Source organism: Hemicordylus capensis, chromosome 17 (assembly GCF_027244095.1).
Source record: "Hemicordylus capensis ecotype Gifberg chromosome 17, rHemCap1.1.pri, whole genome shotgun sequence".
Lineage (NCBI taxonomy): Eukaryota > Metazoa > Chordata > Lepidosauria > Squamata > Cordylidae > Hemicordylus > Hemicordylus capensis.
Genome location: NC_069673.1, coordinates 16,295,203 through 16,347,459, shown reverse-complemented (window position 1 = coordinate 16,347,459; position 52,257 = coordinate 16,295,203). Strand labels below are relative to the sequence as shown.

The window sequence follows — 52,257 nt, the reverse complement described above, 5'->3', positions numbered from 1 at the left end:
GCGCTGTGAGTTTGCCCCTCCCCTCCCTAGCGGTCTGCAGAGACTGGGGGCTCTCTGTCAGCGGGACTGTAAGATTCCTACCCTGGACAAGTGCTTGGAGGAGAAGGCATCCAAGGCCCCCCTCCCCCCAATGCTAAAACCCCAGGACTCTCGGGCTGCCCTCCTGTGCAGCCTCCCGCACACCATATCATGTGCCATTTGCACAGTTGCCCAAGAGCACTGTGGTTGCGCTGATCTCAAGCAATCCTGCCAACTGAGCCAAGCGTCGCCTTTCAAAGGGGTGATTCGCTCCTGTTTAGCAAGAGGAGAGCAACTGGCCAGTTCCGACCCCAGCACAGCGTCCCTCCAGTGTCTGTTGCTGGTGTGTCTCTCTTGTGTTTCTTTTTCGCCTGTGAGCCCTGCGGGGACAGGGAGCCACCTTATTTGTCGTTGGTCTTGTTTAGGTAAACTGCTTTGGAAACTTCTGTTGAAAAGTGGTCTATAAATATTAGTAGCACTAAGTAGTACACAAACACCACGGCGCAACTGACAACCATTATTTGCAGTGGCTGCCAACTGCACAACCATGTTTGTGAATTGCTCGAATCTTAAATGGCAAGGTTCACAGAGGAAGCTGCCTTCTATTGAGTCAGACCCTTGGTCCATCTCGCTCAGTATTGTCTTCACAGGCTGGCAGCAGCTTCTCCAAGTTTGCTGGCAGGACTCTCTCTCAGGCCTATCTTGGAGATGCAGCCAGGGAGGGAACTGGGAACCTTCTGCTCTTCCCAGAGCGGCTCCATCCCCTAAGAAGGGGAATCACTTGCAGGGCTCACACTTCTAGTCTCCCATTCCTATGCAACCAGGGCAGACCCTGCTTAGCTAAGGGGACCAGTCTTGCTTGGGGGGACCTTTTCTTTCTCACTCCCATCCCTCTGCAAAGCATCCAACAGGTGGATGGTGCATAAAGTACAAGGTTTGTTTCCGAGCGCATAAGAGAGCTGCTCCCTCAACAGGCCTTCTCATGCGTCCACACGGTGCCATCCATGTAGCTGGAGCTGTACAAGCAGATTAATACTCCGACGCCTACCAAGAGCCGACCGTCAGCGAACCGCAGGGCATGTTCTGATGAGGGCTGGCAATACCCACAGCTGCCGCTAGATGTCAGACTCACAGCCGGAACAGAATATTCTCTGCCCTGCCCGGATCTCAGCTGATGCTCTGATTCTCTGGGGTGTGAGACAAGATCAGGCGCGGGGTGAAGACAGAGGGGGAGCAAGCAACCCCTTCCATACTGCTAGCTGGATCTGCCTCTTCTCTGGCCCACGCGGAGGGAGGCGACAGCGCAGGGCTCACGCTTGGGGCCAGCAGGGACCCCACCTGGGGTGGGAGCTCCTTCTGCAAGCAAAGCAGAGCTCCTTCCGGTGGGCTACAGCCGCCTCCCCTGAGGGGAATAGCTGGCAGGGCTCACCTGAAGGCTCCCATCCAAATGCAAACCAAGGTGGGCCCTGCTTAGCAAAGGGGGCAAGTCACGCTTGCTGCCGGTATATTTGATTGATGCCATCGCCTCTCCAAAAATGGCTCAGGGCGGTTTACAACAAATAAAAACAATTAAAACCGAGTAACAGTTAAAACCCAAACTAAATCCATTAAACAATTAAAATCATTTAAACGTTAAAATCAGCATTAGAAATTTAAACCATAAATCTAATTAAATGCCTGGGTGAATAAATGTATCTTCAGTGCCTTTTAAAAATTTGTCAGAGATGGGGAGGCTCTTGTTCCTACAGAGAGCTCCTTCCAGAGTCCAGGGGCAGCAACGGAGAAGGCCCCGTTCCTGAGTAGCCGCCAGACAAGTTGGCAGCACCGGCAGGCGAACCTCTCCAGATGACCTCAACAGGCGGTGGGGCTCATGGCAAAGAAGACGTTCTCTTGAACACCCAGGGCCTAAGCGGTTTAGGGCTTTACAGGTAGTGACCGGGACCTTGTATTTTGCCCAGAAACGTATCAGCAGCCAGTGCAATTCCTTCAACACAGGAGTGATACGGTCTCTCTGAGATGACCCAGAGACCAGCCTGGCTGCTGCATTCTGGACCAACTGCAGTTTCCGGACTATGTACAAAGGCAGCCCCACATAGAGCACATTGCGGTAGTCCAGCCTGGAGGTGACCAGCAGATGGACCACCGTTGAAACAGACCCCAGGGCTCCTGGACAGCTACTGACCCTTTCCGGACAGAACCCTCCTCTGTTTCAGAGCTGTATATTATGTCAAGCAATCTTTCCACTGTCCATTTCAGAAGGGGGGTGTCTCCCTCCCCCCTTACTGACCCCAAGCCATCGCAAGACATGGGTCTCGGCCACGCAGTGGTTTGGATCTAGGTTTAATGTGGGTTCCCAACATTGGCATGACTGTGTGAATCCCCACCAAGGGGGGCCCACATTAAACCTAGATCCAGATGGTTGTGTGAATCGGGCCAGCGTGCGCTCTTGGTCTTGTACTCACCGTGGAAGAGCATGAGTGGAGCTTGTGCCACGGAAGAAAGGTTTTGCCCCACCAGCACGCCACGTGGCGACCCCTGGATTAGCTGCCAGCAAAGTCCTCCTGGGCTCAGCACCCTGCTTCTTCTCCCAGCTGGCCAAGAGGCGGACAACGGGAGTGGGTACCTCCCTTGGCTGTCAAGGGGAAAGAGAGAGAGAAGATGCCATCGCGGCTGCGGCTGCTCCCTGCCAGCGCGAGAGGCGACTCGAGAACCGAACTGGCTGCGTTTGGCTTCTCAGTGCCGTTTTTGTTGTGATTTGTTTTTATTCCTCTGAACGAGGCTGACGGTTGCAATCTGTTTTTAGACAGAGCCAGAGCCACGAGATAAAAGGCAAGAAGGATCCGCTCATCTGCATATTTAGCGGCTCAAACTGCAGCCGCTGCATAATTTAAGCCTGGTGTGAAAAAACGCTGCCCACAGATTCCTGCCAGGCTTTCCGTTCTAGGAGGAAGAGGCAGCAAGCTTCTCACGGAGCCTCTTCACACATGACGGGGGCGGCGCTGGGACCTTTCAACCCCAGGGCCCTCAGGATGATGGCTGCAGCCACAGAGGCTGCTTTTCTGCCTCAAACTCTCCCCAGCGACACCCATCTCTGCCCCAGTCTCGACTTGGCTTGGGGAGCAGGGCCAGTCTTGGGGTAGTGAGCATGAATGGTCCACTTTGCTAAGCAGGTTCCAATTGGGTTTGCATTTGGGTGGGTGACTACAGGTGAGCATTGTGAGATCTTCCCCTTCAGGGACACGGCCATAGCTCAGTGGTGGAGTATGCTGCTGCCAGTCTGTGTAGACAATCCTGAGTTAGATAGGCCAAGGGTCTGACTCCGTAAAAGGCAGCTTCCTATGTTCCTAGCCCCACCTGGGCGCTTTCCAGATTAACCCCTACCACAGTGTCACAACGTATCTGCTAAGTGGGCTTCCGTACTTCCTGGGTTGGGGCACCCCAGTCCCTGCGCTGACAGCAGGGTGCCGTTCACATTCTGGACACCTTCTTTCAGGTTTTTATCTTTGCGTTATAGTGCTATAACGTTGCATGTGCGTTGCAAAAAAGCGGCTGTATTTTCCCGTTGTAGGCACATGAGATTCTAGGGGTCTTTTTCAATATGATCCTGCTGTAGCAAAGCATTTGACCCCTCTGGTAGTGTGCAATCGGGAAAGCACCCAGGAAAGCTGCAAAGGCTGCCCTGTGAAGGTCCCCATGAGCTGGAAAGGAACTTGGACCCCGGCAGTCTCTGGGCGACCTTGGACACGAGCCAGAGCCCTCTGGCTTCCAGAAGGAAGGGCTCCCTGCTGTGCTGCTCCTTCTGCCAATCAGCTGTGCCCCACCCAGGCCACAGACTTCATGATGGTGGACAGATGGTGTGGTGGGGGCTCCTGTGAGGGCAGGCCGGGGCGGCTCTGAGGGGCCCCCCCAAGGAGGAGTGAAGCACGCCAGCTCTCACCGTGCCCATTTTACAGATGGGCATCCAAGGCTGATGGCCCGGGCCTTTCAAGGCCACCCCTGAGCTGGTCCGGCACCAGGACTCCAGGACCCCTACCCACCCCCCACCCCCCCACCACCACCCCGTCTCACAGGGCTTCTGCAGGGGGCTGCGGCACCTTCCTGCCTGGCTCTTCAGCCCCTGCCCTCCCCCCCCGTGGCGCCATCAGCGGCTTCTCACCAATGCTTTCTCTGAGCTTGGCATATTTGCCCCCCAGGCGGGCCCAGCCGGCAGCCTCTGGCCTCCTCAGCCAGCAGGAGTTTGCTGGGCTCAGCCAACAGAGGCTCCAAACGGGAACAGCCTCCACCCAGGCCCCCATGGGTGGCCCTGGACGGCTTCTTCCGGGCTGGGCCTGCCTCGCCCCCCCATCCTCTCCGGCCCCCCAGGAGCCACGCAGGGCCTCCGCGCATGACAGCCAGACGCACACCAGAGGCCGCCCATCAATGTGGCATCTCCCCCCCCCAAACAGCTGTAGCCCAATTAAACCCAATCGTGCGCAGGTGTTTGCCGTAATGAATTTAACACGAAAAAGCGCAGCTCCCTTTAGGGCCTTTAAAAAAAATTTAGAGCTCTTTAAAATTTATAGAACAACAACATCAAACCAAAGTAGGAAACAATAAAGGAGATGCAGCGGACTCTGTGGCCCCCCCACCATGACAGCAATGCCCCCCCCATTGGCTAGTGTGGCATGAGCCAGCGAGGAGAAGGCACGTCCCCTCCTCTCCCCAAGAGACGGCCACACGCCGGATCCCAGGGAGCACAAGGTCTCCCTTTGGCTGTCCAACAGGTAGACCTTCTCCAGCGGCTTCTCCAGGTCCCGAAATCCACCCACAAGCATGTGGGCCTGCAGGAAACACCCCCCCAGGAGCCTCACTTCACAGCCCCCCCCACCACCACCACCGTGATGTCAACACTGCAGAGGAACCCGCAAGATGTTGGTGGCAGACCTAAATCGACAGGCTTCAGGAGCAATGCAGTGGGTGGGGACGGGGTGGGGGGGTGGGAGCAGGCTCAGGCAGGAAGCAGAACCCGAGACATGTAGAAAGCGGCTTTCTGCTGAGTCAGTCTCTTGCTCCATCTTGCTCAGCATTGTTGACACTGACTGGCAGCAGCTCTCCAAGGCTTCAGGCAGGCGTCTTTCCGAAACCTACCCGGAGATGCTGCCGCCAGGGACGGCACCTGGGACCGTGCTCCGCCACTGAGCTACAACCCCATTAACCCCTCCGGGGAAAACCGCAGTGCTCACACCTCCAGTCTCCCATCCAAATGCAAACCAGGGTGGACCCCGCTTAGCAAAAAGGACCACTCCCATTTGCTGCCACAAGACCAGAGGAGATTCACACACACCCCATTGCAGCCATTGGTGAATGAGAGGACCCCCAAGGAAAGAGGGACCGTTGTGGGGGGCAGCCAGACAACTGGAAAAGGAGGCCAGACCCGGGAAGCAAGCCAGTGGGGGTGGGGGGGGGGTGACTCCTGCTTGCTTGGAGGCCCCCAGACTCCCCACCAGCAGGCACCAGCAGCTCCAGCAGCTCCGGGGATTTTCTTCTCCGCTGCACTGCCAAGATGCTTCCCCAGCCCAAACAGATGATCCCACCCTCCAGCGATGAGGCCAGGCAGAGCAGACGGGCTCCCTCCGACTCAGGAGAGAACCCAGCTCGGAATCAGGCACATCACAACATTTCCCTTCCTTTCCATTCACAGTTCACACAAGCAGCTTAAACACGCCGATTTGAGATCAAAACAGAACTGGGGGTTACCGAGCATCTGTTCTAGAGGAGGCAGCCGGTGCCGGGAGATAATTTTAGACAAACGTGTGATAAACAAGATCTGTGGAACTTCGCAGATCGGGGCGAGCTGGGAGGATGGGACCACGCGGAGGTGGCTGGTGGCTTCAACAACGTATGCAATGTTTAGCATAGAGCTGTGAAGTCAGCTCTGGGGTGCTTGGAGGAGAAAGACTCTCGGAGGGGAGGGGGCTCCGAAGCGCCGGGGCCATATACCTGCATCGCGGGGGAAGCTCTAGCAGCAGCAGCAGCAGCAGGTGTGCCCTGCGGAGGCACTGCCGGTCAGAGCCCACAAGCAGGAAAAGGCCAGCCGCCTTCCTCTCTCTTGCTGGGCCCAGGCGGCACCCACGAGCAGGACCCCCAGCCAGCGCCACACAGACCTCCTCCTCCCCAGGAGGAAGGCCCTGCTGCTGACCCTCTCGCTCTCCCTGCTGCTGTGCAAGTGACAGAAGACCCGCTGCTCTCCTCCGCCCTCGGCCTCTGTGCCAGAGAAGGTTATGGGGGGAGAGTGGGGGCTGGGGGCGACCACCAAGCATGGCTGGCTAGCACGCTGAGCCGGCATCCGTGGAGCCCGGGCCGGCCCCCAAGAGGAGGGTGACCCAGTGAGGGGCCTCATTCCCCACCCACAGAGGCTCCTCCTGGCCCCCATCCCTTATGGGGGATTCTGCCGCAGCGTGGAAGGCATGGAGACCCCCTAGGGGGGAGGACTCTGTCTCCAAAGCCGCAGGACGTCTGGGGGGGCCTCTCAGGAGGCTCGCAGCCCCCACTCCGCTGCCCTCCCAGCAGCAGAAGCAAAACCAGGACGCCATCAGGGCCGTCCTTAGGGCAGGGCGAGCAGAGCGGCTGCCCCGGGCCCCGCTCTTTTAACCCCATTAGAAGCAACTGGAAGGGGCCCTTCACTGGCTGATTGGCCCCGGGCCCCACACCCCGCCAGGGCTCTGCAAGGACAGCCCTGGATACAATTACACAGAAGAGTTTTTTGGAAAGCCAGAAGAAATGGCTCAATATGTCCTGCAAATGTGTTTGACCCAGACAGCTTGCAGAATCCCGCCCTCCTCCTCAACGCAGAATTTAGAAGAGGGCCCAGCACCCACCCACCCTGCCCCACACACCACAAAGAACGCTGCCACTTTGACGGCTGCAGAGCAAGCCGGCAAACTTACCCCAAAGTCCCTTCGAGATCCTTGGACCCCCCCACCCCACACACCCATCGGGCTTTGTCTCCCGAATTCTAGCTCACCTCGACGTATTTCCGGGTTTTTAGAAGGCTGGTTTTAAGCTACTAAGCAAATCGGGAGGGGCCCTGAGGTAGACTCATGAGCATGCTAAGAGGGATACTCTCTTTAGAAAGGCAGATGTCGCTCTTTAGAAAACTCTCGCCTCGCGACCTGTTCCTGCCTGCATCGTGACACCCCGGTCCCTGGGCGGACAGCAAGGTGCCATCCACATTTCCGATGCCGCCTTCCAGACTGCATCCATTTTAGTCCTACGACGCTGCAGTCGCAGATAAATAGCTGTCTTTCCCCGTGGTAGGAGGGTGGCACAAACTATTTCCGTTTTCAAAACGATCCTGCCAAGCCGAAACATTTCACGGCTGACCTGCGTGCCGTCTGGCAAGCGCCCTGGTGGGGCTGGGAAAGGTGCTTGAGACCCTGGGGAGCTGCTGCCAGTCAGTGTCGGCAATACTACACTGGGTGGACCAAGGGTCTGACTCAGCATAAGGCAGCTCCCCACGTCCCCAAAGGCTGCCAGGGCTGCCCTGTGGTGAGCCTCGTGATAAGCTGGGAGAGAGCCGGGACACCCACGATCCCTGGGTTGCCCAGAACCCCACCCCACCCTCTAGCACACACAGAGGGATCCCTGGCTCAGGAACAGTGCATCCAGAACCAGGCCCCCCAGTCAGCAAGGGCGTGTTCTGTTTCCTTGTGGGGTGTGTGGGTCAAAACACTTTTAAAAAACAAACCCAAGAAGTTGTTTAGAAAACAGCAACTCTTTGACTTGGGAAGCCAAACAACTGCACATCACATGCACCGGCCACTTACCATGCAAGCTAGAAAAAGAAGAAAGTCCGACATTATTCTCCAAGAAGTGTGTATAAACCGGAAGGCAGGGTGTCCAGACCGGTTTCCAAACCACTTTTAGTGCCTGAACCAGAACTGGACCCTGGAGTTAAAAGAGAACGAGGCCGTCTCACACACCGGCTAGGGAAGTCCAGCCCAGGTTCGGGCCCGCCCCACCCAGCCCCGCTTTTAGCCAAGGTTCGGGGGGGGGGAGCAAGAGCGCTCCCTTCAACCAGGCTGCCTGCGGCTGTGCCCACTTGGGCTGCTCCCAGCCTGGCCTCTCACGGAGACGGACCCCTCGAGCGCCCAACTCCTGGGGGGACCCACCAAAGCATGGTGCATGTCGCGCGGTGCATTGTGGGATCTCTGGAGGCCGGGGGGTGTCGTCTCGGCCTCTGGGGCTGCGCACTGTGCCACACACAGGCCTGCTCGCCCGGGAGTGTGGTCTGCGCTCCCAGAAACATGCGGCCTCTTGTCTGGGGGGGCTGAAGCAGCCTTCCCGCCCGCCTGGCCAGGAGAACGGCCTCCGTGGTGAGCTGTCCTGACCCAGAGGCAGATTTCCAAGGGTTTGACTCCCGGGAACCAAAGAAGCTACCCTGTGCCGAGCCAGACCCTGGGCCCGCCTTGACTTCAGGAGGGTCTGTACCTCCTGGCTGACAGCAGCTTCTCCAAGGTCCCCGGCGTAGGGGTTAGTCCGGCTGGGGAATGAACAGGGGCCCTCGGACATGCCACGCAGGAGCTCTGCCAGGCCGCTACAGACCCATCTCGTAGGGTGTCCACTGGCAGTCTCCCACCCAAACGCAGAGAAAGGCAGACCCTGCTTAGCACAGGGGGGAGTTCCACAAGGCCCGCTCCCCACCCCAAGGACTTGAACCCAGGACCACACAGCGGAATGTGTTGTCCACCCAAGCAGTGCTGCAGGGAAGTCTCAGGTCATCGAAGGGTCCAGCCGGAGAAGCATCCGTGGAGGGGGGTCCCTCTCCCGGCAACAGATCCCATGCCCAGCCCTTTCTAGACTGTGCGGGTGAGGGGGGTTGCATCATGTGCCCCCCCAAGGACCCCCCTCCCGGCATCCTCAGCTCCAGTGTGTCAAGCGCTCTGGTCCTTGTCTGCCCACCGAAGGCCCCCCCCCCATTATTTTCCTCTGTGTGTGTGTGTGTGTGTGTGTGTGTGTGTCTGTTGCGCCGCGCACAAAGGATAAATCAGGGACGCACCTCCCGAAGTGTTTTCTCCTCCTCAAACATATCAGAAATATTGCTGACACTGATCCGTAGCTGGGAATGTCATTTCTGAATAAACATGATGTCATTCCCGTTCCATTCATGCTCCTCCTGGACAGCTGCTGTCAGCCCCACTGAAGAAAAATGCCACCTCACTGGTGACAGCTGCCACTTGAACTGCTTTGTATCAGCCTTGCCAGGAACGCGGTGGGGGGGGGCAGCAACTGGGGGGGGCAGCCATGCAGATGCTATTTAAAGTATGGCGCATCTTGATGAGGACGGCAGGAGCTGATCCGTGGCCGGCTGGCCGGGCTGGCCACAAAGCAAGACGCAGCGCAGACTGACCCCCCCACGCCTCACGCCGGACCAGGTGCCAGCCACGCACTGCAGGCAGGGTGGAGGGCCCGGGGGGGGTGCAGATTCAGGCCAAGGAGGCCCGCTTCCTCTCCTCCGCCACCAGCAGGCGCTCGGTCCAGCCCTGTGCCCCTGCCGTGCGCTGGGGGTCAGAGGGACAGGGCCACGGGGAGGCTCCAGAGAGCCAGGGCGGAAGCTCTCGCCAACCGCCAGCGGGGCCAGAAAGCCCCTGAGACGAGGGAGGGCTGAGGGGGCCAAGGCCACTGGCTGCGCCTGTCCTCGAGAGGCTTCTGTGGCCAGTGCCACAGGGGCTGCTCACCCTGAGCCTCCGGGGCTGGAGCCTCACAGAGCGTCCAGGGTCGAGCGCGCAGGCTTGTCTGCCCGGACTAGCAGCAGACCGCCAAGATTGCAGGCAGGGCTCTTCCCAGCCCTACCTGGAGGTCCCTGCCAGGGATGGTGTCCTACCCAGGCAAGTCAGGTGTGGCAGGAAGCACACTGCAGGAGCAGACTGTGGAATTCTCTGCCACAGGATGTGGGGAGGGCCACCAGCTTGGATGGCTTCAGAAGGGGCCTGGACAAATTCACGGAGGGCCAGGTCTAGTGATGGCTACTAGTCTGGTGGCTGTGGGCCACCTCCAGCCTCAGAGGCAAGATGCCTCTCAATCCCAGTTGCAGGGGAGCCACAGCAGGAGAGGGGGCCTGCACCTACCTCTTGCCTGTGGGCATCTGGGGGGCCACTGGGGGAAACAGGAGGCTGGACTGGATGGGCCTCCTTGGGCTGGATCCAGCAGGGCTGTTCTTCGGTGCTTCTGACCCAAGCCGAAGCCACGAGAAGCCAGATGCCAGAAGCCAAAGATCAGTCCAGCAGGACCCGGCAAGGTCAGAGTCAGAAGCCAAGGAGTCCGGAAGCAGGGGACAGGAACAAGGCCAGCCAGAGGCACAGCCCCACTCAAGCGAGGACTGTCCTTGCTCTCCAAGGGCTCGGCTCTGGCGCTGGATCCGGTGGGGCTGGGTCACTTCTGGTGCCTCTGCCTACCCACCAAGTCTGAGGACAAGGGTGGGGGAGTGTTGAGAGGGCCGGAAGGTCTGGGGGAGCCTGGTGTTGGAGGCAGAGGCCTCGCGAAGGTCTCCTCCTCCTCCTCCTCCTCCTCCTCCTCCTCCTCCTCCTCGCCTGGCATTGTGAGGTCAGGTTCCGGGCCCTTGCCTGCCTCCTCCCCAGAATCCTCCGAGTCCAGTCCAGGGACCACGAGGTCAGGCTCAGGGTTCATGACAGAGGGGACCCCGGAGGACCTTCTGCGTGCAAAGCAGGCGGTTGAGAGCTGGTCTGGTGGCAGCCAGCATGACTGGTCCCCCTAGCTAAGCAGGGTCTGCCCTGGTTGTGTATGAATGGGAGACTAGAAGTGTGAGCACTGGAAGAGATTCCCCTTTTTAGGGGATGGAGCCGTCCTGGGAAGAGCATCTTAGATTCCAAGTCCCCTCCCTGGCAGCATCTCCAAGAGAGGGCTGAGAGAGACTCCTGCCGGCAACCTTGGAGAAGCCGCTGCCCGTCTGTGAAGACAATACTGAGCTAGATGGACCAAGGGTCTGACTCAGTATGTGGCAGCTTCCTCTGTTCCTAGGTTCCTATGACCCCTTCGCTCTCGGAGAGGCTGTTGGCCCATGAAATAGTGGACGGCTCAAAGGACAGAGAGACTTGCTCAAGGCCCCTTCAAGGAGCCCTCCCCGGCAAGGAGGGGTTGTGGCCCCGGCCCGGGGAGCTCTGGGCCCTCGGCCTCCCCTTCGTGAAGGGGCTTCTCAGGGTCCTCAGGGGTCTGCTGCTGCCTTTTGCTTTGTGCCCGGCTGCCCTGAGCCGCCTGCGATGGAATCCACAGGCTAGGAATCCTTTCCAGGGCTCTCTCCATGCATGCCAATTATCTCATTGATGCTAATTGTGGTGCTCCAACCTAAAGGCAATGAATGCACAAACAGGCCGTGTTCGGATCCTCCGCATGTCAGGGTGATTGGAATAATTCCGACCCCCCCCCCCCCCGCGGGTGCAAATAAATCCACCCAGTTTTTTAGCGAGCACAAAAAGGGTGAGCCGCTGGACCCCGGGAGTCTCCTCCGTGCATCAGAGCTGCAGGGCCGGCTCCAGCAGGGCTGCCCTTCCCAGCTGGTGCCTCTTCCAGCTCCCCCAGCCGAGCTCCGGATCCAGTTCTCCTCCGGCCACTCCCCGCATCCTCGTGGCAGCGGCCAGGGCCCACGGGGCGCATCTGCTCTCTTGCCCCCGCAAGAGCTGAGCAACTAGGTCCTCTCGCTGGCAGTCGCGGCCCCTGCCTCCAACTGTTCTTGCCGCCTCGGGCTCAGTAAGGGCTCTCCGGGGCGGCTGCTGCTGCTGCTACGAAGCATGGGGAGCCGAGGGGTGGGGCGGGTGATGAGACGGCCCCACAGAAAAGCCCGGGGCTCGGCCTGGCAGGTCAGGAGCTGCTGCGGGCCTGGGAGGGTCCAGAGCAGACTGATGGGCACAAGACGCCCGGCGGGGGGGGCACCTCTTGGGGGCCCCAGCTGACCCACAGGCCCCTGCTCTGCCCAGTAGTGACCCCAGAGCACCTGCCAGGATCCCACCTCACCCCCTTCTGGAAGGGAGCCTCGCAAGTGAGGAAGCTCCCTTCCACCGAGTCAGACCCTTCTGGCACTGACTGGCAGCAGCTCTCACGATTCATGCTGGTTGTACTGCAAGCCGAAGAGTGCTGAGCTCTGGCTGGGTTGTGTCCTGAGAGCGAGGCCTGTCCCTCCCACGGAGGAAGGAAGCCAAGTGCAGCTTAGCAGAGGAATTCAGCCGGCCATCTCACCGCGCCTCCTAATCCGGGGAGATCCTCTCTAGAGTTCTGAGATCTGTCCACTCCAATCGACTAGGAAATCCTCACACTTCAGTGGCCGGCCTAGAGAGATCCTGGCGAGATGCCGAGAGGCCCACAGCGGGGCGTGGGGTGGGGGGGATCACAGGGCCTCCAGAATCCTTGCCAGCGTCAAACTGGCCTCTCTCTGCCTGCAAAGCCAAGGGGCGGTGAAAGGCCCCCAACCCACAAAACCCAACCCGGAAAGTTCATACCAGGGAAGCATCACGGCACACCAAAGACAAAACAACAGTAATGTTGACAAGTTGGAACAGAGCTGGCTTCTTCCAATAAGCTGCATTTTGAATCTAAAGAGACAATAGGAACGTTCAGAATTTCTATTTTATGCCCTGTACTAATGTATATATTTTAAATACATGTCAGAATCCCTCACTGGAGGCAAATACAATATTTATGGGAAGCAAGCAAGAGACTTCAAAACCGCTCTGGGGACGTTAAGCAGCCGGTATATTCACAGGTTCAGAATGACTCAGGCACACAGAGTGACAAAAATATACCTCCCTCCCCGCCCCAGAATTGTTTGCTAATATCCTTTGTCCGGTGCAAGAGCATCTTCCAGAGAGCGGGGTGGGGGGGGGCGGTCTGCCCTTGACTTTTTCGTTTGGCCCTGTACAAGGGGGCGGGGAGTCAACTTGCACCCTAACAGAAGAAGAGGGGGCCCCACACATGGAACTGAGAATGTGAATGTAATAGAGAGCGCCTTCTTCTTCTGCATGACCCCCAGGGCACATGGAGGTCCTCTGAGGAGGCCCGTCTCTATTTACCACCGGTACGTCTGGTGGCAACTCGGAGCTGGGCCTTCTCTGCAGCTGCTCCTGGCCTCTGGGACGCACTCCTGGCCAATACCCACAGTTGAGACTCGCTGTCGGCCTTTAAGAGAGCCCTGAAAACGTACTTGTTCGGCCTGGCCTTCCAAGGTTTCAAAATTGTTTTTCAGTATTGTTGATCGGTTTCAAATGGCTCTGGACTGTTTCGGGTTTGTTTTTATATTGTTTTAACTTGTTTGTTTTAAATGGTGTTTGTTGTTGTATTTTGCTTGTTGTGTACCGCCCAGAGCCTTTGGATGGGGTGGCCTCTGCATGTCATACATACATATTAATAATTATTATTGTTTGTATGACTGCTACCATTAATCACAACAACTCCCTTTTAGCCTCAGCTGGGGATGATAATACAACTGACCTCATAGGGTGGTGGAGAGGATTACAGCAAGATCATAGATCTGACGTGTGTGTTCTCACACTCACAAAAGCACTCTGCAAAGTGTTGTTAGGAACCTCTTTCTAAATTGGAGAGGGTTGGCCCTTCTGACAACGGATCTCAAGAGTGAAACCCACTAATAGCCTGCTCTTCCGTGGGACACTGTGGGGAAAGAGCCCCAGCCCGCCTGCAGAAGCTGCAGGCGAAGAGGACAAGCCCCACTGTGGAGGGTCTGCTTGTTCGATTTGCAGCCTGTTCTTTCCGGCAGGCTCAGAGTGGCTCGCGGCAGTTTTGGAATGCAATCTTTAAAAACCAAAATTAGAAGTGGGGCTTTTTATTTTGGGGGCGGGGGCGGGGGGCACATTAGCTGTGGAGCCATCCTGGTCTACACAGACATCCTGGAAGGAGGCATGTCACTGTGGAGTCCGTTGGTTTTGCAGCCTGCCGGCGCTGGGTGGGGCAGGATCCTGGCCTTCCCAGCAGGCATGCCTCGAGGTGCTGCCCCCCGGCCACCCTCCCCATCAGCCCCCCCGTCTGCTCTCAGAGAGGAATGCAAGGCCAGTGAAGGCACAGTGAAGGGGGCAGTTTGTATCGATTCAATCAAGAGCAAAAACCGACAGCCATTCTCTGCTGCTTCCGGCTAGACGGTCCACCTCTCAGCGCAACATCCTTGGCCTGCAGACAGCCCTGGGTCCAAACCCTGGCATCTCCAGTGAAGACGACCTCAGACACCAGGGCTGGGAAAGGTCTCGGGAGGCCCTTCTGCAGCCCTTGGGCGGGAGGCATGCGCAGCAGAGAGTCCCACCCCCACCTCCCGAGACCCAAATATCCTGGCAGCAGCTTGAAAGGTTTATGGCACATTCACCATTAATGAGGATTAATGGTTTGTTACGGCATTTCAAAATATTTATTTGTAAAATTTATTGCAGCTGTATGGGTATGCTAGGGATGTACTGCATAAATTATGGAAGGGGTGTGTGTGTGCGCGCGCGCCCGCCATTTGCTTGGTCTCATGAGCACTCACAGCAACATGGGAAGCTGTCTTCTATTATTAATTATAGTTGTTGTTGTTGTTTACATTTATAAACCGCCCCATCCAGAGGCTCTGGGTGGTGTACAACTAGTTTAAAAAACATAAAAACAAACATCATTTTAAAACAATATAAAAACCATTTTAACACAATGTAAAACCAATTAAAATACTGGAAAATTATTTAAAAACCTTGGCAGGCCAGGCCAAACCAGTCAGTCTTCCAGGCTCTCTTGAAGGTCGCCAGCGAGCCTCCACAGCATCTATCCCAGAGGCCAGAAGCAGCCACCAGGTAACGGGAGAGGGGCTCTCCAGATGACCCCGAGGTGCCATGGGGGACATACAGAACCCCCTTCTACGGAGTCAGAGGCTCGGCCCCTCCAGCTCAGGACATGGCGACCCAGACTGGCAGCAGCGGCTTCTCCCAGGCGGTGGCAGGAGTCTCTCTCAGCCCTGCTATCTTGGAGATGCTGCTGCTGCCAGCCAGGGAGGGGACCATCTCTGCATTCCCGCAGGCAGGGGCTCCTTCTTCCCAGAGCAGCCCCATCCGGAGGCGTTCTGACCCCCGGACTTCTGGGCCGAAGTCCAGGCCTCCCCAGTCCCTGGGGACCTCCAAATCCTCTTCTTTCTGTCCCAGGTGAGGTGGTTGCCCAGCCAAGCATGATGGGGCTTAAGGTGCAGGGGTTGAGGGGGGGCCTCCCCAGGCGTTGCGGCCCGGGCTGCCAAAGGGCCTAGATGCACCACCTCTGGCCCCCTCATCCCCTCGGGGGAATCTCTTACTGTGCTCCCGTCCAAATGCAAACACGGGCCCCCAGCTCCTGAGGGCCCTCCAGCCAGTTCCATCCCTCCCTATTGCCTTCATTATCTCCCTCACTCAGGGGAGCTGCCCGAGAGGAGGAGGAGGAGGAAGACGGCCCCCTCTCTCCTGGCGACGCCCCGGGAAAGCGCTGGGAGAAGCCGAAGAAGAGGCCAGGGGCGGGGGGGGGGGGGCCTCCAGCTCGCCAAAGCCTTGCAGCCTGGGAAGAAGCCCCCAGGCCGGCCGGGGCGGCCTGAGTGGGGCAGATCCAGCCGGCTCCCACCGCGCCGCCCGCCAGGCCAGCGCCTCCTCTCCGGCAGGGGCCCTCCCCACATCCCGCCGGGGGCGCTGCGCTCAGCAATGCCCTCCCGGCGGCTCGGCTCGCCCGCGGTCTCGGTGATGCAAGGGCAAGCGGGCGTTGCGGCAGCCGCCGCCGGCTGCGAGTGCAGGTGGGTCGGTGGGTGGGGGGGGGGGGGAGGCAGGAGGCCCTGGGGGAGCACGAGCAGCAGCAGCACCGCAGCAGCAGCCGCGTGCCCGTGTCCTCCTGGAGGGGCGGCGGCGGCGGCGGCGGCCTCCGGGGAGCCGAGCAGGGCGGAAAGGAGCCCTGGAAGCCGCCGCGGAGAGGAGGAGAGCGGGTGGCCCGGGCCGGGGCGGGGCGGGCGGAGAGCGCGCCGCTGCTGCGCGCAAGGAGCCGGAGAGGGTCGGCCGCCGCGGGCGGGGAGCGGGGGGGGGCAGAGGAGCCCCACGCCGGCAGCGGCTCTCCGGCCAGCCCTACAGGTGTGCGGCCCGCCTGCCTCTTGCTGCCCGGCCGGGCTTTGCTTTCCTCCCTCTGCCCTCCTCCTGCTGGCAAAGAGAGACAAGCGGAGCTGAAACCCGGGAGAGCCGCGGCCGCTCCGCGCGGAGAAGGCCGAGCTGGAAGGGCCAGGCGGGCCGGGCCGGGCCAGGCGGGGGGCTGCTGCTGCTGCGGCTGCGGCGGCTCCGTGCTCTGGGGAGCTCCCCGAGGTGGGGGGGGGGGCTGGGCGCGGCGTCTCACCTTCCTGGGCTGCTCGTGCGGACGAGGAGGAGGAGGAGGAGGAGGAGGCTCTCCGTGGGCGTGGGGCGGGGAGGGAGTCCGCGCCCAGGCTGCGCGTCAGGACAGGGGCTCGCTCGCCCGCAGCAGCAGCAGGGCCAGGCTGGAGGGGCGCGCCCAGAACGCCGCCGTCTCCCTCCCGGGACTTCTCGGGTTTCCCTACATGAAACATAGCGCAGACTTGGAGCCTTGCAGAAGCGCGGGGGGGGGGGGGCGGGGTGAGTGGGCGGCGCCCTCTCCTCCTCCTCCGACTGGCAGGTCTCCCCTCCCGCCCAGCTGCTTCCCATCCTCGGAGGGAAAGAGACAGCGACCCGCCAGCACCAGCGCACGGAGACTGCAGTGCTGTGGTCACAAGAGACCAGCCTCCCAGGGCTGGGGCAGGGAAGGGGGCTGGCTGCTCCCCCTCCACCAGGGCCCCCCCACGCCCTTAGTCTGGAATGCACTAATTGCCTTGAATCCATAGGAAGGCTTCCCAGTCTTCTCCTCTCCTCTCCCCGCCCCCCCTTCATCAGAGGAATTCAAAGGCCCTGCCTGTGACTCAATTAGCCAGGCCTCACAACAACCCTGCGAGGCAGGAGTGCAGCCAGGCCAGTGGGCAGAGAGAGGACCCAGCAGCCTGGCCGCCTTCCTGCACCTTTTGCTCTCACCCACCCAGGCCACCTCCTAGCCACCCCACCCCCAAGCCACCGGCTTAGCTGGCTGCTGCCTTTTTCACCGATGATGGTGGTGGTGGTGGTGGTGGAAAGGGGGCACCCTCCAGCCTGCCCCACATGCACTCCCCCCCCACACTTCTGGTGCTCCCCACCCCGCTCCTTGGCAACCCGCAGACATCCGGAACCTCGGCTCTTCTCCACCAGGGCAGCCAGCGTGAGGTAGTTTCCGTAAGTGGTTTTATTACTGGTTAGAAGATTTTTACAAATTCTGATAGCTGAACAGACTTTTCACTTTTTAAAATTCTAAAACATCAGAACAACCAATGGAGGGCGTTGGGGGCTAATGCAAAGTAACAAACTCTTATTCACATTTTCTCTTCTTCTCTTAAACTCTGTTTCCTTTTCCTTTTCTTGTCCTTTGCCCTGGTCATAAATATACAGAGAGAAAAAAGGAGGAAGAAGGGGGAACATGTTCTCCAAAGGACGGGATCACCGTATATAAGGCACATGGCAGTCTTTGAGAAAGGACAGAAGCTCGAGCCGACTTAAATTAATTGCTGTTTCCCTTGCCCAGTCCGCCAAACTGTACATGGACACAAATGTTGTGTGGTAGGTTTCGCTCTTCCCAGTGACTCCTCAGCCCGCCAGAACGAAGCGTCCCCGCCTGCTTCCCAGAAAGACCCTACACTGTGGCTAGTCCCGCTGTGAAAAGCCTCTAGTAAAAAATACACTTGGAATTAAACTAAGGACCGTTTCTTTTGTAAAGAAATTGTCTGGAGAAAGAGTCATCAGAAAAGATTCGTCAGCGTCGTCTGTGAAGGACTCCGGGATTCGTGGACCTCCAGGCCCCCCGGCACCGACGTCAAGACCGAAGTGACCGATGGCATACTGGGGTTGGTCAAGTCCGTGAGGGTCGTGGGGGTGCTGGACGGGCTCATGGAGGCGTTGGAGATCTCCGAAGCGGGGCCCGAGGGCGTGCCGGCTTGCAGCGTCGAGTCGGAGGCCTTGTCCACCCCCGTGTTCTCCTGCCGCAGAAGGTTCCGCCTGAATTTGGCCCGGGCGTTTTGGAACCACACCTGGAGGCCAGGAGGAGAGAGAGAGAGAATGTGTTAGTCTGGTCTGCCTGAAGCATCCCTGGCCAAGAGGGACATGGGTCCTCAGAGCCCCGCTGGGAAGCCAGATGCTCAGCCAGAGCCAGGAGAAACCCCTGCTTGCCCCCCCCCCGCCCGCCACAAGGGATCTTGGGGCCCACCTCACAGGGTCCTCATTGCATGGGACATTCGCAGGAGGAGGGCTTGAGACCCCCAAGGCGCTTATAAATCCTCACCAATCACAAACTGCTCAGCTGAACAAAGACCACTAGGCTCCCTGCCTGAGGCCTTCAGGCAGGTCTTTGTTCAGGGGGTTTGCAGGGCCAAGGCAACACCTCCATTGGCCAGGAAGCTCATGTGCATGACAAATGTCTCATCATGGCTGCAGTCACATCACTAGTGGGGGGGGGAGGGTCCAAGGTGACTGAAGCCTCTTTTCCCCTCCCCATTGAGTGCTTTAAGCACAGAACTGCTCTGTGTGTGTGTGAGAGAGAGAGAAAATAATGATGGGGCACAAGTTGGAAGAAAGGTAAATAAAACTCCCAAGAACGTAAGACGTAAGAACACCGGCGAGGACAGGGGAAATGAATCCAGAGAAGAGAGACATTAGAAGTTTCCAGTGAGCCCCCCCACAGAGAGAGGCACACAATTGTTCCCAAGAGCGATGCCACCTTCTCTCCAAGAGGCAAGTGGGGGAACCGAGGCAGGCACAGCAAGGGAATATGGCTCCTTTCCTGGGAGGGAGGAACGGAAGGGGTCCAGAGGGGCAGACAGCCGGAGCCAGCAGAAGCAGAGAAGAGGGGCTGGTGAAGACGGACGTGCACTTGAGGGGAAACCCACAGCTTTGCATCGGTGGCACCTTGGAAGTTCAGGGCTCTGGAATCCAGGCCGAAGGCTGCTCTCTAAGTCAGGCACGTGCACGGGCTGCGTCCAGGACTAGCGGGCGAAGCCTTCAGGCGAAGCCAGCCCTGACCCCCCAGGCCAGCCCATGAAAGTTGCCCCCCCTCTCCTCCCAGAGAACCCCGGAGTCCTGGCCCCAGAAGGCCCTCCCCCCTGCACCAGCTCAGAGCTGACCAACTTGTCTTCTCCTCTCATGCCTGAGAAACACAGAATGGCAAGAAGCCCCTTGTGGCCAGGGCTTCTGGGAGCTCTCTGCAGGTTGACTGGGAAAGAGGACCCTTGGCGGGCAGCCCAGGCCGGCCTCCCGCGCAGGGAGCTGCGTTTCTCAGGGGGAGGAGGAGCCTCTGGCTTGCTCCAGGCCGTGCTGTGGGGTGCCACCCATGCAGATGGCCGGAAGATGGTATGCACCAGTGAGCTGACAGGGGCCCCGTCGCCTTCCAGAGAGCCCTAGAAATCTGCAAAGAATCTGATTCTGCCGGATCAGAGCAGCATTCAAGGGTGCTGTCTATCTTCATTCAAAGAGCAGCAGTTTCACCTCTGAGGCGCTCCCGAACTTGGGAGTAGTTGCTGTCTGGACCCACTGACTTGTAGGGATGTAGGAGGAAGCTGCCGCCTATTGAGGCAGGCCCTTGGTCCCTCTGGCTCAGTATGGTCTACACTGACTGGCAGTGACTCCTCCATGGATTCAGGCTTAGGGTCTTTCCCAGCCCTACCCGGGATTGAACCTGGGTCCTCCTGCAGGCAAAGCTGATTCTCTGCCCCATCATCCCTTTGACTTTGCGAGTTATCAATCTCTGGTCTCCGCCCAAAGTGGCAAGTCCATTACTGCTAAACGTAGCCAGAACCAACCCGCAAAGTGCATTTCCCTCATGGCTGCATTTCCAAGGGTGAGCCGCCTGCATAGTCTAACCACCCTTGAGTTGGGTGTGGGAAACGTGAGGTCAGAAGAAGCTCAGAGCAGCCCCGCCGGATCAGGCCCAAGGAGGCCCGTCAAGTCCAGCCGCCTGCCCCACACAGTGGCCCACCAGATTCCCCTGGGGGGCCCCCGCAGGCAAGAGGTCTGGGTATGCCCTCTCTCCTGCGGTTACAGCCCTGCAGCTGGGATTCAGAGGCCAAGAGGCATCTCTCTGCCGTAGACCGATTCGCTCTGGATGTCACAGAGCAAAAAGGAAGCCCTGAATGCTTGTTCCTGGGACTTCCCCTCCCCAGCCCAAAACAGAATTCCAGAGGAGCTGAGCAGAATTCGGAAGTGCTTGCAAAAGGAAAAGGAAAAAGAATCAACCGGGAACCTTTTGTCACATGTGGTGGACACGCACTAAAGCGCAGACATTTTGGAAGTTAATTCACCCTAAGATGCAAGACGTGTCAAAAACAGAATTTCATTTTTTACCAGAGATTTTTATGTTAAATGTTAACAAACCTCATATACCTGCAGAATATACGGAGCTGTCTTTATCCATGATAACTGCTGCTAGAATGCTTTATGCTTCTTAGTGGAAAACGCACTCATTACTGATGCCAGTGGAGTGGCATCTTAAACTTTGGGAATACGCCTCAATGGCTAGAATTGCTTCCTATATTCAAAATAAATCAGAAGGTACATTTAGCTTGACTTGGGAACCTTTTATACATTACAATTTGTCACAGGGTCGGATACCTCATCCGAGATTCGGATTGTCTCTGCTATTGAATCCCTGAATGACTCCTTTACAATTTCAGCATTGCTTAACTTTGATACTTAATTATTCAGTTGGATGTTTTGTTTGGACATTTTTAATTAGTGGGGGTTGAAAGTTCTAACTGGACTGTGAGTGGTTAGGATAAGATGTAGATACGATAGAGAGTTGACTCCTGGGTTGATGTTTAAAACATATATGAGATAGGAACAGAGGAAGCTGCCATATGCTGAGTCAGACCATTGGTCTATCTAGCTCAGTATTGTCTTCACAGACTGGCAGCGGCTTCTCCAAGGTTGCAGGCAGGAATCTCTCTCAGCTCTAGCTTGGAGATGCTGCCAGGGAGGGAACTTGGAACCTAGATGCTCTTCCCAGAGCGACTCCAACCTCTTCCAGTGCTCACATGTAGTCTCCCATTCAAATGCAAACAGGGTGGACCCTGCTTAGCTAAGGGGACAATTCGTGCTTGCTACCACAAGACCAGCTCTCCTCTCCGAAGGATTTGAAAGATTTTATGTACTACATTTGTGTACTCTTCTTTTTTCTGCATTCTTTTTTATTGATATATTAATAAAAATTATTTAAAATAAAATAAAAGCTTGATTCAGTTTGACCAGAGACCATGGTGGGGGGAAAGCAAGGAGTGTGTGCCAAGGGTGACTCCTGTATATCGGCTCAACATGACTGTCTGTCTCCAGCATAAGAAACTGCCACACAATCATCAGCAAAATGCTGCACAATCACTTTCTGAACCACAAGCAAATATTTCCCCGTGAACACGATGTACTAAAAATACCCAAGAAAAATTCCTCTCCGGTCCAACATTTAGGGGAATCTTTAATGGTCATAAACTCCAAAGCAGGATCTCACACGCACATTTGAAACCAGCACACGCAGCCTGTGAGTGCGTAACATGCCTGCCTGACGACATGCATCTCCCGGTAGGGCTGGGAGAGACAGCGGCTTGGGTCCTTGGAGAGCTGCTGCCAGTCTGTGCAGGCAATGCTGAGTTCAACGGACCAAGGGCCTGACTCCGTAACAGGCAGCCGCCTGTGTTCCTATATCAGGAGCCCTGCTCTCGCTCCATCTCTCCCTTCCTCCAGACTCCTTCCGCACCCCCCAGCTGGGGCCAAAAGGACTCTAACTTGCTCCACTGCTGGGGATGGGGTGAGAATATGAGGGGAGGGGAAGCCTGGGCAGGCAGCAGCAGCTGGTGCCTCCTCTGCACCTCAGGAAGTGGCATGCGGGGGTGGAAAAGGAGAGCAGGCTGCTGGGTCCCAACGGGCTCCTTCGGCTCAACCACTGCAGAACCTCCTCCTTCCCTTTCAGCCGCTCCCTGTCTGGAGTTGTCAGGGCTTCGCTTTGTGACGAGTCCTGCCTGCCTGCCAGCTCAGGCCAGGACCCCGGGCCGGCAGAACAAGACCAAAGAAGCCAAGCAGGGCAGAACCCGCCCAGCCGGGTTTGCAAAAGTTCTCTGCAGAATCCAGCCCACGAACCCCGGAACTGACTGGTAACAGAATGTTCTCCCATGCAGTTAACAGAACGGGGAGAATAACCCTCGGAAATCTCCCCTCCCATTCTTAATCATGCCGGGGGGGGGGGGGGAACGTTCTTCCCTAAGACCAGAATCACAGTTAGTTTTACCATCTCACCACAGCCAAAGCAGGCGGCGCTCTGGGCCCAGCCAGCCAAGACTCCTCTCCGGGCTCTCGCCCCCTCCTCTTCCATCATTGCCAGCAGAACTCTCCCCCCCCCACCAGACAAATCCAGGAAGGGGCTCAGCCCCCCCCACGCCCCACTGCACAAGAATGCCGCCTTCTTCTGTGCCCCAATAGCAGCACCCCCCTGTGGCTAGGTGGCATCTGGACACCCCCCCCACACTGCATATGTGCCTTACTCCTGGCGGGGGGGGGGTGGCATTGCCGACACTCTGAGGGGTCACCAAGCCCTCCCTCCTGGTGACTGGAACCATCCTTGCTGCAGGAAGGAAGAGCACCTGAATGCCCAGGGTTGCCAACTTCCTCCACTTCCCTGCTGCTGTGCTTTTAACAGCAGCCTGACACAGGGGCATTTAGCAACTGCAGCTTGCTCTTCCACTTCTCCACCAGCCAGGCAAGACGTCGCCTCCCGCATTTCTCAGTTTCAGAGGCCTGCATTTAAAAGCCGGCTGCCCTGACTTGCAGAGCTCACCCAGTGACTGCCTCTTGCTACGCGGATCATGTCCGCCACAACTGGAGACAACCTCTTCCCAGCCTTCCAGGAAACACATCTCCTGCCTCAAGGTCCATCCAAGATGTGGGTCGAGGACAGAAGAAGAGCCCTGCTGGATCAGGCCTGTTTCCCACAATGCCCGGCCAGATGCCTCTGGGGAGCCCACCAGGAGGAGAGGAAAGCTGGCCCTCTCTCCGTCCGTGGCTCCCCTTCCCCTGGGATTTGGCTAAATATGATACGTTGGACAGGGTGTGTGTGTGGGGGGGGGGGACACTCGCCGGGATCTGGTGGGGGATTAAATTGAGCCCTGGGTCTGCAACGGCTGAAAGCCACGGCACCTCTGCCAGGCATGGACCAAATCCTTCTCAACCCTGCTCAGCCTTGCAGCCGGCCACGGCCACGATCCAGTGGTTGTGCTGTTCAAGAATTATCCTGTGATCACACCACTTGTCCCCCGAAGAAAATATATCTCAGGGCTTGCTTCAGCCGTGAGCCTGGAGTGGTATTAGCCGGGGTCATTCGCAGGCCTCTGGGGGCTCTCTGTGGTGCGGCGTGGACTCTCCTGGGGAGAACAAAGTGGCTCTTGTTTGAAGGCGCTCATCATGTGGGCGGGGGGGGGGGGCATCACTCCCTGGCAGGGCCCCGGCTGTACCTCTGGCAGCATCTCCAGGGACAGGGTTGTGTCACGGGAGGTAGGCTGAGAAATGCCCCAGAAAGCCACCGCCGGTTGGTACTATCAACAATGCCCAGCCAGCTGAGCCAACGTCTAAGGCACAGCACAAGGCCGTTATTTATTTATTTGACATATTTGCATCCTGCCCGGAATGCGAATCTCTGGGCGGTTTTCAAACAAAACAAAACAACAAAACCAACAAATAAAAAGGTTACAACATGACAACCGTTTAAAATTTTAAAAGGTGAAAACTATTAAAAACACAATTAAAACAATATCTCATGAAGAGCCTAGGTGAACAAATGTGTCTTGACTGCCTTTTTAAAAGTTGTCAGAGAGGGGGAGGCTCTGATTTCAGCAGGGAGCGTCTTCCAAAGCCTCGGAGCAGCAATGGAGGAGGCCCATCTCCAAGTAGCTACCAGAGGAGCTGGTGGCAACTCCAGACGGACCTCTCCAGATGATCTCAATGGGCGGCAGGACTCATAGGCAAGAAGCCGTTCTCTTAAACGCCCAGGGCCCAAGCTGTTTAGGGCTTTATAGGTTATAACCAAAACCTTGTATTTTGCCCGGAAACATATCAGCAGCCAGTGTAGTTCCTTCAACACAGGAGTAAGATGGTCTCTCCGAGACGACCCAGAGACCAGCCTGGCTGCTGCATTCTGGACCAACTGCAGTTTCCGGACGCCATACAAGGGCAGCCCCACATAGAGCGCATGGCAGTAATCAAGTCTATGTATATGTTCAGCCCAGGACAAAGGGGCCAAATGAAGGACCCCCAGTCGTGCCCAAGTTCGTGGACAACCTTTCAGCCCACGCCAGCCGCCTATTCATGCTTCAGTTGTGTAAACAGAACGGATCCAGAAGGACATTCAAGGGCTGCTGTCTTAGGATGAGGAACCGAAGGGGTCTGGAGGCAAGAAGGGTCAGGCCCCTCCCCTTCAGCAGCTGCAGCTTGTCACAGAGAAAAGCTGCCCCTCGGGAAACCTGACCCCCTCCGTAACCTTCAAGGAGACACCACTAGCTGGGTCTGGGCCCCCCTGAACCAGGGTGATGCCAACTTTTTTCCTAAAATAACAAAGCCCATGGACCAGGCAATCCAGATGTTGACTACTGCGATTTACTGGAGAAATGATGCAAATTGTCCTCAGCTATTTTAATGTAATAACTCAGTTCTCGTCAGTTATTTCATTTCTTCTTCAGGGTTGTAGAAATGTATTTCCCCACCATTTCTGATTTTGCTAGTGACTGAGAGAGGGGAGAAGCCCATCACAGGCCGGCAGGCCGGCCAAGCCTGATCCCCGCCACTCTTCTGGCCTCAGAGATCCCAGCAGGCCTGGCCCACAAACATTCAGGCCTCTCTCTGCAGCCATGAGGGACAGAAACTTGATTTAAAATACATCACTGATGAGAGCTGCGGTTTCCGGGCAGCTGGATTCTGCCGCCAGAACCACATTCGGCGCCTCCTCCGTGTCCCCGTGGACACAGAGCAGGCAGGCAAGCCTTGCTCTCCGGGGATGCTGTCGACAGGCCTGGCGTGTTTCTTCTCGACGTTCTTTCCCGGCCAGTGACCGGATCCAGCCCAGCGGCGGAGCGGCAGCATCTTCCACCACCTTCCGGCCACCTCACCCCGGGCCCAGTTTCCGCCCACTCCGGCCCGCCTCCTCCTCCAGGCTCTCCTGGAGAGCTGCCACCACGTCCTCCACATGGCACTCCTGGCTAGTCCCTCGCAGGGTCCTCCAGAACGTGAGGCCTGAGCTGGCCCCAAGGAGGCCGAGGAGCAGGGCCCCAGTTCGGCTGCCTCTGGCTCCCTGGAGGGGCTCCGTCCTGCACAGCCGGCCAGGCATCGCCCGGCGGGGTCCGGCCTTGGCAGCCTCTGAGCTGCAGCTGCAGGGACATTTTGCACAAAGGCGGAGTTCGGTCGACGTGTCCACCCTCCAGCCTGCCGCTGCCGCCGACTCTGGGCGTCCGGCTCCATGCAAGGAAGCTTACCTGCCGGGCCGTCCGTGCACAGCCAGGGGAGCAGCAGCCCTGGGCAGGAGCAAGCCAGCAAGAAAACAGGCCCAAGTGGCACCCAGCTGGGCCCTCCGTGTCCAGGCAGGACCCGGCCTAAGGAGTCCGCTCGGCCAGCTCCTTTGACCCAGAGAGGCAGGAGCCGTGCATGCAAGCCGCCATGCTGCCAGGAGCAGCGGAATGGAAAACTCCACACGGGCTCAGAGGGGAAAGCAGACCTCTGCTCTCGCCAAGAAGGGTTTCATCACACAGGCCGCGGGACTCTTCTGGAGAGCCAGAGATCTCACAGACACACCACCTTCTCTCGCCTAGATGTCCTCCTCCTGCCTAAGTGGCCGAGGAGGGTGGTACTCAGTGCCCCCTTCTGGCCAAGAAAGTCTCTGGGCTCACAGAGCCCTGTGTGGACTCCAAGCTGGCATAGCCCAGCTGCTCCCTGCAAGAGCTATACCACCACCACCATCACCCCGTTTGCACAGCCCACTTTTCAAGCGCCTTGTGGTCAACCACCTGATCCTTCAGAAGTGAGAAGTCCTGGGGCTCAAGCCAGCCTGCATGTTACCTCCTCAGCCTTTCCTCCACCACGTAGGGGCTGGGGGGGGGGGAGGAGGAGGGGAAAGGCCCCAGCCGCGATCCTGGCAGTCACTCCAGTTCAAAGTGCTGCTGCGAGGGAGAGGAGGCATGGCTTGTGCAGATGGGCCAAAGGGTTGGCTCAGCACACGCTGACTTCACCTCTTCATGCTGCCAAGCAAAGCTGGGATGGGGGGCGGGGGGGGTCTCAACTTTTGCACTGGTGAGATGGTGTTAAGTAATCCAGAATAAGGTTGCAACCTTGGGCTGGCAGCCCCAGCTGCTGTCCAAAGCACCGCTGCGCCTCAGGCGGGGCCTGCTGTGGCTTTCCAGCATCAGCTCATATCAATTCCCATGAGTGCAGCAACAGACCCTCCATGTTCAGAGTGCATCCATGCATTATCCACACACACATGGAGCGAGGAGGCAGAGCTGCTCCAGAGTCTACAAATGAACACACACACACACACACGTGCCCTGTTCAGGTCCCCACCTCTGCTTCCCCCCAGGGGACAGAAGAACACAGTGAGTCCCAAGGGCGCCGTGTTCCATTCTGACTGATGCATCACACTTCAGGCACCTTTACAGCATTGCAAGGCGCTCTGTCTGTGTGTTGCCAGGAATCCAACCACAACACTGGCAAAACCCAGAGGGCACAGCCAGAAGCTGGCAAAGTGTCCCGAGTGCCCCTCGGCAGCCTGCAGGCACAGCGATGCCCCCAGAAGAGGCCTCCTGCCTGCAGCCTGCATCACCCCCCTCCCCAGGCACAAGCTGGCTCACCTGCTCAAGACACACACACACACAGCCCGGCCTGCCTGGGGAATCTTCCGCTGCCTTGACAAGCGCCACGGCAAGCCTCAGAAGCAGCAACAGTCACTATGGCACCCGGCAGGGGGGGCGGAGAAGGAGCACCAACAACAGCAGCCTCCTCCCTGGGGGGCCCCCTGGCCAGATCCATTGCCTTCCAACGCCCTTGCATGTCAGGAAGCCAGGCCAGGCTCCAGGCGCACACCAGCGCAGGGTCAAAGGCCACCCCTTGGCCCCCCAAGAGGCCCCCCGTCTCTCCTCAGCTGGCCTGGAGTGCCAAAGGGGCAGCCGGGAGGAGAAGCCAAGCAGGAGGGGGCCACCTGAGCCGCAAGAGCAGGAGCCCCCCCCCCGAGGTCGCCCCTTCCTTACCTGGAGAACCCGCTTGGTCAAGCCCGTCTTCTGCGCCAGCTGTTTCAAGTCCTTGGCATCCGGGTTGTGGTTAATAGCAAAGTAAGACTTCATTGTCCGCAACTGGTGATGTTTGAAGGATGTCCTCATCCGCTTGGTCTTCTGGTTGCTGGGGTATTGCTGGTCTCGGTCCAGGTGGTCGCCGTCGTTCTCGTTACAGCTCAAAGCTGGCGGCGACAGGGAGGAAGAGAGCATGTCAGTACAACTGCGTGCAGCAGCGGAAACAAGGCACTGGGGCACGCATTGTCTTGCCCTCCTGCTCCCGCACGGCTGGCTCTTTCTTTCCGTACAATGACTGCCCTGCTGCGGGAGAGCCCTCTCCTGCACCTTGGCTTCTTGAGGGGCACGGGGGGGGGGGGCTTCTGAGCGGCCATCCCCCCCACTCCACCCCGCACCTGGCCTGGCCTGCCTTTGCCTGCTCGTCCCCCTCCCACGTTTCCAGACACTAAGAGGAGAGCAAAGCCGTCTGCAGCTCCACATTCACACACACAGAGTCCGCTCCAGCCAGCCTGGGGAAGCTCATTCACAATCTGCATTATTCCTTCCATCCAACTCGGCTGCACAGAATACAGCACACACACACACACACACACACACACACACAATTAAACAAACACTGTTCAGACTGATGGGGGGAGAGACAGCATATTCTGCCTCTGTCTTGACTGGAAGTGTGGGACAGATCCAAGGATGTCTGAGCACCGGCACCCAACTCCAAACCAGAAATTTAAAGTTACTCTGCGTATCTGCATTTCATTAAAAAGGGGGGGGGAATCAAACTCCCTGGAAGGAAGCAGTTTGGCAAGCTCCTTTTTTCCATGTGTTTACGGCAGATAATTTAGATCCAGACTCCCTCATATGGCTTTAAAAATTCACAAAGGAAAGGCAAAAAAAGAGGAAAGATTCACGAAGGAAACGAAAGGAAAAATTCACAGAGGCAAAGCAATCTGACAACAGTCAACAAAACGAAACTACACTTTGCACGCCAAGCAAAATATATGCACAGATTTGTGTGTGTGTTTAATTATATGCACCTACAGTCATCCACACACAGAAAATTCCTCCTAAAATAACACACACAAAATCCCTCTTAAAATAAAATAATCAAGGGGAAACCCACAAGGAATTTTAAAAAAACAGTATGCCTCATTCCAGTGCTCCATTTTCCAAATGTATATGCTGAAGAGAAGGGAAATCCCCATAAGCCTCATGTTAGGCCAAAACAACTACCTCCCCCCACCAACAAAAATCAGATAAATATCCATTGTAGGAGCGTTAAAATGTCAATTATTGATCCAGCTGTCTCAGCACATCTGCACAGGCTTTTAAAACTGTCCGTCATCACGGATCCCATCTCCTTCTGATGGGCATCTGCCGCTCTCTGCCCTCCCTTCTTTCAAATTATTTATCCCTCTGGAAATCTGCTGAGCAAATAAGGATTTGCAGCCAGTCCAAGGCTGCTATGGATTTCCCAGCCTCAGTTTCCCTCACATGTTGCAGGCTCTTCTGTCTTTAGCACCCAAATAGTGAGTGATAAACACCACAGAGAGACATTGCAGGGGACACACAGACAGGGACCGCTTTGCAGGCACTGGAAGTGCAGGGTGTTTTCTAAGGGCCAAAGGCACAGCAGGCATCTTCTCCCTAAGAAAGGGCATAAAAATTGCCACACCGGCTCAGAACAAAGATCCCGCTTGCCATCAGCATCTGGTAGACAAAGATACACTGCCCTGTAAAAGGAGGCTCCATTCCTCACTGCCCTCCCTGAAAGCTGCTGGCAGATCTGTCCCCCACACTGGCTCTCCAGCACAGTGTGTCCTACAAAGAACAAGTGATATAAATTATGTAAAATGATCAGGAATTAGGAAGCGGGCTGTATGGGCACCCAAATATCTAGTTCTGAGTCATTCAGTATTCTTAGCTTGCCTCTTCAACGGTCCAGCCAGTCAGTTGGCCAGTCCAATATTTTATTGTCACTGTCAAAGATCCCATGAGAAGACCTGGCCGGCATCTGACTTAGTTCAACAGCCTTTGAACACAGGAAGCTGCCTTATACGAGTCAGCCCCTCGGCCCATCCATTCCAGTATCGTCTACCCGGGCTGGCAGCAGCTCTCCAAGGTTGCGGGCAGACGTCTCTCCCAGCCTTACCAGGAGATGCTGCCAGGGAGGGAACAGGGGCCCTTCTGCGTGCCAAGCAGGGGCTCTAGCCCTGAGCCACAGCTCCTGCCCCAAACCTCTCCCCTCCCTTTAAAGGCCAATGTGTAGCACCTCAACACCATTGGGGGGGGCACAGAAATCACCCTCAGCCAATTACAAAAAGCAGCTTTACTGGGAACAGCCTATATTCTATATTCTATAACAACAACAACAACATTGACAATAAAATCCAGCCATCCCAGGTCCTTGGGAAGGACTCGATGTCTGGATAAAACAAACCAGTCAATAACACCTGCCTGACTGTGTAAACAAGAGATAATAATAATAGCTATACGCTGCTGTTGCTTTGCTTTAATGTATTCTTTATTATTCGTAATTGTAGTAGGCTGGCCTTGGTTCTCCAGAATAAAAGCCAAACTGAATTCACATTTATAGAAACGATTTACTAAAATTTATATGTCGTTATATATCTATTTTGTAAGTTAATTGTTCCACCATAAGCATTGACTAGATTATTTCTGAATGAGTAGAAGCGTACACACACGCAACATAATAAAGTGAATGTTTTGATTAACATTTTGACTGGTCAAATACCCAACTTAATTTCATTGTCCCACCATAAGGGTTAACCCATTTGTTTTTGGAAGTAGCAGAAAGATCCAGCCTGATGTCTGTCTGTCTGTCTCTCTCTCTCACACACGCACACTTTGATTAACATTTGACTGATCAGATTCCCAACGTAATTTCATTGTCCCACCATAAGGACCTGTGTAGCTTGAAACTTTGCTGAATGCAACCACTTGACCTCTCCCCACCCATAAAGCCAGAGGGGCCAGGGAAACAGCCCTTGATCCAGGAGGGGAGCCCTGGATAAATGTGCCCGGACTCTCCCGCAGTCTCCCCTGGGGACCTCTGGGCCACCCACTGCAGCTGATGGGGCGTGTCAGGAGGGGGAACAACCTGTCCCCACCACCCTTCGGACTCCCAGTCCTGTCAGCTGAAAGAAAAGGGCAAGAATTTCTCCACAGCTCTCAGCTCTCAAGCGGCACCGACAAGAGGTCCATCAGTCATCACTGGGGAAGAGGGAGAAAAGGTGGGGTGGGGGGAAGGGGGGGGAGAGAGAGAGCAGCTTCCTTCTGAGCCGGCTGCCATATTTTACAAGTATTGAGAAGACCCAAGGCAAGGCGAGGGGAGGGGTTAGCTGCAGAGTCTTGCTTTCAATTCAGGGGAAGGGGCTTCCGCCGTCCTCCAGTCCCCCTGAGAGAGTTAAATCTCCCCCCTCGCTTTTGGGCGGGAGTCAGGAGGCTCCAGAGAAGCATGTCCTGTGCCAGGGCATAGGGCTTGTTGGAGATGGCCAGGCACAATAACATCGGGGTGGGGGGGAGACAACTCAACCCCCCCTCCCACCTTTGACCTCTGAACCGCTCTGAGGTTGCTGCTTCTCTCAATAGCCTCCTCCCGGAAGAAGAAGATGATGAAGGCCTGCTTGATGAAGAAGGAAGGGGGGCAGCCCCCCCCAATGGGCAGCTGGTGGCTCTAGAGCAGGGTCAGGCCACCTGGGTGCTCCAGCTGTTGCTGAACTTCAACTCATCACCCCCATCCACAATTTACTGCAGCTGGGATGATGGGACTTGTAGTTCAGCCACAGCTAGAAAGCCTTCAGAGCCTAAACTGCAGGCTGAAGACATTGGTAGAGTTGGAGACATGACACAGAATGTTCACAAACATTACACAGGGCCATTGTGCCTCCTCTGTGGGCAGTGAACAGAGGAGAACCTCAGTTAAGGCAGCAAAGGGGGAGCCAGGCACACAGGGAGGGCTGCAATATTTACTTGATGGCTCTCTTTGACTAATCGATGGGGAGGCTTTAAATTGACTAAAAGGATGCTCTCAGTCAGTTTGTTTGTTGATGTATTTATTTTATTCAATGTATATACCACCCTTTCTAAAGTGGGTTAGGGCAGTCTACATTAAAATTAAAAACACATAATAAAAAGATTAAAATCAGAGAGCATTTAAACCAGATGAAAAATCATTCAGACTAAATTTCAAATTCTATTTCATTGGACAGCAGGTTTTACATCTAATATTTCAAATACTTAATAATTTTGTATTTGTAATACAAGTGCTTTTTAAAATTATGGTATTATCTCAGTCGTTAGTCACTTTAAGTGGCACAAGGGGGAAATGTTTGACTAACAAGCAGAAGGTTGCCCATTCGAGAGGCACACTTTACCTTTTACCTCAGCCTAGCTCAGAAGAGGCATCCTCCTGTCTGCCCAAGAAGAGAGGATACCTCTTCTCTAATCCTAAAAGTATAATCCCTTCTATCTGAAGTTCATGCTATTGTTTTTAATTTTCTAATGAAGCATTTTATATTAAGCGTTAACTTGCAAAGGATTTCCTGTTTTGATACTGATTTAAAATATTGGGGTGGTTTTTAAAAAAATAAAAAGAAATAGAGGGGATGAGTCTTCTAAGACAACGAGGCCTTCCATGGAACAGATGAACCTCCTCTCCAAAACCAGGAAGATACAGTCAGCTTGCTCCAGAACAGTGGTGGTTTTTTTATCCACATACAAATGGCATCAAGAGATTAATCAACCCCAACTCATAAATCAGTTGGTTAGGATGTTCTTAAAAATAAATGGGTGGATTAAAGCTTCTTGTTCTGAGGCCGGGGAATCATGGGTCAGGGGGCCACGGAAGCCACGGAGGCAGGCTGGAAGGAGAGCTTGACTGAACCCAGAAGTGGGTGAACAGGAGCTGCTCCCTCGCATCTGGGCATGTTTCTTCCGGGGGGGGGCGGAGAGAGGGAGAGAGAGAGAGAGAGAGAGAGAGAGACTGCTGTCTTAAACCAGGCCCTTTCACAAACGCCCACATGGATTATCTCCTAGAATCACCTCATCCCCACAGAATCCACCCAATCAATCATTTGCTCAGCGTTTAATTGTCTAGAAAACACAAGCCATCACGGACAGAAAAGGACCCCCTGCTGCCAAGCAGACTCTCGTGGGGTCCTCAGACCACCACCAACCCCCTTCAGGATGGCTGCGGCGGGGAGATGTGGGTCGTGGCACAAAGAGGGCTGGACCCGTGGCAGAGTTCTTGTCTGCCGCCTTGAGGGACCCGTGGTGGCCTGTGTGCCTGCCCAGGCGAAGGAACCACCACTACCACCATCGAGTGACCCCAGAGTCAGCGAGCAGCACCTCGTGCCTGGATGACCCACGGGCCCCCCGCCCCCACCCCAGGGCCTGTTGTGTGCTCACTGCCCGCAGCACCACAGCCCAGAGCGGCTGGCCTAAACTTGTCTCCTTTCTCTGCAAAACAGTTCCCTGGCCAGCAGAGCCAAAGCATGAATGCTGCCTTTGTCTAACCCAACACCCTTTGAATGGGTCCCCAATGGGCGCTTGCCCTGCGGGAGTGGGGGGTGGGGGAGCCGGTCTGAGCCAGTTTGGGAGAGGGGATTTCCCAAGGGAAAAAGAGGGCAGAAGAGCCCCCACCCGCACCCCACCCCGAGGACCAGAAAGGCGAGGCTTGGAAGCAGGAGCTCAGGAGGGACCTCGGAGAAAAGAAAAGTTGGCCTTCCGCTGGGACAGGTAGCTGGCCGCCAGGAAAGGGAGGACCCCCCCCCCCCCGCAGCCCGCCGCCACACAAAGAAAGGGCTGCCCACCATGTTGAAGGCTGAGCAGTCCAGTGTAGTCGGGAAATTTGCCAGGGTAGGTGTGCACGGGGTTCTGGCACCCACCCTGGTCAACAGCAATGCATGTGCTCTTTGACCGAAAAGGGCGCGAGGTGCTTCAAGGACGGGAGGGAGCTGCGGCAAACTGGCCCGCTTGACAGGGTTCCTTTGGAGGGGGCGCGCGGTGAAGGCGAAGTTGTGCCAAGGAGTCGGTGTCGACCACAGAGCAGGCCATGGCCTCCTCGCCTTTCAGCACCTTCCGAGATCTCGCAGCGGCCTCCGCGCCTCTGTCTCCCTGGTCTTGCTCCTCCAGAGGCTTGCGGGCTTTCTCCAGAGTCTGAGGTCTGGGAGAGCCAAGGCTGGGGGGCGGGGGGGGGCTCCCGGACAGAGCGCCCCCTTTCCACTGGTTCACAAGCCATGTGCCATCAGAGGCTGGGAACCGGGGTGCAGGCAAGAGAGAGGAGCGACACTTCACTTGCTTTACTTCCCCCCCAGGGGAGAGGAAAGGCATTTTGTGGGGAGAAAATATCTTCTGGGGACTCATGGAAGAGATGGGCTGTTTGGTTGTGGGGCGGTGGGGGGGGGAGTTGAGTCAAATGAGGAGGGAGGGAATTCTTAGGCACATCAGCCCCGCTGGCGGGCAGAGGGCAAACACCACCACCACCAGCAGCAGCAGCAGCTGGGACTGTTTGGAAAAACTGAGCTAGGGACTTCGGCAGCAGAGGCGTGGGGGGGGGCTCGCTTCTCCAGGCACACCAGTTGTCTCTCTGGCCCCCAGGGGCCTCCCCCCCCCGCAGACCAGCCAACGGGCCACCCTTCGCCCCTTGCTGAGCTGGCATCTCGCCCCCACCCCCGCAAAGGCAGCGTCATCGTAGGAGCCACACCAGCTAGCCTGCTTCACCAGTACCGCCCCCCCCGCCCCACAGCAAGGCCGAGGCGAGGGCTGGCAAGTGGAAGGAGAGAGATCCGGCTAGCTTGGACGACTTTAACCGAGGCTGAGTAAGGGGCAGATGTGTGGGGGTCAGGCGGGTCCATCGAGAACTGCTAGCCATCTTACTATTTACGAAGATACAGAAAAAGAACCCTATGAATCAAACGAAACGAAATGAAACGGGAGGGGGGAAACACCACCACCAAAATATATTCAACAAACCCTCCATGCAGCGAGGCAGTCTACCTCTGAGCTCTACCACTTCCCGTCGTGGGTGGGGGGCAGGGAGAGGGGGCACCCAGTCCGTTCGGAATCAGGCGTGCATCCACGCACGAGGGGGCCCGGCAGAAAGGGAAGGGGCCGGTGAGAGGCGCAGGTGGGATCGGGAGCCGGGCATCGCCCTCCTGTCCTCAAGGAAAGGCCGGCGCAGGATCGGGGCCGCGCGACCGGCGGCGTCGGCGGCAGTCGGCTCTTCCTCTCCGCCCCGACGGCAAAGTTCCCCGTCGGAGCCGAAGCTGCCGCTAAAGCGGGCTAACAGAGGAGCGAGGCCTTTGCCTGAGCGGAGACAGACAGGAGCCCCCCCCCCCGTTTGCAAAGGAGAGAAAAGAGCGGGCTCCGACCCGAGAAGGGGGAGAGAGGAGACGCCCCCTCCCGCCAGGGTAGGCATCCCAGAGGCGGGAGGGGCTGCTGGAGGCTCAGGCGGCCTCTCTTGCAAAAATGTGGGGGGGGGTCTGAGAGTATGTCCCCCCCCCCAATTTCAATTTCACATCTAGTTTCCATAACGGAGAATTTGGTCTCTGACTCCCCCCACACACACACACAGAGCAGGTGCACCCTCTGCTGCCAAAGGGGCGAGGGCTGAGCTGGGGTGTGTGTGTGGGGGGGGGTCGTCTTCTATGCTTTTCGCCCTTCCTGAAGCTCCCTTAGCGGGGAGGGGCCTCCTCGAAACGGCTTCGCAGATCAAACCCCATTTTTCGGGGCGGTGGGGTGCGCTTTCTTGCCGTTACTGCCTAAGACGTGTCCGGCAGCCACGGATGGAGGCCCCCCCCCGAAAGCAGCCCCCTCCCTCCCCGCTTCCAACCAGAGGAAGGCGGAATTGCGGGCACACCAGAGCCCCCCTCCTTGGGAAGCCGGGGGGCGGGGAGGGGGAGTGAGTCCTGCGTTTGAAGTTCCGTCTCCCCCCATGGCCGCTTTCCACTTGTCAGACTCCATCGCGTCTCCAGCCCCGCCGCCGAGCGACCCACCTCCGGGCCGCCCGACCTCGCACCGCTCCACAACGGCGGGACATTTTAACTTCTAAACGCGCTGGCCGCGGAGGGGTGGCGGGGGGGGGGCTTTTCTTCTCCCCCTCCTGACGTTCTGGGGGCTGAAATGCGACGGGTGGCCGGGAGACGGGGCTTGTCCCTTTGGCGCCATTCACGACGCAGCGGAGGGGCTCCCTTGCCAGGAGGAGACTCAGCGGTCCTCTTCGGGGACCCCCGCTTTCGCAGGCGGCTGGGTCCTTCTCTCCTTGCCAGTGAGGGCTTCTCTTTCCCTCCCTCGCCGGCAGTCGAAGTCGGCCAGACGCCTCTCCCCGCAAAGCGCTCAAAAACGGCCTCCAGCCGCCGGGAGGGCGGACGGAGCGAGCGAAAGGACGGCCGTCGAGGCTGAACGGCTCCGGGCCTCCTTTCTCGGGGAAGCTGCGGAGTCAGCCCTCCTCCCAAAGTGGCGGAGCTCGCCCCCAAACCCCGCCCGGATATTCGTCCCACAAGAGGCGAGGCGAGGCGAGGCAGCGGGCTCGGAGAAGGCAGGGCGGCCCGTCCCCGGCGCTCCGAATGCGCAGCAGCAGCAGCAATGCTTCCCGCTGCTCGTTCGGTGCAGCCCCCTTCCTCCCAGAGGCGCCCGTATCCCTGGACTTCGGGGCCCAAGTCCGAGGCCTCCACAGCCCCTGGGGCCCACAAAGCCTCTTTAGTCTGTGCCGGCTGGTGGGGTTGCCCGGCCGAACATGAGGACGCTTAATTTGCAGGGCAGCGGGGGCCTCCAAAGCCTTAGGGCCAGGCTCCAAAACGACCTCGGTGCATGTCTGCTTCCTTCCCCGCTTCTCCGGAGCCTAGCGCCCATTCCCTTCGCTGGGCGTCCGTCCGCTGACCCTGGGAAGCCGCGCACTCATCCCCGGGGGCCTCTACTCCACTCCCCGGGTTTCAGCACCTCCCTGCTGCTGCCAGGTCCCGCTCGGCGCCAACCGCATACAAGTCGAAATACGCTCCTCAGTGGCCCAGTCCGGCCGCTGCGCCACATCCACGAGGTCTGGTCTGCCCAGCCCCGCGCAAGCCCCCCGCCACACCCGCCGCCGGGCTCTCCATGCCAGCCTCACGGGAGGGAGCTCACGGGATCCACAACTAGAAGGGGCAGCCGAGGACGGCGAGAGAAGGCGCCTGAGAAACCTAGGCCTAAGCCGGTGGCACGCAGAAAGCCGAGACGCCCAACTCCTGAGAGTCTCCAAAAGCCCTTCCAAGCGCGCGCGAGCACCCCCCAGGAAGGAGCGCAGACGAGACGCTCCGCAGGGGACCCCGACGCCTCTCCCAGCCAGCCCGCGGCCTGGATCGCGCCCCCTGCGCCCGTCGCCGGTACCCGCCGCGGCCCTCACCTGCGTTGTAGGCCGCCAGGTCGGCGCCGGGCCCCGGGCTCTTCCTCTTCCTGGGCCGGCCCTTCTGCACGGTGCCCACGCCGTTGTAGTAAGGCAGTCCCAGTGCGGCCGAGGCGCCCAGCGCGGCGGGGCCGCCTTTGCCGGCCGCCCCCTCGGCGTGGTTGAAGTGCAGCTGGTACTCGCCCTGCAGGAGTGCCTCGAAGTGCAGCCGGCAGTAGACCAGGCTGTCCTTCATGCCGAAGTGGTCGCCCGTGGTCAGCATCTTGGCGCACGTGGAGCAGGTGAAGCAGTTCAGGTGGTAGACCAGGTCCCGCGCCCGCATCACCATCTCCGAGGCCGAGATGCCCAGGTGGCAGCGGGCGCAGCGCTGGACGGAGAACCGCCTGCGGGCCCAGAAGGAGAGAGGCTCGGTCAGCCGGCGGGCGGGCAGGGCAGCGGCAAACACGCCACACAGACTGGTCTCCGCCTCGAGGAGGTTACAGTGGCCCGAGGCGCCTCCCTGACACCCAGCAGAGGAGCGCAAGCCCGGGGCTGGTCGGCTCACGCAGCACGCACCCCCCTGAGCGCCTTCGTTTCATTGGGGGGGGGGACCCTTGGGGCGGAGTGGGGAATTCCTTGCGCTGCTTTGTGGCAAGTTAGGCGCGTCCCCAGCTGGAGGGGTCAGCCGCAGCGCGCTGGATTCCACGCAGACTCCCGACCCCTCTGGACTGCACCCAATGTGTGTGGAGGGGGTGGAGGACCAATCAGCAGCCCGGCAGGCAGCAATCCGCTGGGCCGAGGCCTTGCTCTTGTGTTGTTGGGTATGCTGTGCAAAGTCAGCGCCCGGGGCATCTGGGAGCTGTCCGAGGACTTCAGCCCAGCCGGCAAGCGAGCCAAGGTCCACCTGGACGCGGGAGGTGGCCCTGCCCGGGTTGGGTCGTGCATCTCGCTGGGGGCGCAACTGAAACGGTGCCGGGAAAGCTCGCCTGGGGGCTGGGGATGTCCCGCTCCCTGCCTCTGGATCCTCTACAGGCCTGGCCGTGGGGATGCGCCCTCTCCACAGTCTGGGGGAGGAGGCCCTCTCCCTCCCTCTCTCCCTTCCCCGGGCTCCCTCGAGGGCATCCATCCGCCCTTACCTGTAGTAGTCTTCCTTGCAGTAGATGCTGCCGTCCTTGCTGAAGCAGGTCAGCTCCGACTCCAGGTTGAGCTTACATTCGCAGCACTTGAGGCAGCGCATGTGCCACTGCTTGTCCACCGCCAGGAGGTAGTAGCGGTCCGAAATCTTCCCGCCGCAGCCTGCGCACAGGGCGGCACGCTCGCTGCTGATGGACGGCATGGCGTGCTGTGGAGGCGAGGCAGAGAAGCGCGCCCGTCGGTTAGAGAGAGAGAGCGCCGCTCAGAGAGCCTCCTCAGGCCCGCCCCAGCCCTCCCGAGGGGCGCCAGGGCCAAGGCGCCTTCCTCCTCCCCCTCCCGCCCCCAGTCCCGGGCAGCAGGGGCGCTGGAGCGGCCAGAAAAGCCCCCGAGGGACCAGCAGGCGCGAGCGCGTTGGGACGCCTGGCCCGGGCACCGGGAAGGACCGTGTGTATGTGTGTGCGTGTGTGTGTGCACTCGCCAGGCAGGCCAGTCACTTGTGAGGGGGGGGGAGTGCCCTCAGAACGGGCCAGTCCCTACAGCTAAGGTCAAAAGGACTCCCCGTCCCGTCCTCCGGCCGAGATTCAGGCCCCGAACCCCAGAGGGCCAAGAGAACACCCAGTGGGAGGACCCGGCTCTCTGCCCCCCGCAGCCGGGGAAAGCGAGGCGAGAGCCGGCGAGGGCAGGGCGCGCGGAGGGTTCTGCCGAAAACGAAAGCGGGGATCTGTTGCCTCCTCGAGTGCTGTCGAGGCCGAAATCCCCGCCTTGGCTGCCTGTTTCTTCTTGCTCGGGATGCAGGAGGCGCTCGGAAACCCGACGTGCCGCTCGGGGCCTTCTTTGTCTTTCCTACTTTTTACAGGGAGGCGGGGGGGGGTCGAGATCTGTTGGGGGAGTCAGACAAAAGCGCCCCCTTCTCGGCCCGCCCGGCGCTCGGCCGGTTCCAGCCCTTGGGTGATTCCCCGCCCGAAGGGCCGAGCAGGGCGACTCTGTGCTGGTTTACTCGGAAGGAAGCCCCGCCTGGGGAGGGGGAGGAAGAGAAAAAGGCCGCAGTCCGAGGCGCACTTACCTGGGAGTAAGCTGCCTTTCACGCAGTGGGACTTTCTTCCGAGTAAACTTGCACGGGGGTGCGCTGGGACACTGACGGAAGCGCCTCGGCGTCAGCCCGAGCATTTCGGAGGGGCCCTGTCTGATGCCTGCCCTGTTTCCTTGCCTTCAGAGAAGACCCCCTCCCTGCAGGGAAGATTGGTCCCAATACCCGAAGGTGTTGGGCGCGGGAACGGCGAGCCCCCGGTCCCCGATTACACGCACACAGGCACAGCATGCAGAAGCGCCTGGGAACAAATGTTATCTCCCCGCCAACGACGTGGGTTCGACTGAGCCCCGAAATCGGTGCGTAAAACTAGAGGAGAAAAGCCGGGCGACTTGGGAGAAAATCCGCTCCTACTGCTGGGGTTCCGGAGGCCCACATTGCCTCTCCCCAAACGTGGGGGGCTGCAGGGGACTCGGAGGTTTAGTCATTTAATTTCGAATTTATGTTCTTCGTGGATCCCGAAACAAACCAAAATTTTAAATGAACAGAAATAAACAAATAAATTGTTAAAAATTGAGATAGAAGAGAAAAATAAAAATCAGGTTGCAAAGACAAATATATATTGAAGAGAACATATATATTATCTTCCTTGCCAAGTGCCAGAAAATTTTAAAGTAAAAACGGGAAACGAGGAAGAGAAGGTTTGCTCTCCGTTTTTTTCCTTCATGGTTTCGGTGCCGTTTCGAATTATAGCCCCAAATAAATAGCCAATAAAATAAAATTTTAAAATGTCGTTTTGCAAATGGCTCTAAATATATTTATTTTGAGCCACGGCTAGAAACGCCAAGCCGAGGGGAGCCTCTTCGGCTAACGAGAAAACAGGGCTCCTTCGGAGTGGGCCGACCGGGCGACGGCTCCGGAACGAAATCCCGGGTTTGGGGGCCAAGAGAGCCCGAAGCAGACCCGAAGGCCGAATCTCCATCACCGGGAGGCCAAAGTCGGAGGAAGGAGCGACTTCGCGGAGTTCGCTGGGCTTCTCTGGGATATTTTCACGAAAAATTCTCCGCTTCGGAATACAAAATGGAGCGCCCTTCAAAACAAACCGCCTGTACGAAGTGAGATTTGGGGTGGGGTGGGACACATTGTTTCCCTTGTTAAGCCTGACTAAAACTTGTGCATTTTTCGATTTTAATTTAAGGGGGAAGGAAACCTAACGAAATAAAGGCCGTTGAGATCGATGTATTTGTTTACTTCTTCGCCGGGAAGGACTGAAAGGCCGGGATCTCATCCGCCCAGAGACAGAAGTCGGGAAAGAGAACCAGAGAGAGAGAGAGAGAGAGAGATTCCCCTCCCTTCCTTGTCCTCCCCAGTCAGTGGAAGTCCCTTTGGGTTCCAGCGCCGCCTGCCACCCCCACTTCCCCTCCCCCTCCAAAAATTGTTATTACAGGGAGGCATAATTTGATTAGGCATTATTCGCTGGCCGCCGAGGCCGGCCCCCCCCCCGCTTCAATCCTGGGCTCCGCCGCCCGCCAGCCCCGAGCCTATTTCCTGGGGCTCCCTTCGTGGCGGGGGTCCCCTTCCTCTTATTCGGGGGTGACTCCCTGGCGCCCAGAGACAAGGCTGGGGTCCGGGGGGCGCCCCTCCGCCCCGCCCTTCTGGCCAACCGCGGATCCGGCCCCTGCCGCCCTACCGTCTCCGTCTCGCCGCGGTCGATGGCCGAGCTGATGGCGGGCGCGTCGCCCTTGGCTCGCCGGTCCATCTCGTCGATGACGCCGTGCATCTCCGAGCCGGCCAGGCTGTGGAAGAGCATGGCCGGGCTGCGGGAGGCGGAGGCCGGCCTGGAGGCCCCGCCGCGACGCTCCTGCGGGTCCCGCCGCTACTGCTCTGGCCGCCGCCGCCGCCGTTCTGGTTACGCGCGGCGCGGCGCCATCCCTCCAGCGCGCCCGCCCCGTCTCGCCGCCGCCGCCTCCTCCTCGGTGGCCGGGCCTGGCCGGGTTCTCGGGGGCTGCCGAGTGGGGCGCCTCAAAGCATCGCTGCGGCGCCCGCTGCCTGCCCGCCCGGCGGGGCTCATGGACGGCGCGGCAGGGCCTGGAGCCGCGCACGGCTGAGTTCCGGAGACCGACTGGCCTACGGGCGAGGCTGGCCGGCGGACTGCCCGCTTCCGCGGCCTGAGCGCCCCTCACTCACTCTCCAGGCGGCAGGCGCGGCCGCTGCGCCCGGCCGCTCCGGGACCGCACGGAGGGAGGGAGGGAGGGACCGAGGGACGAAGAGGGACGAGGAGAAGGAGGCGAGGCGGCGGCGGCGGCGGCGCTGGAGGAGGAGGGGAGGCGGGCCGGGCGGGCGACCGGGAGGAGGAGCCGCGATCCGGGCAGGAGCCGCCGTAGTCCCAACCCAGCGCAAGGCTCCGCGCCTTTTCTAGCGCCGCTCTGACATCACGTCGGGTGCGGCGCGGATTGGCTGCTCTGCTCGCGGCCAGGCCCGCCACCATGTGCTCGCCAGCGGCCACCGCGGCCCGGAGCCGGCAGAGCTGCCCACCGATGCCGGCCTGGCCTGCCGGCGGAGGCACAGGAAGGGCCGCCGCCTCGTCGGGAGCTCAGGTCTCCAGGAGCCGTCGCCCTGAGGCCACCCGACGGCCTCTCCGAAAGACTCCGGGGACCAGGCGAGCGCCAAGCGAGCAGAGATCTCCCCAGGTTCTGCCTCGCCCAGCGGCCGTGTGTGTGTGTGCCTGTGCGGGGGTTCACCCCTTTTCATCCCCCTCTCCAAACAGAAAGGCAAGAAGAGGCCCGGTTTAGAGTCGCCAGGCAACGCCCTGGTGCCCACGAGATGGACGGGCGTGCTGGGCGCCAGTGAGTACTTGCACGCCTCCCTTTCAGCACCAGGGAACCTAACCTGTCCCTCCCCGCTTTCCAGCCTCCCCTCGCCACGGAGAATGTGGCTTTCCCTGTTTGAGCAGCTCCAGGTAGAAAACCATGCTGCCAGTTTATAGTTGAAAAGGGGGGAGGCCAAGCCCACAAGAGTAAATTGCCTGGTGTGTTTGGGTGAGGGCTGGGGGTGGGAGATGCAAGCTGAGGAAGAGCTCCTGGGAACAAGTCAAGGGGTTGGGCGAAACGTCTGAATTCCCGAAGAAGAATGGAGCATTGGTTTCTGTAAAGCGGCAGATCAGTCCTATTTGCATGGGTCAAGTCCGTAACCGCGAAGTCAGTGAGCGTCCTACAGTTCCTTGTCCCAGTTGGGAGGTGGAGATCCCCTAGAACTCTCCTTTTTCTCCCTCCCTCCTACAGGTATAAAAATCTGATTGTCTTATTCTGAGCAAGAAAGACGCAGAGGCAGAGGAGGGGGAGACGTGTAGAGGAGGCCCTGGACCTAGAGAGAATCCTGGCTCCCAGTTCTCGATCCATCTTGGATTTCCATGTCTTGGGATGGGATCCCTGCCCGGCCTGTTCTGTTTCCAAACTCAGTTATGAGGCTATAAGATTCCGGGACTGCTCTTCCCATGGGCCTCTTCCTTGTGGATTGGGCCCTTTTCCACAGTGCCCAACCAGCAGTCAAACCGGTGTCACCTCGAGTCTGGCAAGGGACTGGCCATAGTTGGAGTCGCCACCAGGAAAGGAAAGGAGGCAGGATCCTCCAGGGTCAGTGGAGAGAGGCGGTCTGGAGGAGGCCACAGGCCCTCCTCAGAGGAACCCCATTGCATGGCCAGGCCTGGTGTGGAAACCCACGTGGGCACCGGAAAGGAAGCAAACTGCTCCCTTCACATACAGGCACACCCCACACCTGGGCCTCAGTCTCTGTGGGGCTGGGAGGCAAAGCGAGACCGCCCCTCCCCTCAGAGTGCACTTTGCCATTTGTGCGCCCCCCCCCCAAAAAAACAGTTTTGCCTCTGTTCTATAGCCTGCGGGAGGGTTCATCCAGGATGCCCCCTTTCTCCAGGTCCAGGGTTAGGAGGTTGCTGCTTGAATCAAATTGCTCATTTTATTATTATTATCTCTTGTTTACACAGTCAGACAGGTGTTATTGACTGGTTTGTTTTATCCAGACATCGAGTCCTTCCCAAGGACCTGGGATGCCCGAATTTTATTATCAATGTTGTTGATATCAATGATATCAATGCTGTTGTTGTTGTTGTTGTTGTTGTTGTTATTTCTTCGAACAGGTCCACCGCCTTGTGCAGAAAGGCGGTTCCCAAGGACAGGACAGACAAAAACCAAGGAATACTTCTCCCCACTCTCTCTGGGGTGAGATCCTGCCGCTGCGGCTTTGCCCTGCGAGCGAAGAGCGAAGAGAGGCAGCCTCAGGGAGGGTCGCCGGGGGCTCCTCCTTCAGGAGCTCCTGGGGGGGAGGCGACAGGTGAGAGCCCCTCCCCGCCGGTCTGGGCAGGCCATCTGCCGCCCGCCAGCCGCCAACCGGCGGGCCGGCTCCGAACAAAGGCGGCTCTGGGGGCTAATTGCGGGTTTCAGGTGGTGGCCCGTCTGTCTGCCTGGGCTGATGCTGCCGCCGCCGCCGCCGCCGCCGAAGGGAATCGGGGCGGGGGCGGCGAAGACACCCCGCACCCAGCCAGCCAGCAGGAGCAGAGGCCAAGGGCAGCCACTCCGAATTCGAAGCACCGAAATGCGGCTCCTCAGGCAGCAGCAAGGCGCTGGCGAGGCAGCAGAAGGGGCGCCCCTCCCTCCTCAGCCAGGCCCGCGGAAGGAGGCGGCAGGGCTCGGGCCGCAGACCCATCCACGCGAGGCAGAGAGAAGGGCTGGGAGGCGCCCAGAGGCCCTGGAGCCGGGCGCGGCTTGCGCTATCCACCTGCCTCCTTCCAGGCAGTTCCCCCATCCGACCCTGTCTCTTCCCGTGGTGATGGGCCCTGGTGGGCGGTTTGGTTTGGGTTTGCTTTTAGATGTTCTCCCACAGTGGGGGCTCTCCGTGGGAGGTAGGAAACCGGATCGGGCCCTTGGCCACTGTCTAGAGGTAGCCAGACGCTGTCCAGTGTGCCATCCGATGATGATTCATGATGATGATGACGATAATAATAATAATATTGATGATAAAATTCAGCCATCCCAGGTCCTTGGGAAGGGCTCGATGTCTGGATAAAACAAACCAGTCAATAACACCTGCCTGACTGTGTAAACAAGAAACAACAACAACAACAACAACCCACAGCATGTAAGGAGAAGAGAGAAAAAGAGGGGATCTTTTGCGGGGAGCCCTCATCAAAGTCTCCATTTAATGTCTCTGTTTATCTGTCCATTTCTTTTCCGCTCCTCCTCCGAGGACCCCAGTTCGGTTTGTCTTATGCTGCTTCCTTTCTGCAAAGTGCAGAGTGTACTGTTTATTTTTCTTCCCACTGGGGTGAAATCTAGCTGGGGGCCGGGAAGGGACGGCCACTTCCCGCCGCTCTCAACCCACTTCCAGCAAGATGAGGAGAGGATCCCTCTCTTTTGACACGTGTGTCAACATATCCTAAAATTTGTCTGGATTCCAGTTTCCTGGTCGGAGGTTTGGTTTTTGCTTTGGGTGCCGCGTGTCTTAGGTTCGGACACTACCCGCTGCCTGCCGCGCAAGACAGACTCCCCCTCCAGGGTCTGTAAGGCCTGGTGGTTGCACTGGCTCTCTCAGCCTAGCCTGGCCTACCCCACAGGATTGTTGTGGGAATAAAATAGAGAGATTTGTTGACAAACGGTATATAACTAGTTCTCCTAGGTGTAGTCAGAGGAACCAAGGGCACCTTGGAGATGACAATGTAGCAACAGGAGTAAAATAAGAGGGAAGTAATACGGGAGTAAAAACAAAACCAAAACCAAAACAGGAATAAATTAAACAAGATATAATAAATATAATCAAACACCATAACACCCGTCCAATTATGCACTGTGGACACAATTCATTTTTCTCATGCGCACAAAACCCCCACTCACACAACCTGACCCACGCGTGTGAGCAAAAAGGCCCGCGTGGAGAATGGCCCAAGCTCAGCCGGAGAGGCCTGCTTCTCTGGGTTCCATCGGCCCGAAACCCTGGAGAGTCCCTGCCAGCCAGTCCTGGCCTAGCGAGCTCAAGGGCCCGACTCAGGTCAGGAGAAGGCCGCCGCTTCTTGGGTTTGGTTCTGAATTACGCCGCGAAATCCGTTTGGAAAGGTCTCTCCCACCTGCCACCGGCGTACCCTGGGCGGAGCGAGATTTCCAACGCGGTGTTCTTAATGAATTACAAAGACGGCACTAAATGCACCTCTGTGTGTGTGTGTGTGTGTGTGTGTGTGTGTGTGTGTGTGTGTCGTTCGGCAGAGGAATGCTTTAAAGGGCCACGTGGCTGGATCCGGGTTCCAGAAGTGCTGCAGCCGAAGCCCTCCCACCTCTCTGGGGCTGGAACTAGGATCTCCGTTCGGGGCCTCCCCGCTGCACCCCGGGAGGTGCTGCCTTGCCCGGCCCCAGCAGCGGAAATCCCGGCCGGCGGAAGAGCAGAAGCCGGAGGAGGCGGCGGCGGAGGCACCCAGCTAAGGAGACATTTTACGTTGATTTGAAAAACTGTCACTCACTGCTCCAGCAGATCAGATCGTCTTCCTGCCCCACCAAATTAGGTAATTATATGCCTGCCTGATAAGCCAGAGAGGCGCAGGAGAAGGAGCAGCCGCGCAGCCGCTCAGGAGAGGGCTTGGGCGCGAGGAGCGCAGAGCAGAAGAAGGCGCAAATGCGAGAGAATGGGAGGGAAGCCCCGAAAGCGAGGATGGGCAACCGAGAGGGAGGGAGACTGGGGCCCTTTCCTCTGCCCGGATGATCCCCAGCAGGGAGAGAAAAGGGGCTTTTCTCAGCCCCACCCCAACCCTCTCTCTCTCTCTCTCCACATGATCCTCTCTGGGGCCCTGTTAAATGCGCTGAACTTAAAACAGAACAAGACACGTGAAAAATGAGATTTGAGCTTGCAATGTCAGAAGCGTAAAAAGGTTGGAAGGCTTTTTAGCAAGGGGTATTAATATTGTATCAAATGCAATTGGGGGAAAGGGCGAAAGACAAGGAAAGAAGGAAGCCGAAGAGCAGCGGGGCCGGCAAGGTTCTGAGTCTGCGGAGCCTCGTCCGGAGGGGAGCGGCTCGCCGGCCTGGCTTCGCCCTTGGCCGAAGCGGCTGCTTTGCACAAGAGAAGACCAGGAGAGGGGCTGGGGGGCTGCGGCAGGAAGGCGGAGAGGAGCCCCGGTCTCTGCCCGGAGCAGCCTTCCAGCAAGGAAAGGAGCCCGGGACCAGAACAGCCTCCCTGCGCCTCTGGAGACAGGCCGGGCGGGGACATGCAGGCCGCTGGAGAGAGGCGGTGGGTCCCGTTCGGATGCAGCTGCTGGGGGAGATGGGCGCTCAGTCAGGGGCGTCCCGCGGGCCTGCCGCCTTCGGAGCCCGCTCCCAGGATGAGGAGGGGGGGCGTCCGGCCTGGAGGGAGGCGCCTCCGCACCTGGCTTGGCGGGTGACCATGTCCAAGGCGAAGACCGCCCGCGGCCTCTGTCCAGGGGACTGACCCCGGCTGCGCTCCGGCGTGCCCGGCCTCCTCCTCCCCGCCCGCGGCGCTGCTTGTGCGCTCGCCCCAGCCCTGGCCTGGCTTTCTGCTCGGAGCCGCTCCTGTGGTCGACTCCGCGGAGACGCGCAAGGAAGGCGCCAGGCCCAGGGACCCCAAGGCAGTGTGTGTGTGTGTGGGGGGGGGGGCGCCTTCGAAGCAAGGGAGCATCCCAGCCTCGCTCCTCCTTTCTGCGGGAAGGCCTCCTCGTGCGCGCAAGCCCCGCCACCGCCAAGAAGGAGAGGCCCACGACAGAGGCTCGCTCGCCCTCCCCCCGCCCCCTCCCCAGGCAGAATTCCTTTCCTGCTGACACCCTTCGTGACTTTGTGGGGGGGGGCTGCGCGTGGGCACCCACGCGCCCGACCAACCCACACCCCAGAGAGGTCAGGAGGGGAATCCCCTCTCGCGCTTCCACGCGGCTGTATCCCAACCCGAGCTCTTGCCTTCGTCTCCTGCGTCTCTTTCCACCATCCCCAGAGCATTTGCTGGATCCCTCGCTAAGGCCGACCTGCTGAGTGGGCTTCTTGTCTCCCTCTCCTTTTCTCTGGACTTGTTCTAGCTGCTGCCAGGTCAGAAAAGCGACGGATCCAACTGTGGCCCTTCGATCTGAGAAGAGTTTCTCGTGGCCAACCTACGCAGCATCCTTCCTTGGGAGTAAACACTTCCACGCAACTGAGAGGGGCTGAAGGGGAGGCGCTGCGGATTGGGGCCGCCGGGGCTCTCCCTTCCCTCCTCGTTTAATTCATACCATGCCTTTTGCAGTTGCTCTCTCTCTTTCCCTCTCTCTCTCTCTCAGACACACAGGCACGTGCGCACTCAGGGGGCCAAGTTTCCTGGCCACTGAATATATATCCCCGCGATCCCTGGAGCCCCGCACTCTCCGGCCTCTCTCTCCGCTTCTTCCCGGCCTCCTCCCCTCCTGCCCGGCTCCACAGGACGCCTCTCCACCCGCTCAGCCCGGCCAGGGGACGAGGACGACGGGGGAGCAGCCACAGGGGAACCCGCTGCGCCCCAGCCCTGGCCAGACGCGACTCGCGGGTCTGGCCTTTTCCAGGCCCCAATCCTGAAGGCTGCCGGAATCTCTCGGGCCTCGAAAGGAAGGCCAAGGGCCGGCCAGGCCGAGGAAGCGGCAAAAGCCCTTCGGGGCGCATCCTAGGCGGACGGTGGGCGGAAGGCAAAGCGCAGGAGGCGAGAGAAAGCGCCGCGGCGGGAAGAGGAGGGAAGGCGGCGACGCGGAGGTGCCAGGCCGGCGCTTGCAGCAGCCCCGGGGCCTCTGGGCTCAAAGCCCAGCCTGCCAAGGGAGGCGAGGCGGTGCTGTGCCCCTGGAGGCTCGCTGGGGAGAGGCTGCCTTGGAAGCAAAGAAGCTGCCGGCTCGGGCCGGCCCTTCACATCCACCGGCAGGCGGCTTTCCAGACGCGCTTCTCTCGACCTCTGCAGCGATGCCGCCTCTTCAGAGGCCCCCTTGGGTTGATGGGGGAAAGAGCCCCCTCCCACCCGCAGAGCTGTCCTCGGCCCCCCTTCTGCTGTCCAGTTCGCCCCGTCCAAAGGCACCGCTCGGCACGGAAGAAGCCAGCGCCTTCCCTCCAGTCCTGCTTCTGCCTCGCGCGCGCCTCAGTCCCTCTAAGGCCCCCGCAGCAGCAGCAGCAGCAGCTCCAATACAGGCGCCGCGACTTCCTGGGAGCGCACGGCGGGGCAGGGGCCCCTCGTCCCGGCTTGGAGGAGCCCCGATTCTCCCGAGAGAGCCGGGCTCCTCTCCACACACTGACCCACAGGGGCCCTTTCCCCCAGCACCGGTGCCATGTGAAGGGCTTCGGCCTCCACCTGCCGCGGCCCCGACCTCTTTCAAACGCCGAAGAAGGGTGGGCGACAGAGGCCTTCTCCCCCCCCATACTCCCCCCCCCAGCAGGATAAATGCGAAGCCGCCTCGCCGGACACCGACATCTTTGCGCAAGTCCCAAGCGGAGGACACGGGCGGCTTTTCTCCCTTTCTCCCCTGCAAGCTGACCCCCTGCCCTCCGTTCCTAATTTCCCAAGAGGAAATCCCAAGGCCGGACGCTGCTGACGTGCCTGGCTGGCTCTCCCCTCGCACAGCCTCGGCTGCCAATGCCCGCGCCCCCTCCCGTTGCCACCGGCGGGCCTCTGGCACCTCCCCCCACCCCGCTCCAGAATCAACCCGCCGCTTCGCAGCTCCATCCACGCCCGTCCACCGCCGCAGCTCTGCCCTGCCGCAGCTCCCTCCTCACTTTGTTTTATCACTGGGAGGCTTGTGGGGAGGGGGGAACTCCGTGCCACTGGGCACAAATACCGAAGCCCCCACCCGTCTGCTCTGGAGGATGGAAACGAAGGAACAGAAGAGACAGCAGGGCCTGCAATGCCCCCCCCCCAATTAGCCCCCATCCTTGAGGAGGCAAGAAGACCCGGATGTGGCCTGCTTTGGGGTAGGGGTGGGGGCAGAAAGGCCGGAAAAGCCGCACGTGGAGAAAGGGAGGACTCTTGCCTCCCAACAAGGTCCCCTCCCTCCCTCCCTCCCTCCCTCGTTTGCATTTCTGTTATTTCCTTCCCTCCTTCCTTCCTTGCACATCTATCTATCTGTCTATCCATCCATCCATCCATTCAAATTTCCTTCCTTCCGAGCAGATCCACTTTACTAAACAAAAGTCTAAAATCGAAAACAAAACACAACGAAAACCCGCCCATCTTTTCACCCTCGCCCACTCCGCGCGGCCTGCGAGCTGTTGGCCTGTCTGTCCCGGCTGAGAGGCTCTTCCGCCGACCCTCGCCTTCCGCTCCCCCCCGAAAACTGCCCGCGCTGCATCAGAGGGGGACGGGCTCCATCCAGCCCAGGCTCTGGTCTGGTCTCGAGCAGCGGCCAGCCAGGCACCCCACGGAAAGCGCCCGCCCCCCCCCGGAGGGCCAGACGGCAACCCGCCCCCCTCCCCACACGCGGGCCTGCTGCTGCAAGGGGAGGGGCCCTGCCCTGCCTCCTCCCCGCGCTCCCGGCTGCCTGAGGAAAAGGGACGCCTCGTCGGAAGTCCCTCGAAGGAGCCGCAGCATCCCTTGAGCAGTGGGGGGGGGGGGCCTAGGGGATTCCCCCAACAAAACCTCATTGCGCCGAGCTCAAAGACAAAAGGGGGGGCGGCTGCTCGGCGCTTCAGCAGGCAAAGTCTCCCCCAACAGCAAAACAGAAACCCACCCCCACCCCCGGAATTGCGGGGCTCAGCGCGGCGAGCCTTCTCTGGAGATGGTCAAACACTGGAGTGGGCGCGCACAGCGAGTCGCAAGAAAGGTCGGAAAGTTAAGCAAAGGTTTGCCTCCCCCCCCCCACCAGAAGGGGCGTTTGCCAGCCTCGCGGGGGATGCCCCACCTTCTGGCGGCTATTCCCGAGGGGGGGATGGCAGAGTTGCCCCCACCCTCACATCACCTGCTGGCATCCTGACACCTCCCGCCCGGTCCTGCTAAGCGCCGAAGGCGGAGAGCGGGGCAGGCACCCGCGTCTCCACCACGCCAAAGTCCCGAGCCAGCGGCCCAGAGGCCGCCGTGCACGCGATTCTGACCCGGGACCAGCCGCGGCGGGGCCGCTTGAAAGCCACCCCCCACCCCAGCACCCCGCCAGCAAGAGCCAGCGATCCGGATTAAACCCAGGCGTGGAAACCGGACCGGCGCGCCCATCCAAGCCGGGAAAGGAGAGAAAGAGGGAGGAGGAGGAAGAAGGCGGCGAAGGAGAAAGCAAGCAGGAGCCCGAGGAAGAAGAAGTCGGCCCCGAGGAGGCCGAGGAGCGCCGGGAGGGGACGGACCTACCGGCGACGGGGAGGAGAGGGCGGAGGCCGGGCGCGGCGCAGTTCCAGGCGCGGCGCCTACTACGGAGCGGTTCCCGGGCCGGCGAGCAGCTCGCGTCCAGGGGGAGCCACGGCGACGACGGCGGGAGGGCGCGTGGGGGCCCCTCTGGGCAGGCGGCGGGAGCCGGACCCCCCAGGCCCAGCCAGCCTCCGCCTCTGCATCAGCAGCTCTGCTCCCTCCCTCCCGGGCTTGCGCGCACCTGGCCGCCTCCTTACCTGCCGCCTCCTCCTCCTGCCTGGGAATCCGGAGCGGCAGACCCAAATCCAAATCCGGCGCCGCCGAGACGGGGAAGTCGCGACCGCCCCCGACGGCACAAGGGAAGGACGGCCGCGCGGGCGGGGTGGGGGGCGGTGCGTGTGCGCGCAGCTCCTCCGTGCGCCCGGAGCGCGCCCCTGGAAGGCCGGGGGTTGCCGCCCGCGGCCAGCCGCTCCCAGATCCCAGCCTGGGCCTTGACCCTCCAGAGCGCGGCCCCGAGTCTGCAGCTGGTGGGAACGTGCCTCCCTCTCTCCGCCCTCCTCCATCTCCCCACCCCGCAGCGGGCAGTGCAAGCTATGAGGGTTAGGTAGGAGACGATGGTTGTGGCGGGGGCGTGACATCTCTCTCTCTCTCTCTCAGCCCCCCCCCCCTTCACTGAGGACTGCTGACACTGATCTCCAAAAGGGAGAAACGCTTCCCGGGAGAAAAGCCCACTCTCAGGACAATCCCAGGCTGTTTACTCAGCAGTCAAGTCCACGGTTGTTCCATGGGACTTCTCCCAGCAGCGAAGGGCCATTTCCGGACGGCCACCTCCGCATGCGGAACTCTTGGTCACAGGATGCTGGGTCTGGCTTAGAGCGCTTCCCAGGAAGGAATGGCCCGGTGTGTTCAGCGAGGAGAGGGAGTTCCTCGCCCCCAGGGCTACATGGAGCCTCCAAGCACCGGGAAGACCGCGAGCGCGCCTCTGGCTATTCGTGGAGGAGGGTTCTTGTATCCGCCCCGTTTGGCACTCCAGGGGGAGCTGTCCAAAACTGCTACAATGCACACACCAGAAAGCAACCAGAACGATGAAAACAACTGGGGCGGGGGCGGGGGGGGGGGCGGGGACCCTAGAACGAACCACGAACCGCTTCTACGCAGCCCTAAAAGTCAAATAAGACAAGTGTTGAAATGAAAGAAGTTCGCCCCGTGTGAGTGTCATGGCCGAGGGGAGACTCGAACCCAGATCTCCCTAGGCCAACACACTGCTGGCAGTGTTGACAGGGACGCCGAAAGACTGGCTCTCTCGCTGCTGCCCGTATTTGATTCGGCACTTCAAGCCCTTCGCGCTTCACGGGGACTCTTCCGATTGTGCCCTTTCTGATCCGTCCAGGGAGAAAGGAAAGCAGTGGACGGGGGGGGGGGCTCGTTTTTGGGCGCTCTTGTTTAATCTCAGAAGCGAGGGTGGTGCCCTTGGTGGCCTTAGGGAAGCCCCTTCCTCTCCGCCCCGGTCCTCCCTCGGCCACATGGAGCGGAGGAGCCACCTTGCAAGGACCGGACGCGTGAAGCGCTTTGCGCACTCGAAGCGCTGTACAAATGCTGAAGGTGGCTGATGATGCAGGTTCCCCTTTGGAAAAGGACAAGTCACCTGCCCTGAAGCCCCTAGGGGGGGGGCGAAGGGGGGCTAAGATGAATACAGTAGAGAGAGGCAGGCATAAGTAAGGGTGCGTGTGCGGGGGAGAGAGAGAGGAGGAAAGGCCTCTTGGGCAAATCGGTTACACACGGAGTGTCGGGAGGTGAAAGGGGGCACCCCACTGATGTGCAAGAGACGCATGAGTGGGGTTTGTGCCAGGGCAGCTACTGGCAGGCTGTGTCCTCAAAATCCTAACCCAAACGCCCGTATATGCTCCTGATTTGATTGGCGGGGGCGTGGGAGAAGAGAAGAGAACAACCCAGAAGCAACTCAGCCCAAGTTTGGGGGGCAGATCAGGGGTTCCTTCCTGACCG

The 52,257-nt window shown here is 59.0% G+C and overlaps 1 protein-coding gene and 1 long non-coding RNA gene across 4 annotated transcripts; one reads left to right on the top strand and one right to left on the bottom strand.

The window, feature by feature from the left end:
• Positions 1–15,531: 15,531 nt before the first annotated feature.
• On the top strand, positions 15,532–21,324 carry LOC128339057 (uncharacterized). The gene is made up of 2 exons (XR_008312814.1): positions 15,532–15,787; positions 17,502–21,324. It is a non-coding gene; the product is annotated as an uncharacterized LOC128339057 (long non-coding RNA).
• On the bottom strand, positions 17,281–50,401 carry LHX2 (LIM homeobox 2). Of its 3 annotated transcripts, none has more exons than XM_053282526.1 (5): positions 50,257–50,401; positions 37,916–38,121; positions 36,801–37,183; positions 27,365–27,570; positions 17,281–18,136 (listed from the first exon to the last, which is right to left on the bottom strand). In XM_053282526.1, the coding sequence occupies exons 2-5, from the start codon at positions 38,113–38,115 to the stop codon at positions 17,849–17,851; spliced, it is 1,077 nt and encodes a 358-aa protein (XP_053138501.1). In that variant the 5' UTR covers positions 38,116–38,121; positions 50,257–50,401; the 3' UTR covers positions 17,281–17,848. The 3 variants fall into 3 exon arrangements, with proteins under 3 accessions (XP_053138501.1, XP_053138498.1, XP_053138499.1); XM_053282523.1 differs by lacking the exon at positions 50,257–50,401 and adding an exon at positions 40,631–42,205; XM_053282524.1 differs by lacking the exon at positions 50,257–50,401 and adding an exon at positions 38,977–40,330.
• Positions 50,402–52,257: the final 1,856 nt, after the last annotated feature.

What these genes read in the sequence shown, in the direction of transcription:
- LHX2 (XM_053282523.1), bottom strand. Translation starts at nt 40,750, where the DNA reads ATGCTCTTCCACAGCCTGGCCGGCTCGGAGATGCACGGCGTCATCGAC. An exon ending in ACCGCGGCGAGACGGAGACG is followed by an intron (nt 38,122 to 40,630) that starts GTAGGGCGGCAG and finishes TCGCCTCCACAG; the next exon opens with CACGCCATGCCGTCCATCAG. An exon ending in TGACCAAGCGGGTTCTCCAG is followed by an intron (nt 18,137 to 27,364) that starts GTAAGGAAGGGG and finishes CCTGGCCTCCAG; the next exon opens with GTGTGGTTCCAAAACGCCCG.